Source organism: Helianthus annuus, chromosome 11 (assembly GCF_002127325.2).
Source record: "Helianthus annuus cultivar XRQ/B chromosome 11, HanXRQr2.0-SUNRISE, whole genome shotgun sequence".
NCBI lineage: Eukaryota > Viridiplantae > Streptophyta > Magnoliopsida > Asterales > Asteraceae > Helianthus > Helianthus annuus.
The window spans coordinates 184,101,040-184,173,128 of record NC_035443.2 but is presented as its reverse complement, the minus strand read 5'-3'; the positions used below and the strand labels follow the sequence as shown (position 1 = coordinate 184,173,128).

The 72,089-nt window shown below is 38.6% G+C and overlaps 1 protein-coding gene across 2 annotated transcripts; it reads left to right on the top strand.

Moving 5' to 3' along the window:
- The first annotated feature begins 32,893 nt into the window (after nt 1-32,893).
- On the top strand, nt 32,894-36,153 carry LOC110888989. 2 transcript variants are annotated; one of them, XM_035980365.1, is made up of 6 exons: nt 32,894-33,134; nt 33,244-33,320; nt 33,635-34,094; nt 35,016-35,346; nt 35,431-35,637; nt 35,722-36,153. In XM_035980365.1, exons 3-5 carry the CDS (start codon nt 33,726-33,728, stop codon nt 35,592-35,594), a joined length of 864 nt encoding a protein of 287 aa, XP_035836258.1. In that variant the 5' UTR covers nt 32,894-33,134; nt 33,244-33,320; nt 33,635-33,725; the 3' UTR covers nt 35,595-35,637; nt 35,722-36,153. The 2 variants fall into 2 exon arrangements, 1 of the variants encoding a protein (XP_035836258.1); XR_004873330.1 differs by having other exon boundaries at nt 33,635-35,346.
- Nucleotides 36,154-72,089: the final 35,936 nt, after the last annotated feature.

The following is a 72,089-nucleotide window of genomic DNA, read 5'->3' as shown; positions in this document are numbered from 1 at the left end:
TTCTGACACTTCTTATTGGAAAGCTTTCATCTGAATATAATTTGTCAGAACCTTTCAAAGTATATGCCACTTTAACCGATTCATCATTCAAATTAGATTTCGAAAGTAAAAACTCTTTATCATAAACCCGTTTGTCCTTTTTGACTGTTTGCTTTGACGCACTGGACCCAGACTTTGACTCGGGTTTTAACTTCGATTTTGATTCCTCATTGTCATCTGTGTCTAACACCTGATCGACCATACTTTTTATCAACTTTGACTCATGATCAGTGTCTGATGACGTATATGTGACATCAATACTTTCTGGTAAGTTATCCGACGACCCAGACTCCCATTTCAAATTGATCGCTTGATTGACTCTTTCTGAATTTGGATTTCGAGGTGAATATCCATTTTCGACTGGGGGCGGACATCTGTTATAGGATACACTCGGTTTCTTACCAGAAGTCTTCAATTTTTCTTCATCTTTTGTCACAGATTTTTCTTCTTCAAATATCTTCACTTCTTCAAACGTCTTCAAATCTTTCACCACCGGATAAATCCTGTCAACAACAAAAGTAGAACATGAGTAGCTGTCCAATAATTTCTTGACTTTCTCAGTTTCTATCTTTTGTGTCGCTAACTGAAGCTCGAGATCTGCACATTTTTTAATGTTATAGTTCGCTGTATCAAGTTGTCTCAAATAAGCTATCTTCAAAGTGTTCATAGCTTCAGCTTGTTCACCATCAGAATCCGTATATTTGTTGATCTCTCTGTTCATTGTATCATACGATTCCTTCAACTTGTGAATGTTGTGCAACAGCTCATTGTTCTGTTTAATCAACGAATCACAATTCATGCATTTTTCTGGGACCATGACCGGTTCAGCATCCACTTTAATTTCATATTCAGGAACCTCTTTCACTGTCCTGCCTGAATTTAAAAAATGAGCTCTTCTTAATTTTTCAGCTTTTGCTTCTTCCTTCAATCTCTCTTCCTCTTCAGCTTCTTCCTCGAGCTTTCTTCGTCTCTCTTCAGCAGCTTCCATGACTTTTCTGCATCTTTCTGCACATTTCAAATCATAAGCATTAGCAAAGAAAGCATGAGAAGTATTTTTGGCCATAAACTCTTGATCTGTACAGAAATCATTCCAATTAAATCCTTCAGCCAACTTCTCGTCATTTTGTTCAGCTACACACACTTTGCTTTCTTTTGGAAGGTATTTTTCCCAGGTAAAATTAACATATTTTCCCTGACTAACAACACAAGCCCTTTTATCAACCACATCTCTTCCATGAGCTGTTTGTGCTTGATGCTGCTGTGCTGGTTGAGTGATTTGATGATAGATGGCCTTCTTGTGATAATCATTGTTTCCGAAAGGATTCTGGGCACCGGTAGCTTCACGGTTTTTGCATTCCCTCTTGAAATGCCCCTTCTCCCTGCAACGAAAACATGTAACTTTAGATTTGTCAAAACCTAAAGCTGAAACATTTGCATCACGAAAATCATCACGGCCAGTAATTTGTTTGAACTTTTCAGCGCGTCTCATCACACTCGCCATACACCATTTTATATCCATCAACTCCATTTCTTCAGCATCAATTTGATCGTAATCCTCTTTCGTGAGCATGGGATTTCCGATCTTTCCTGCAACAAAACAACTATAAGATTCTAAAATCATTCCTAACAAAGACATTTGATTTTTAGCAATATCTTCAGTGTAGTCTTGATCATTTTCAAGGCTTAACATAATGTTACACTGAAGTTTTCTACCATTCTTTGTAACAGAAATGTTAGGATCAAAAGTTGAAAATCTTGTGCTGCTGCTTGATCCCTGAGATGTCTTCTTTTCAGTAGAATCTTTAACACTGTAAGCAGTTTCGATCTTAGGAGAGAACTTAGTTGAATCAGTAACACCATGCTTGTAATACAAACTAATATCCTGCTCCCCATCGTAGTTCTTCATTCTAGCGATCTTTCTCTGCTCCATCTCTTGAGCTTCCAAATGTTTGATAAAATCTCCCAAGGTCATAGCTCTGAAATCTTTTCTGTTAGACTTTAGCATCATCAGAAAAGTTCCCCATGTTTCGTGTGGAAGAGCATCTGCAAGTTATTCAACTAATTCATCAGTGCTTTTCTTAACACCTAACTTCGTCATATTTCTCACCAAATTACAATATCGATCAATAATTTGTTTGGTGGTTTCATTTTTCAATCCCCGAAACAAATCAAATTCCTTTTTCATGAGAGACATTTTGTTTCTTAACATTTCATCACTTCCCGTAAACTTTGCTTCCAACTCTGTCCAAATTGAATATGCAGTTCCGTCATGTATCCATCTCTCTAAGTGTTAGCGGAGCACCATTCTCAACATTGTCTTTTGTGGGTTTAGTATATGGTACTTCAGTATGTTCCCACGCATCAAGATGATAAGCTTCAACCCAATTTCCGAATCGTTCCGACCACACATTATAATCATCAATATCCATGAGTTTCGGTGGTTTTTGAGACGTTCCGGTTTCATTTTCAATTAAAGCATTTTGAGTAATTGAGGTCGGTGTAGCAAAAGCATTATAAAATTCAGAGTCCATTGTTCAAACGTTCACTAAATCACAAAGATTTCCAATTTTTTTAAACTGTTCAAAAAAGCGGTCCAATGAAATGACTAATTATCCAAATGAGCGATCCAATAAACAACCGTTCGAGCGATCCAAGATGTTCAATTCGAGCGGTTCAATATCAGTTGTTCGAGCGATTCACACCTAGTTCATTCGAGCGGTTCACAAGATGTTCAATTAGCGGTTCAGGAATTCTATTTCGAGCGATCCAGGAAAAATTAATTCGAGCGGTCCACGATCAGTCACACGAGCGATTCAACAATAACCTGTTCGAGCGGTTCAAGCTTGTTACTAAACGTGGTTCATAACCAAAATTTCGAGCGGTTCCAACTATTTCCGTTTGAGCGGTCCAGAAAGATGCACTAAGAGCGATCCAGATGAACTATTTCGAGCGGTTCAACTGCTTACGTCACCTAATGAGCGATCCGAAAAAGCGATTCACCAAAATAAACACCTTTCTAGGTCGAATTTGAAACTGAAACTTTCAAGGCTTTATTAGTCCATGATTCCGAACATACTGTGCAAATTTGAGCCGGTTTCACCGTGAAAAATTCTGAAAAATGAAGAAAGTGTAGAAAAAACAGAAGAATAGCAGCTACAACGGCAAGAACTCCTCCTCCTGAGCTCTGATACCACTTGTAGGATCGAATACCGACCTGTTTGAGTCGTTCAGAGTAGTTCTCGTCCAGATTAAGAGGCGGAAACTAATAATCTGGTGCAATTGAAGCTGTATTCACTTTAATATCGCTGTTGTATTGATTTCAAGCACTCTTACAAGTTCTTACAGCACTTCGGCAGCACTTCGTGGCTCACCGGAAGAAATACACCCTTTTTATGTGCTGGATCGCCCTTAGCTATATATAGACATCTTGGACCGCTCATACGACATGTCCGTATGAGCGGTTCCACCTCAAAGCCACAAAAGCGATCCTAGCATGTCCAAAAAGGCGATCCAGAACATTAATGACATAAAAGCGATCCTAGAACTATGACACAAAAGCGGTCCATATACAAATAACCTATTCTAGGATTCTGTGTCATCTCTGATCTCCTCTATCTTCATGACTTGATGAATGACGGAGTCAGCAGACGTAGGTGCACTAACAAACTCCCCCTCGGATGTTGACGGAGTCTTCATCAATGCCTTCAATCAGTCTGCAATCTACAATCTTCATCAGTCAACAATCTACCTCTGAAAAATTTGTCGTTCCAAGAATTCTCTTTCTCTATCTTTATCATCAACAACTTCTACTCTCTTGAATGTTGACTCGGTGTCTTCAGACTCCCCCTCTCATTCAGCTGGGATCATAATCTGGAAGTCAATCTTTCACTGGTTCTGAGATCTTTAACAGGCTCTCATCAGGTTCTAGATCGAAACCTGGCTCTTTAACAGCTGCACAATCTCTACCCAACCATAAGTTTCTATAAAGATACACTTTTCAACAATTTTAGAAACTATATAGAACCAATCAGCAATAATGATTTTGCATTCAAGAACATTACTGGTTTTTATCAAAAACAACTTCATCACTTACACACAAACACTTCCTAAACCAGTTCTTCAAGTTTAGCATTTTGAATTTCAAAAATCAGCATCTCAACACCAGTTGTCGAAAATATTTTTGATTTTTCAAAGTTTATGCTAAAACACACTGAAAATCTTTTTGGATTTTTTGGAATGAAAGTAAATGCAGAAAATGAAATATTTACAAACAATATTTTTGTGAGTTTGTGCAAGAGGATCATATCAGTTTTGAAACATATCACTAACACCGTTAAGCTTGATTACATGTTAAGTTCTAAACAATTTACTTAGATTGTCAGTATGTTTGTCCACTTAAATTTTCAACACAAATTTCAATTGATTCGAGATACGATATAATGTTTTAAAGACTTAAACTTAATTGTGTATCACTCCACTTGAATATACTCCCGCATCCAGATCCCAAATATTCAGTCTTACAGGTGAGTATACCACAGATGATATCTGTAAAGGGGTAATGTGCGAGGGCCGTGAGAGCTCAGGTCGATACTTCCGTATACGCAGAGAGATGACGGCTTCGACTTTTGGTGGGTCCCCATTAGAGGATCTTTTGTTTCAACAGCAAAGATTACCAATTTTATTGTTTAATCAGTTTGCTGAGGGCGGCGCTTATATTTCAAAGCTTTTTGCAGAAAGTATTATTCGGGGACTAGGTCAGTATTTCCATACAGCAGAAGTCCTGGAATAATACCCCAGATATCACTGAGCATAAAGACCTAGTATCTCAGAATACGGGACCTTTCAAACAAGATTTCGGGGTTACCCATATATCCAAGAATAGTTACCCACGAATTAAGTAAGTTTGATTTAGATTTATATCTCGTTTCAATTTACTAAATGTGCGAAAATCTACTGACACATCCGCAATAAGATTGTTTATCACATTTTGGCTCTCCAATTCTTTAGCGTGCTGTGATAGTCCACTGATGTACTATCATTTCCTCTTTTACGCAACAAAAACTCATTTTTCAATTTTATCATATTTTTGGCTTTTTCAAATTTTCTGATGTTTTTGGATTTTCTAAAAATACTTACTCACCCTAAAATTCAAATACATCTAAAGAAAATTGAAAACAAGCTGTACAGAACATGACAACTGATATCAAAACACCTCAATTCTCCATCCGTTTGGCTTAAACAATCAGAACTCCCCCTAAAAATTCCGAACAGAAGAAAGTGTGGATTTTCATTATTGACGCTTTTAACCCTTCTCCTACGAATTCGATCGTAACTTTCTTGTTTCATAACGAAACTTCGCGAAATTTATATCCTATATTTTAGTGAGCGTATAATACCGTTACAAAGCCTTGGGAACGTTAAAGGGTCATTCAGAGGTATAATTAAACATGTTGACACAGTTAACCCCTGTAGCTTGTAATCTCTCACTTTCTTTCGTGTTGCGCTTCCGTACGATCCATGATTTATTCGTTTGAAGGTTCAAGCATTATTTAGGGTTACTATACAGTATATTTACCCTTATTGACATTTATAACCCTCGAATTTATATACTTTCAAGGTTTGTCAAAATTTGTCCTTTATTTAATGTAAATGCCACGTGTAATTCAAATGACACGTGTTAACACATTATTGGACGCAAAAATTTGAGGTGTTACATCCTCACCCCCTTAAAATAAATCTCGACCCGAGATTTACTCAAATAAATAGGGGTACTTTTCTTTCATTGTGTCTTCAACTTCCCACGTATATTCGGGACCTCTACGAGCATCCCATTTGACCTTTACAATCGGTACGTGCTTTCTTCGAAGCTTCTTCACCTGTCGATCTTCAATCGACAAAGGTTTTTCTATAAATTTTAAGCTCTCATCTATATGCACATCTGTGTGTGGAATCACCAATGATTCATCGGCGAAGCACTTTTTGAGATTGCAGATGTGGAACACATTATGAATTCCATTGAGCTCTTCAGGCAAGTTCAACTTATAGGCGACTGACCCGACCCGTTCAATGACCTCAAAAGGTCCTATGTATCTCGGACTCAGTTTGCCTTTCTTGCCGAAACGCATCACCCCCTTCCAGGGTGATACCTTAAGCAACACTTTTTCACCTACTTCGAAGTGAAGATCCTTACGTTTTGGATCAGCGTAGCTTTTCTGCCTATCGCGGGCAGCCTTGAGACGTTCTCGGATCTGGACAATCTTGTCCGTTGTCTGGAAAACAATCTCTGGTCCTGATAATTGGACCTCTCCTACTTCCGCCCAACAAACAGGCGATCTACATTTCCTACCGTATAATGCCTCGAAAGGCGCAGCCTTTATGCTGGTGTGGTAGCTATTATTGTAGGAGAATTCGATTAGGGGTAGGTTCTTATCCCAGTTACCACCTAAATCGATCGCACATGCACGAAGCATGTCTTCTAGCGTTTGAATGGTACGCTCACTCTGACCGTCCGTCTGTGGATGGTAAGCCGTACTGAAGTTCAAACGCGTGCCCAAAGATTGATGGAAACTCTTCCAGAAGTGAGACGTGTACCTGGTATCCCTGTCGGAGATAATAGTCACAGGTATGCCGTGTAAAGCTACAATCTTATCAACATACAGTTGGGCTAACATATCGGAGCTATATGTCTCCTTGATGGGTAGAAAATGAGCTGATTTAGTCAGCCTATCGACTATGACCCATATTGTATCGTTTCCTTTCCTGGTTTTGGGTAACTTGGTTATGAAGTCCATAGTTACGCATTCCCACTTCCACTCGGGAAGTTCAGGCTGTTGTAGCAAGCCAGACGGCTTTTGGTGCTCGGCTTTGACTTGAGCACAAGTCAAGCACTTTGCTACGTGGGCGGCCACAGACTTTTTCAAGCCTATCCACCAATAATTTGCCTTTAAATCTTGATACATCTTGTCAGCACCAGGATGGACTGAATATCTGGAACTATGGGCTTCCTGGAGGATAACATATCGTAGTCCTCCATAGATCGGAACCCATATACGTCCGTTCAGTCTAAGGATTCCATCCTTGCTAAGAGTCAACTGCTCCTCAGTTACTCCTAACTTTTCATTAGGATAATTAGCTTCCAACACAGCCTCTCGCTGTGCAGCTAATATCTTTTCAATTAGATTGTTCTTGACCTCAATGCTCTTGGCATTGATTCGAATAGGTTTTACCCTTTCTTTTCTGCTCAAGGCATCAGCGACTACATTCGCCTTGCCGGGATGGTACCTGATCTCGCAATCATAGTCATTCAAGGTTTCCATCCAACGGCGCTGCCTCATGTTCAACTCTTTCTGATTGAACAGGTGCTGGAGGCTTTTGTGATCACAATAAATCACAAATTTAATACCATAAAGGTAATGCCTCCACAATTTTAGTGCAAATACAACGGCACCCAACTCCAAATCATGGGTGGTGTAATTCTTTTCGTGCACCTTTAATTGCCTTGAAGCATAGGCAATCACCTTGCCCTTCTGCATAAGCACACACCCCATGCCCGTGTGTGATGCATCGCAGTAAACTACGAATTCATCTGTACCTTCTGGTAATGTCAGCACAGGTGTGTTGCTTAGCTTTTGCTTCAGTATTTCGAAGGACTCTTGCTGCTTTGGGCCCCAAATAAACTTTTCTTTCTTCTTGGTTAGGGAAGTCAAGGGCGCAGCAATCCTTGAAAAATTTTCAATAAACCTCCTGTAGTATCCTGCTAAACCCAGGAAACTACGAATTTCGGTAGGCGTCTTTGGCTCTTGCCAGTTCATGACTGCCTCTACCTTAGCGGGATCTACTTGGATACCACGCTCACTCACAACGTGACCTAAAAATTGTACCTCTCGTAGCCAGAATTCACATTTCGAGAATTTGGCGTAGAGTTTCTCACGCTGTAATAATTCGAGAATACAACGGAGGTGCTTCTCGTGGTCTGCTTGGTTCTTGGAATATATAAGGATATCGTCGATGAAGACTATGACAAATTTGTCCAAATACGGCTTGCAGACGCGATTCATGAGATCCATGAACGCAGCCGGTGCATTTGTGAGCCCGAAAGGCATCACTAGGAACTCGTAATGACCATAGCGAGTCCTAAATGCTGTCTTATGTACATCCTCATCTCTGACCCTTAGCTGATGATAGCCCGACCTTAAGTCGATCTTCGAGAAGTAGCTTGCTCCTTGCAGCTGATCGAATAGATCATCGATCCTTGGCAAAGGATATCTATTCTTTATGGTCACTTTATTTAGCTCTCGATAGTCGATGCACAACCGCATCGATCCGTCCTTCTTCTTTACAAATAGGACTGGTGCTCCCCAGGGAGATGAACTAGGTCTGATAAAACCTTTCGCCAGCAGTTCATCCAACTGGGTCCTCAGTTCTTTCATTTCCGTTGGAGCTAGCCTGTAAGGTGCTCTTGCTACCGGAGCCGCTCCAGGTATGATGTCTATTCTGAACTCCACTTGTCTATCTGGTGGCAAACCAGGTAGTTCCTCAGGAAAAACTTCGGGGTATTCAGAAATAACAGGAAGATCCTCGATCTTCGGCTTAGGTTCTTCTATTATCACCTGAGCCATATAAATTACGCAGCCTCTGTTCAAACACCTTGAAGCTTTGAGCATAGATACGTCCTCGGGTAACCCGTACTGCGTATCTCCTCGAATGGTAAGAGATTCACCACTCGGAGTCTTTAAAACTATCTGCCTTTTGCCGCAAATGATTTGGGCCTGATTATGGGATAACCAGTCCATGCCTAGCACAATGTCGAAACCCGCTAATTTGAAGGGAAGTAGGGATAAAGGAAAAGAATGGTTCCCAATGGATATTTCACATCCCTCTAAGACAGTGGAGACGGTTTCTATCGTGCCGTCTGCTAACTCTACTTCGTATTTCACATCAAGGGTTTTGATAGGCATATTTAGTAGTTGGCAAAATTTCTGGTCTACAAAGGATTTATCAGCGCCAGAATCGAATAGTACTCTTGCAAATATATTATTTACGAGAAAAGTACCTGTAAGCACATTGTCGTTCTGGACCGCTTCCTTTGCATCCATGCGAAAAACTCTCGCATTTGACTTCTTGGTCTCTTCCGCCTTCTTGGCATACTTAGGGCAGTTACTCTTGATGTGCCCCTTTTCATTACAACCATAGCTGGTTGCATCCTTGATCTTTTTGCACTCCACAGTCTTATAATCCTTGGACTTGCATAATCCACAGGAAGGAGTCTTTGATTGCGACTGTGAATTTGATGCAAATCTGCACTTCCCAGAGTGGGGTTTCTTGCAGATTTTGCAGTTGGGCCTTTCACCAGCTTGCCCATCTTTCTTCGCCTCCGACCCTCTTTTGCCTTCACCGTTTCCACGGTGCTTCTTCCCTGATCTTCGTGAGGTATCATCCTCACGTTTTCTCTTCTCAGCCTCCTTGCTCCTTAGTGCCCTCAGACGGACAGCATCTAAAGTTAGAGACAAGGAGAGGTCAGTAACTGACCTGAAGGTAGTCGGCCGAGAGGCCTTTACGCTAGCCTTTATTGCAGGCTCTAATCCCCCAATGAAACGGGCGATTCTTCTGGGTTCTGGTGTCACAAGGTATGGGACCAGGCGAGACATCGTATTGAAGCTCGTCAAATATGCCTGGCAGTCCAGGTTCGTCATCACCAGTGACACAAAGTCAGCCTCGATCTTCTCAACCTCATGCTGAGGGCAGTAGTTTTCCTTAATGAGAGCAATAAATTCCTCCCACGTCATTTTGTATAAAGCAGACTTACCAGATGCCTGCACCAACGCCCTCCACCATGCCAGGGCCTCGCCCTTAAATGACTGAGACACATACTTCACCACATCCCTCTCTGCACACCCGCTGATGTCCACAATAGTGTCCATCTCATCCAGCCAGGTGATACAATCCACAGAACCTTTCTCCCCTGTAAATTCCCGGGGCTTACAAGATACAAAGTATTTGTAGGTGCAACCCTTAGCATTTGATGCATCAGTATATTCCCTATCGCGATGAACGCTGTTCTCAGTGGACGAGTGTTTGTCGTCATCTTTCTTGGGTTGAGAGGGTGGTTTGGAGTGTGTCTTTGGTTTAGAGGGTGGTTTTGATACGGTTCTGCCTTGGGACTCAGTATATTGACGATCAAGAGCTGCCTGAACAGCATTGTCAATCAGAGCCTTTAGCTGTGCGCCTGTCAGATGCACTGGCGCATTGTCGTAGTCATCTTCATTTGTATGGCTGTTCTCTCCATTGGGATCCGCCATTGTAACTTGAATCTGTTACAGAAGATAACAAAATTTTATTCAGGAGATTATTATATAATTGTCTTTTATGACAATTTGTCAACCATGGTAACAGAGACCATATTTGGTTAACTTTTTACTTCATTACATATTAGGATTTGAATATATCCTATTTCAGCTATATCAATAATAGTGGCGGCATAAAGCCTAATCACGAGGATATTTTATACTATTAGCCGAGATTTCAGAGAATCAAAGGCATAGAGATTTGAACCGTAGTCCTTTTATCTCTTTCTGACAGGTAGTCATAGACCACCACTGCCTTTTGTCTTTATAAGACAATTATTACGGCCCATAGGCACTTACACCTCTAATGGATGTTTTGATATGGTTGGCCCGTAGGCACTACATCACTAATGGATGGTTTAATATGATTGGCCCGTAGGCACTACATCACTAATGGATGTTTTAATAGGGTTGGCCCGTAGGCACTACATCACTAATGGATGTTTTAATAGAGTTGGCCCGTAGGCACTACATCAATAATGGATGTTTTAATATAATTGATCACCTTCATTGGTGATTTAACCCACGATTTATAAATCATTTAGTTGGGTTTTGAAATCCTTAAAGGATTACTGTATAAGAATGACGTGCGTGATTTTAACGAATCACATCTGCCATGAATGTCAACGTGCTTGCAGCGGTTAACAGGGAATCTGAATCTTTTAATTAAGTCCTACCATCTTGACCGGATCTTAAAAGACACCAGGCTAGGTTTCACTCGTAAGATTCTTTATCTAGGCAGATCAATTTAAAAGGAATGGTTTTGATTTATTTCTTACATATTAAAACAAAACTCATAACATACATTCCAAAATCTCAAATACAATTACATATTGCCCTAAACGGGTCTTTCAAATAGTACATACCTCCATAGAGGTTTAAAAATAAGTGACAAGTCCACGCAGGGACTAATACAAGATAGGTGTCCATGCAAGGACTAAAAGATAAGTCCACGTAGGGACTGAAATACGATAAGTGTCCACGCAGGGACTTATTTCAAAGTAGAAATTACATTAGTACAACTATTAAGGGCTAGTGGTCACGTTTCTTCTTTTTGCCCTTTAGTAGGTTCGCTAAGCCTTTGAGAAATCCTCGGTGGCTCTTTTTCTCTTCTTCGAACTCTCTCTCCACACGATCTAGTCGATGGAGTATCTCTTCTTGTTCAGGAGGAGAGAATCGTGGTTTTGGCGCGTGTTGCGGAGCTGGGGGTCTGGGAGGTATTGGATACCCATGAGCTGAGTAGTCCGATGGTCCCATGTTCCCATGAGCTCCGTCGGGGTAGCGCGCATTATATCTAGCCGACACCACATATGGGTCGCGCTCATAATTATAGTTGTATTGTGCTTGTGACGGTTCGAACGGGTTGTACGCCGTTGGACCCGTGTAAGCAGGTATGGGTTGGTGTAACACCTCGAATTTTTGTGTCCAATGATGTGTTAACACGTGTCATTTGGTTACACGTGGCATCTATAATAAATAAAGGACTAATTTTGACAAACCTTGAAAGTATATAAATTCGAGGGTTATAAATGTCAACAAGGGTAAATATACTGTATAGTATCCCTAAATAATGCTTAAACCTTCAAACGAATAAATTATAGATCGTACAAAAACAAAACGCGGAAGAAAGTGAGAGATTACAAACTACAGGGGTTAACTGTGTCAACATGTTTAATAATACCTCTGAGTGACCCTTTAACGTTCCAAAGACTTTGTAACGGTATTATACCCTCACTAAAATAATATATATGAATTTCGCGAAGTTTCGATATGAAACGAGAAAGTTACGATCAAATTCGTAGAAGAAGGGTTAAAAGCGTCAATAGTGAAAGTTAAGGCTTTCCAATATAATTAATAAATAAACCGGGGACTTAATAATGCGGGTAAATAACACGAGGCCCCTATCGGTAAATAACCGAGGGCCAAACCGCAAAGTCACCCCTTCAAACCCGAAAGGTCAGGTAAATCATTACGAAAGATTTCGTTATTAATGGCCGGATTCTGCAATCATTGCAAAAAGATTTAAAATTTCTGAAATCTTAACCCTACGCGGCCCGCATTGCATAATGGGTTAAGTTGAGGCGGGCCGCGAGCCTCCTCAATAACGCGTCTGATCTTTTAATCCCAGGCGGCCCGCATTGTAAACGCATGGAACCTCCATGCGGGCCGCATTGGACGCCCAGATGCAGAAACTTTGTGTTTTCTTGACTTTTGAGCATTGTGAACGATCAACCTCCAATAAATGAGGCATGGGTGCCCCCTGCTCGACCCATACACCTCTGGGACACCTACCCATCACCTCTGGACTATTGTGGTGGTTGTAATGATCATAGAGGCTTGGCATTTGCTATAAATAGCCACCTTATGCAACATATCATTCACAACATCAAAACACACACCTCTGATCATTTCAAGAGCTCTCAAGTCCTTTTTCTCTGCTCCATATTCAAGTTCTAACTTCTGTAAGTTACCTTGATCATCCATTGTTCAGTTTATGCTTAGTTGTTAGCTAAAAACCAAACCGTCGTAACTACGGTTTGACTTTACAATAAATCAGTAATGGTTCAGTCTTATGACGAATCAAAAGTGGTTATGAGTTGGTATTTACGTGGGTAATAAACCTCTAAAATGGTTCCCCCTGATCACCACTCTAACTATGTCAAATGTCGAGTCAAACGTGCGGTTAAAAAGTCAACAGAAAGCTATTTTAGCGATTTATGCATAATCTGTAATGTATATGTTATGGAACCTGTTTTGACAATCATAAAACATGATAATAAGTATATAAACCTGTTTGCGCTCGTTTGAATCGATCATTTACTATATTGAACCGGTTCGGAGCCGAAAGTCGCATAAGTTTGACTTTTGCTTTGACTTCAGTTCTGACCCGTTTTAGTGAGGTATAAATATACCTTAGGACTCTCTTAGGACCAGGTCACATGTTGGTATACGCCTCTGTGGTCGGTTCATGAGTTATCCAAGTCTTTTACGTATTTCCGTCATTCGCCTAAAAGTTGACCGTAACGGCCTTTTAAAATTAAAACGAGTATTTCGGACACGTGAACGGACCAAGACCTTGCTTGTTAAATTATAAGCATGTCCTTAAAGTTTCACGTCAATCCGAGGCCTAGAAGGAGAGTTATGCTAAAAGGCGCACTTTTAAGAAAGTTTTGTAATTAACGGCGCAATTAGCATAACGCCCATCTAACCCAAGTTTTCGTCACCAAAACTTTTACCCACTGTGGTAAAATAATATTTTGGGAATTTTAAAGATTTTTAATAATTTTTACCTTGCTCATAACCTGCGGTTATGGCTACGGTTCGGTAAATACCGAATATGCCCTTTTTGGCCAAAACGGGAGTTCTACAAGGTCTTTTGACCCGATTCCAGTTGCTACTGGTTTTAAATAATAAATAAAGTATTTTAAGCTTATTAAGCTGTTCGGGAAACTCAGATTTCCTGTAGAACTCGAAAAGCCCTTTTAAAGTCTTTAAAATGACCGAAAAGCCCCTACGGGGCATATTACCAACTTAAACTCGTTACGGACGTCACGGAAGGTATCCTACTGATACCAAAATACTTTTAAGGCATATTGACTTAGGAAATAAGCGTAGGACACTTATGGTTAACCGTTTCGCCTATTTGCGCACACGGTACGGCTCATGGAACTAGTTTTCGTGCAATAGCCGATATGGGTCAAATTATATTATTTGAACCCCAAAATCCAGAGTATGAACTATAAACCCATATAAAACAAGTCACTGAACTTGTTGGGTCCAACTCATACTCCATTCTCGGTTTTCGCCTTTTCGTGCGAATTAACCATATCTATATATCGGAATCAACCGGTTTAAGCTACGGCTAATATAAGGACCGTTAGGATTCTAAGAGGTTAATTAAAACCTTCGTTCCAGATTAGGAGCCCCAGTAAAAGCTATCGGTGACTTGATCTAAATTAAGGATTAATACTTACAAAGGTAAATACTTTAACTTATTTCCCCTATATGGGCTTGGGTTACGGTATATTAATACCGCTTGATTGAGCATTATATAATTCCATCGCTTAGGTGGTTAATTGCTTAAATATGATTGGCTCATTTAAACAGTTTTGTTGCTTATAAGCCTTTGGGGGGTTTAATGACCGTTGTCCCGGATATCCTTGGCATCATTTTACGAAATGGCCGCGACCATCGACATCCCGGTGTAGGCGTACACCCGGTATAAAGTGTCGACATTAAATTTAAAAGACGTAGCCGTTGGTTTTTGTACTACGGTTTTACGCAAACGTGGTGTGTCTATAAATCTTTAACCCGGCACGACCCGGGCTACTGAACGCATAAAAGAACATGTAAAACGTTCACAAGATCATTATGAATTTTCCCAAGTTATAAAAGAGTTTGTGCCTTGTGCATTCAAATCAATTTTAATAAACATTTTCAAATGTGTCAGTTGAATGTATTTACCAGTGTAAACTGACGTATTTTCCCCAAAAAGATTAAGTGCAGGTACCTAAACGTAATTGGCTGGTATTAGCTCCCTAGCGTCGGGATAAGTCTCGCAAGCTTGATTGCAGTATCTGATGGAACAATATTTTATATCTATTTACGATCCACTGTGGATATATCCAACCCCTGTAATACATTTTGATATTACGATCAGAGGTTGAAATTTATATATTTATCTTATGCTTCCGCTGTGCATTATATAATTGTGTGGTTTGACTATATTGTTGCCAACATCGTCACGGTAATCCCCCACCGGGCCCACCGGTGAGACACGTGGAAATCGGGGTGTGACAGGTTGGTATCAGAGCCAACATTGAGTGAATTAAACACTATCCTATTGTGTTTAATCTCAGTGACACAATTGCACATACTTGAGTCTAGACAATAACTTAGGACAAATTCGGATTATTACTCCTTTTTGTCTTTATTTTCGATTTGATTTTTAATGAGTTTTGGAGCAGAAAAATGCCACCTGTTATATTCCGAGGAAGAGGAAGGGGACGAAGAGGCCGAGGAGAAATCGTGACACATCACGATACCGAGGCTGGACCATCTGGTACAAGACATCCTTCGATGACACGGAGCGAAGAGCCACAACGACGAAGAGATCTTTACGAACCCGCGAGGCATTCCACTTCGCACAGCTCGACGCCATCCTACCGGCACTCCTTTGGGCCAGATTCAGAAAATAATCCCAACAACCCACAACCTTCCTTCATACCTCTGCAACGTTCGGTTTCGCACCGGAACTACGACGACCCTAGTCCGTACTACATAGGTCAGTTTAATCCGGCTGACTACATACAGGAACCTTCAGGTTTTGTTCCATTAGGGCCTCAAGACCATTTTTCTGAAGATCCCATGGAGGAAGATGAGGATCCTACTGAACCAGCTCGTGGTACGCCCACGCATCCGATAGAAGTTTCTGATGGGTCATCCTTCCATGGAACGCCCTATCAAGGACCTGACAGTTTCCAAGCGATGTTTGACCGACATGAATGGTACTACACGCCATCTCGACAGACATCTCAACCACCGAGACATCCACAGGATCCATCTGAGGATTCACGCTTTGAGGCAGTTACGCCACCACCTCCGCCACCGGCACAACCAGTTATACCTGATCCGCCGAGGCGTAGGAGGACAAATGCTCGTATGTCTACACGAGGAGGAGGAGGTATCCACTTCAGCACTCCTCGACATTCTAGTAGTAGCCACTATCCGCCACTACAAGAAGAAGGACCTTCAAGTCCTATACAGGAGGCGAACTCCGCACCTACTGCACGAAATTCGCCACCATTTGGGTATGACCAACCCATACCAGCTTACACAGGTCCAACGGCTTACAACCCGTTTGAACCATCACAAGCACAATACAACTACGGCTATGAGCGCGACCCATATGTGGTGTCGGCTAGATATAATGCGCGCTACCCTGACGGAGCACATGGAAACATGGGACCACCGGATTACTCAGCTCATGGGTATCCAATACCTCCCAGACCTCCAGTTCCGCCTCAAGCGCAACAGCCACGTTTCTCTCCTCCTGAACAGGAAGAAATACTCCATCGACTAGATCGTGTGGAGAGAGAGTTCGAGGAAGAGAAGAAAAGCCACCGAGGATTTCTCAAGGGCTTGGCTAACCTACTAAAGGGCAAAAAGAAGAAACGTGACCATTAGCCCTTAATAGTTGTACTACTGTAACTTCTACTTTAAAATAAGTCCCTGTGTGGACAACTTATCGTATTTCAGTCCCTACGTGGACTTATCTTTAGTCCTTGCATGGACACCTACCTTATATTAGTCCCTGCGTGGACTTGTCACTTATTTTTAAAACCTCTATGGAGGTAAGTACTATTTGAAAGACCCGTTTAGGGTAATATGTAATTGTATTTGAGATTTTGGAATGTATGTTATGAGTTTTGTTTTAATATATATAAAATAAATCAAAACCAATCCTTTTAATTGATCTGCCTAAATAAAGAATCTTAAAAGGTGAAACCTAGCTTGGTGTCTTTTAAGATCCAGCCAAGATGGTACGACCTAACTGAAAAGATTCTGATTCCCTGTTAACCTCTGTACGCATGTTAACATTCATGGCAGATGTGATTCGTTATAATCACGCACATCATTCTTATACAATAATCCTTTAAGGATTTCAAAACCCAACTAAATGATTCATAAATCGTGGGTTAAATCACCAATGAAGGTGATCAATAATATTAAAAAGACATCCATTAGTGATGCATTGCCTACAGGCCAACATATTAAAACATCCATTAGTGATGCAGTGCCCACGGGCCAGTATTATTAAAACATCCATTAGTGATGTAGTGCCTACGGGCCAGTATTATAAAGACATCCATTAGTGATGCATTGCCTACGGGCCAACATATTAAAACATCCATTAGTGATGCAGTGCCTACGGGCCAATATTATTAAAACATCCATTAGTGATGTAATGCCTACGGGCCAATATTATTAAAACATCCGTTAGTGGTGTAGTGCCTACGGGCCAGTACTATAAAACATCCATTTAGTGATGTAGTGCCTACGGGCCAACTATATTTAAACATCCATTAGAGATGTAGTGCCTATGGGCCATAATAATTGTCTTATAAAGACAAAAGGCAGTGGTAGTCTATGACTCTCTGTCAGAAAGAGATAAAAGAACTACGGTTCAATTCTCTATGCCTTTGATTCTCTGAAATCTCGGCTAATATTATAAAACATCATCATGATTAGGCTTTATGCCGCCAATACTATTTATATAGTTAAAATAGGATATATTCAAATCCTAATATTTAATGAAATAAAAAGTTAACCAAATATGGTCTCTGTACCATGGTTGACAAATTGTCATAAAAGACAATCATATAATAATCTTCTAAATTAAAATTTTGTTATCTTCTGTAACAGATTCAAGTTACAATGGCGGATCCCGATGGAGAGAACAGCCACACAAACGAAGATGACTATGACAATGCGTCAGTGCATTTGACAGGCGCACAACTGAAGGCTCTGATTGACAATGCTGTCCAGGCAGCTATTGATCGTCAAAATACTGAGTCTCAAGGCAGAACTGTGTCAAAACCACCCTCTAAACCAAAGACACACTCCAAACCACCCTCTGAACCCAAGAAAGATGACGACAAGCACTCGTCTACTGAGCACAGCGTTCATCGCGATAGAGAATATACTGATGCGTCAAGTGCTAAGGGTTGCACCTACAAATACTTTGTATCATGTAAGCCCCGTGAGTTTACAGGGGAGAAAGGTGCGGTTGACTGTATCACCTGGCTAGACGAGATGGACACGATAGTGGACATCAGCGGGTGCGCTGAGAGGGACGTGGTTAAGTTTGTGTCCCAGTCATTCAAGGGCGAGGCCCTGGCGTGGTGGAGAGCTCTGGTGCAGGCTTCAGGTAAGTCTGCCTTGTACAAAATGTCATGGGGGGAGTTTATTGCCCTCATAAAAGAAAACTACTGCCCTCAGCACGAGGTTGAGAAGATTGAGGCTGATTTTGTCTCACTAGTGATGACAAACCTGGATTGTCAAGCATATCTGACAAGTTTTAACACCATGTCACGCCTGGTGCCATATCTTGTGACACCAGAACCTAGAAGGATTGCCCGTTTCATTGGGGGCTTAGAGCCGGCGATCAAGGCCAGCGTAAAGGCCTCTAGGCCAACGACCTTCAGGTCAGGTACTGACCTCTCCTTGTCTCTTACACTTGATGCTGTCCGTCTGAGGACACAAAGGAGCAAGGAGGCTGAAAAGCGAAAACGTGAGGATGATACCTCACGCAAGTCTGGGAAAAAGCACCGTGGAAACGGTGAAGGCAAGAGAGGGTCGGAGGCAAAGAAGGAGGGGCAAGCTGATGGAAGACCTCACTGCAAGGTCTGCAAGAAACCACACTCCGGAAAGTGTAGGTTTGCGTCTGGTTCGCAGTCACAACAAAAGACTCCATCCTGTGGGCTATGCAAGTCCAAGGATCATAAGACCGTGGAGTGCAAAAAGATTAAGGATGCCACCTGCTATAATTGTAATGAAAAGGGGCATATAAAGAGTAATTGCCCGAAGTATGCCAAGAAGGCGGAGGAGACTAAGAAATCAAATGCGAGAGTTTTTCGCTTGGATGCAAAGGAAGCGGTTAAGGACGACAATGTGCTTACAGGTACTTTTCTCGTAAATAATATATTTGCAAGAGTACTATTCGATTCTGGCGCTGATAAGTCCTTTGTAGACCAGAAATTTTGCCAACTACTAAATATGCCAATCAAAACCCTTGACGTGAAATACGAAGTAGAGTTAGCAGACGGCACGATAGAAACCGTCTCTACTGTTCTAGAAGGATGTGAAATATCCATTAGGAACCATTCTTTTCCTTTATCTCTACTTCCTTTCAAACTTGCGGGTTTTGACATTGTGCTAGGCATGGACTGGTTATCTCGTAATCAGGCCCAAATCATTTGCGGCAAAAGGCAAATAGTTTTAAAGACTCCGAGTGGTGAATCTCTTACCATTCGAGGGGATACGCATTACGGATTGCCCGAAGACGTATCTATGCTGAAAGCTTCAAGGTGTTTGAACAGAGGCTGTGTAATCTACATGGCTCAGGTAATAATTGAAGAACCAAAGCCGAAGATCGAGGATCTTCCTGTCATTTCTGAATACCCCGAGGTTTTTCCTGAAGAACTACCTGGTTTGCCACCAGATAGACAAGTGGAGTTCAGAATTGACATCATTCCTGGAGCAGCTCCGATAGCCAGAGCACCTTACAGATTAGCTCCGACGGAAATGAAAGAACTGAGGACCCAGTTGGATGAACTGCTGGCGAAAGGTTTTATCAGACCTAGTTCATCTCCCTGGGGAGCTCCTGTCCTATTTGTAAAGAAGAAGGACGGATCGATGCGATTATGCATCGACTATAGAGAACTGAATAAAGTTACCATAAAGAATAGATATCCTTTACCAAGGATCGATGATCTGTTCTATCAGCTGCAAGGAGCGAGCTACTTCTCCAAGATCGACTTGAGGTCGGGCTATCATCAACTAAGGGTCAGAGATGAAGATGTACACAAGACTGCATTTAGGACTCGCTGTGGTCATTACGAGTTCCTAGTGATGCCTTTTGGGCTCACAAATGCACCGGCTGCGTTCATGGACCTCATGAATCGCGTGTGCAAACCGTATTTAGATAAATTCGTCATAGTCTTCATAGACGATATCCTGATCTATTCTAAAAGCCAAGATGACCACGAGAAGCACCTCCGTTGCATTCTCGAGTTACTACAACGTGAGAAACTCTACGCCAAATTCTCGAAATGTGAATTCTGGCTACGAGAAGTTCAGTTTTTAGGACACGTTGTGAGTAAGCGTGGTATCCAAGTGGATCCCGCTAAGGTAGAGACAGTCATGAACTGGCAAGAGCCAAAGACGCCTACCGAAATCCGTAGCTTCCTGGGGTTAGCAGGATACTACCGGAGATTTATTGAAAATTTTTCAAGGATTGCTGCGCCCTTGACTTCTTTGACCAAGAAGAAAGAAAAGTACATTTGGGGCCCAAAGCAGCAAGAGTCCTTTGAAATACTGAAGCAGAAGCTGAGCAACGCACCTGTGTTAACCTTACCTGAGGGTACAGATGAATTCGTAGTTTACTGCGATGCATCACATACGAGCATGGGGTGTGTGCTTATGCAAAAGGGCAAGGTGATTGGATTGCCTATGCTTCAAGGCAATTAAAAGTGCATGAAAAGAATTACACCACCCATGATTTGGAGTTGGGTGCCGTTGTATTTGCACTTAAGTTGTGGAGGCACTACCTTTATGGTATTAAATTTGTGATTTATTCTGATCACAAAAGCCTCCAGCACCTGTTCAACCAGAAAGAGTTGAACATGAGGCAACGCCGTTGGATGGAAACCCTGAATGATTATGACTGTGAAATCAGGTACCATCCCGGCAAGGCGAATGTGGTCGCCGATGCCTTGAGCAGGAAGGAAAGGGTAAAACCCATTCGAATCAATGCCAAGAGCATTGAGGTTAAGAATAATTTAATTGAAAGGATTTTAGCTGCACAGCGAGAGGCTGTGTTGGAAGCTAATTATCCTAATGAAAAGCTGGGAGTAACTGAGGAGCAGTTGACTCTTAGCAAGGATGGAATTCTTAGGCTGAACGGACGTATATGGGTTCCGATTTATGGAGGACTACGAGATGTTGTTCTCCAGGAAGCCCATAGTTCCAAATACTCAGTCCATCCTGGTGCTGACAAAATGTACCAAGACTTAAAGGCAAATTATTGGTGGATAGGCTTGAAAAAGTCTGTAGCCGCCCACGTAGCAAAGTGCTTGACTTGTGCTCAAGTCAAGGCCGAGCACCAAAAGCCATCTGGCTTGCTACAACAGCCTGAACTTCCCGAGTGGAAGTGGGAATGCGTAACTATGGACTTCATAACCAAGTTACCCAAAACCAGGAAAGGAAACGATACAATATGGGTCATAGTCGATAGGCTGACTAAATCAGCTCACTTTCTACCCATCAAGGAGACGTATAGCTCCGATATGTTAGCCCAACTTTATGTTGATAAGATTGTAGCCTTACACGGCATACCTGTGTCTATTATCTCCGACAGGGATACTAGATACACATCTCATTTCTGGAAAAGTTTCCAGCAATCTTTGGGCGCGCGTTTAAACTTTAGTACGGCTTACCATCCACAGACGGACGGTCAAAGTGAGCGTACTATCCAAACGCTAGAAGACATGCTTCGTGCATGTGCGATTGATTTAGGTGGTAACTGGGATAAAAACCTACCCCTGATCGAATTCTCCTACAATAATAGCTACCACACCAGCATAAAGGCTGCGCCTTTTGAGGCATTATATGGTAGGAAATGCAGATCGCCTGTTTGTTGGGCGGAAGTAGGAGAGGTCCAATTATCGGGACCAGAGATTGTTTTCCAGACAACGGACAAGATTGTCCAGATCCGGGAACGTCTCAAGGCTGCCCGCGATAGGCAGAAGAGCTACGCTGATCCAAAGCGTAAGGACTTTCACTTCGAAGTGGGTGAAAAGGTATTACTTAAGGTATCACCTTGGAAGGGGGTGATGCGTTTCGGCAAGAAGGGCAAGCTGAGTCCGAGATACATAGGGCCTTTTGAGGTCATTGAACGAGTCGGATCAGTTGCCTATAAACTAAACTTGCCTGAAGAGCTCAATGGAATTCACAATGTGTTCCACATCTGCAATCTCAAAAAGTGCTTCGCCGACGAATCATTGGTGATTCCACACACAGATGTGCATATAGATGAGAGCTTAAAGTTCATAGAAAAACCTTTGTCGATTGAAGATCGACAGGTGAAAAAGCTTCGCAGAAAGCACGTACCGATTGTAAAAATCAAATGGGATGCTCGTAGAGGTCCTGAATATACGTGGGAAGTCGAAGCTACAATGAAAGAAAAATACCCCTATTTATTTGAGTAAATCTCGGGTCGAGATTTATTTTAAGGGGGTGAGGATGTAACACCTCGAATTTTTGTGTCCAATGATGTGTTAACACGTGTCATTTGGTTACACGTGGCATCTATAATAAATAAAGGACTAATTTTGACAAACCTTGAAAGTATATAAATTCGAGGGTTATAAATGTCAACAAGGGTAAATATACTGTATAGTATCCCTAAATAATGCTTAAACCTTCAAACGAATAAATTATAGATCGTACAAAAACAAAACGCGGAAGAAAGTGGGAGATTACAAACTACAGGGGTTAACTGTGTCAACATGTTTAATAATACCTCTGAGTGACCCTTTAACGTTCCAAAGACTTTGTAACGGTATTATACCCTCACTAAAATAATATATATGAATTTCGCGAAGTTTCGATATGAAACGAGAAAGTTACGATCAAATTCGTAGAAGAAGGGTTAAAAGCGTCAATAGTGAAAGTTAAGGCTTTCCAATATAATTAATAAATAAACCGGGGACTTAATAATGCGGGTAAATAACACGAGGCCCCTATCGGTAAATAACCGAGGGCCAAACCGCAAAGTCACCCCTTCAAACCCGAAAGGTCAGGTAAATCATTACGAAAGATTTCGTTATTAATGGCCGGATTCTGCAATCATTGCAAAAAGATTTAAAATTTCTGAAATCTTAACCCTACGCGGCCCGCATTGCATAATGGGTTAAGTTGAGGCGGGCCGCGAGCCTCCTCAATAACGCGTCTGATCTTTTAATCCCAGGCGGCCCGCATTGTAAACGCATGGAACCTCCATGCGGGCCGCATTGGACGCCCAGATGCAGAAACTTTGTGTTTTCTTGACTTTTGAGCATTGTGAACGATCAACCTCCAATAAATGAGGCATAGGTGCCCCCTACTCGACCCATACACCTCTGGGACACCTACCCATCACCTCTGGACTATTGTGGTGGTTGTAATGATCATAGAGGCTTGGCATTTGCTATAAATAGCCACCTTATGCAACATATCATTCACAACATCAAAACACACACCTCTGATCATTTCAAGAGCTCTCAAGTCCTTTTTCTCTGCTCCATATTCAAGTTCTAACTTCTGTAAGTTACCTTGATCATCCATTGTTCAGTTTATGCTTAGTTGTTAGCTAAAAACCAAACCGTCGTAACTACGGTTTGACTTTACAATAAATCAGTAATGGTTCAGTCTTATGACGAATCAAAAGTGGTTATGAGTTGGTATTTACGTGGGTAATAAACCTCTAAAATGGTTCCCCCTGATCACCACTCTAACTATGTCAAATGTCGAGTCAAACGTGCGGTTAAAAAGTCAACAGAAAGCTATTTTAGCGATTTATGCATAATCTGTAATGTATATGTTATGGAACCTATTTTGACAATCATAAAACATGATAATAAGTATATAAACCTGTTTGCGCTCGTTTGAATCGATCATTTACTATATTGAACCGGTTCGGAGCCGAAAGTCGCATAAGTTTGACTTTTGCTTTGACTTCAGTTCTGACCCGTTTTAGTGAGGTATAAATATACCTTAGGACTCTCTTAGGACCAGGTCACATGTTGGTATACGCCTCTGTGGTCGGTTCATGAGTTATCCAAGTCTTTTACGTATTTCCGTCATTCGCCTAAAAGTTGACCGTAACGGCCTTTTAAAATTAAAACGAGTATTTCGGACACGTGAACGGACCAAGACCTTGCTTGTTAAATTATAAGCATGTCCTTAAAGTTTCACGTCAATCCGAGGCCTAGAAGGAGAGTTATGCTAAAAGGCGCACTTTTAAGAAAGTTTTGTAATTAACGGCGCAATTAGCATAACGCCCATCTAACCCAAGTTTTCGTCACCAAAACTTTTACCCACTGTGGTAAAATAATATTTTGGGAATTTTAAAGATTTTTAATAATTTTTACCTTGCTCATAACCTGCGGTTATGGCTACGGTTCGGTAAATACCGAATATGCCCTTTTTGGCCAAAACGGGAGTTCTACAAGGTCTTTTGACCCGATTCCAGTTGCTACTGGTTTTAAATAATAAATAACGTATTTTAAGCTTATTAAGCTGTTCGGGAAACTCAGATTTCCTGTAGAACTCGAAAAGCCCTTTTAAAGTCTTTAAAATGACCGAAAAGCCCCTACGGGGCATATTACCAACTTAAACTCGTTACGGACGTCACGGAAGGTATCCTACTGATACCAAAATACTTTTAAGGCATATTGACTTAGGAAATAACCGTAGGACACTTATGGTTAACCGTTTCGCCTATTTGCGCACACGGTACGGCTCATGGAACTAGTTTTCGTGCAATAGCCGATATGGGTCAAATTATATTATTTGAACCCCAAAATCCAGAGTATGAACTATAAACCCATATAAAACAAGTCACTGAACTTGTTGGGTCCAACTCATACTCCATTCTCGGTTTTCGCCTTTTCGTGCTAATTAACCATATCTATATATCGGAATCAACCGGTTTAAGCTACGGCTAATATAAGGACCGTTAGGATTCTAAGAGGTTAATTAAAACCTTCGTTCCAGATTAGGAGCCCCAGTAAAAGCTATCGGTGACTTGATCTAAATTAAGGATTAATACTTGCAAAGGTAAATACTTTAACTTATTTCCCCTATATGGGCTTGGGTTACGGTATATTAATACCGCTTGATTGAGCATTATATAATTCCATCGCTTAGGTGGTTAATTGCTTAAATATGATTGGCTCATTTAAACAGTTTTGTTGCTTATAAGCCTTTGGGGGGTTTAATGACCGTTGTCCCGGATATCCTTGGCATCATTTTACGAAATGGCCACGACCATCGACATCCCGGTGTAGGCGTACACCCGGTATAAAGTGTCGACATTAAATTTAAAAGACGTAGCCGTTGGTTTTTGTACTACGGTTTTACGCAAACGTGGTGTGTCTATAAATCTTTAACCCGGCACGACCCGGGCTACTGAACGCATAAAAGAACATGTAAAACGTTCACAAGATCATTATGAATTTTCCCAAGTTATAAAAGAGTTTGTGCCTTGTGCATTCAAATCAATTTTAATAAACATTTTCAAATGTGTCAGTTGAATGTATTTACCAGTGTAAACTGACGTATTTTCCCCAAAAAGATTAAGTGCAGGTACCTAAACGTAATTGGCTGGTATTAGCTCCCTAGCGTCGGGATAAGTCTCGCAAGCTTGATTGCAGTATCTGATGGAACAATATTTTATATCTATTTACGATCCACTGTGGATATATCCAACCCCTGTAATACATTTTGATATTACGATCAGAGGTTGAAATTTATATATTTATCTTATGCTTCCGCTGTGCATTATATAATTGTGTGGTTTGACTATATTGTTGCCAACATCGTCACGGTAATCCCCCACCGGGCCCACCGGTGAGACACGTGGAAATCGGGGTGTGACAGTTGGTCATACCCAAATGGTGGCGAATTTGGTGCAGCTGGTGCGGAGTTCGCCTCCTGTATAGGACTTGAAGGTCCTTCTTCTTGTAGTGGCGGATAGTGGCTACTACTAGAGTGTCGAGGGGTGCTGAAGTGGATACCCCCTCCTCCTCGTGTGGACATCCGAGCATTTGTCCTCCTACGCCTCGGCGGATCGGGCATTACTGGTTGCGCCAGTGGCGGAGGTGGTGGCGTAACTGCCTCAAAGCGTGAATCCTCAGAGGGATCCTGTGGATGTCGCGGTTGTTGTGATGTCTGTTGAGGTGGCGTGTAGTACCACTCATGTCGTTCAAACAACGCTTGGAAACTGTCTGGCCCCTGATAGGGTGTGCCATGGAAGGATGACCCATCAGAGACTTCTATCGGATGCGTGGGCGTACCACGAGCAGGTTCTGTTGGATCAGTATCTTCGTCCATATGATCCTCGGAGAAATGATCTTGTGGCCTTAGTGGAACAAAGCCTGAAGGTTCCTGTATGTAGTCAGCTGGATTAAACTGACCTATGAAGTATGGAGTAGGGTCGTCGTAATTTCGGTGCGATACCGAACGTTGTAGAGGTATGAAGGAAGGTTGTGGGTTGTTGGGATCATTTTCTGAGTTTGGCCCAAAGGAGTGCCGATAGGATGGCGTCGAGCTGTGCGAGGTGGAATGCCTCGCGGGTTCGTAAAGATCTCTTCGTCGTTGTGGTTCTTCGCTCCTCGTCATCGAAGGATGTCTTGTACCTGATGGTCCAGCTTCGTTATCGTGATGTGTCACGACATCTCCTCTGCCTCTTCTTCCCCTTCCTCTTCCTCGGAATATAACGGGCGGCATTTTCCTGCTTTATAAAACTTTAAATACCAATAATAAAAGAAAAAGACAAAATTGGAATAACAATTCGAATTTGTCCTAAGTTCTTGTCTAGACTCAAGTATGTGCAATTGTGTCATTGAGATTAAACACAATAGGATAGTGTTTAATTCACTCAATGTTGGCTCTGATACCAACCTGTCACACCCCGATTTCCACGTGTCTCACCGGTGGGCCCGGTGGGGGATTACCGTGACGATGTTGGCAACAATATAGTCAAACCACACAATTATATAAATGCACAGCGGAAGCTTAAAGATAAATATATACTTCAACCTCTGGTTGTAATATCAAATGTATTACAGAAGTCGAATATATCCACAACGGATCAAAATAATAAATATTGTTCATTCAGATGCAGCATCGAGTTTGCGAGACTATGTATGATGCTTAGGACGCCTATACCAGCCCATTTCGTATAGTACCTGCACTTAATCTTTTTGGGGAAAATACGTCAGTTTACACTGGTAAATACATTCAACTGACACATTTGAAAATGTTTATTAAAATTGATTTGAATGCACAAGGCACAAACTCTTTTATAACTTGGGAAAATTATTAAAATCTTGTGAACATTTTACATGTTCTTTTATGCGTTCAGTAGCCCGGGTCGTGCCGGGTTAAAGATTTATAGACACACCACATTGCGTAAAACCGTAGTATAAAAACCAACGGCTACGTCTTTTAATTTAATGTCGACAATATATACCGGGTGTACGCCTACACCGGGATGTCGATGGTCGTGGCCATTTCGTAAAATGATGCCAAGGATATCCGGGACAACGGTCATTAAACCCCCCAAAGGCTTTTAAGAAACAAAACTGTTTAAATGAGCCGATCATATTATTTAATTAACCACCTAAGCGATGGAAAAATATAATGCTCAATCAAGCGGTATTAACATACCGTAACCCAAGCCCATATATGGGAAATAAGTTAAAGTATTTACCTTTGCAAGTATATATCCTTAGTTCGATTAAATCGCCGATAGCTTTTACCGGGGCTCCTAATCTGGAACGAAGGTTTTAATTAACCTCTTAGAATCCTAACGGGTCCTTATATTAGCCGTAGCCTAGACCGGTTGGTTCCGATATATATAGATATGGTTTAATCGCGCGAAAAGGCGAAAACCGAGAATGGAGTGTGATTCTGACCCAACAAGTTCAGAGACTTGTTTTATATGGGTTTATGGTTCACACTCTGGAATTTGGGGTTCAAATAATATAATTTGACCCGTATCGGCTAATTTATGAAAACTAGTTTCATAAGCCGAACCGTGCGCGCAATAGGCGAAACGGTTAACCATGAGAGTCTTACGCTTATTTCCTAAGTCAATATGCCTTAAAGAGGTTGTGGTATCAGTAGGATACCATCCGTGATGCCCGTAACGAGTTTAAGTTAATATTACGCTCCGTAGGGGTTTTTCGGTCATTTTAAAGACTTTTAAAGGGCTTTTCGAGTTCTACAGGAAATCTGAGTTTCCCGAACAGCTTATAAAGTCTAAAATACTTTATTTATTATTTAAAATCAGTAGCAACTGGAATCGGGTCAAAAGACCTTGTAGAACTCATGTTTTGGCCAAAAAGGGCATATTCGGTATTTACCGAACCGTAGCCATAACCGCAGGTTATGAGCGAGGTAAAAATTATTAAAAATCTTTAAAATTCCCAAAATATTATTTTAATACAGTGGGTAAAAGTTTTGGTGACGAAATCTTGGTTTAGATAGGCGTTATGCTAATCGCGCCGTTTATTACAAAAGTTTACTTTAATTGCGCTATTTAGCATAACTCTCATTCTAGACCTCGGATTGACGTGAAACTTTAAGGACATGCTTATAATTTAATAATCAAGGTTCTGGTCCGTTCACCTGCCCGGAATACTCGTTTTATTTTCAAAATGGCGTTACGGTCAACTTTTAGGCGATTAACGGAAATGTGCAAAAGACTCGGATAACTCATGAACCGATCACAGAGGTTTATACCATCATGTAATCTGGTCCTAAGAAAGTCCTAAGGTATATCTATACCTCAATTAAACGGGTCAGAACTGAAGTCAAAGCAAAAGTCAAACTTTTGCGACATTCGGCTCCGAACCAGGTCAATATAGCAAACGGTCGATTCAAACGAGCGCAAACAAGTTTATATGCTTAATATCATGTTTTATGAACATCAAAACAGGTTTCATAACGTATACATTACAGATTATGTAGAAAATGGCAAAATGACTTTCTGTTGACTTTTTAAGTGCGCGTTTGACTCGATATTTGACATAGTTAGAGTGGTGATCAGAGGGAACCCTTTTAGGGGTTTATTACCCATATAAATACCAACTCATAACCACTTTTGATTCGTCATAAGACTGAACCATCACTGATTTATTTTAAAGTCAAACCGTATTTACGACGGTTTGGTTTTTAGCTATTTACTAAGGAAATGTGAAACCACAAAGGGTTGGATCACTTACAGAAGCTTGAGAGAAGACTTAAGAACACAGAGGAATGCTAGAGAGCTCTTGGAATGATCAGTTGAGTGTGTTTGAAGTGTGGTGAACTTATGAGCCAAGTGTGGCTATTTATAGTGTTCAAAGGACCTCAAGATCATCACAACTCAGTCTACATTTGATCATGGATCATGGGCAGGTGTCCCTAAGTGATATGGGTCGAGCATAGGGTGCCCATGCCTCATTTATTGGTTGTTGGTCGTTCAAAGGCTCCAAAAGGCATGTAGTTACAACTTTCTGCATCTGGGCGTTCCACGCGGCCCGCATGGACATTCCATGCCACTTTTACGCGGGCCGCCTGAGTTTAGAACATCAGGCGCGTAATTGAGGTGGCTCGCGGCCCGCCTCAACTTAAGTCCAAACCTCACGCGGGCCGCGAGAGGTTATGATTTCAGAAATTTTAAATCTTTTGTCATGATTACGAAATCCTGGTAATTAATAACGAAATCTTTCGTAATGATTTACCTGACCTTTCGGGTTTGAAGGGGTAACTTTGCGGTTTGGCCCTCGGTTAATTACAACTAAGGACCTCGTGTTATTTACCCGCGTTGTTAAGTCCCTGGTTAGTTTTTTTTTAATTATTCAGAAAGCCTTAACTTTCATTATTGACGCTTTTAACCCTTCTCCTACGAATTCGATCGTAACTTTCTTGTTTCATAACGAAACTTCGCGAAATTTATATCTTATATTTTAGTGAGCGTATAATACCGTTACAAAGCCTTGGGAACGTTAAAGGGTCATTCAGAGGTATAATTAAACATGTTGACACAGTTAACCCCTGTAGCTTGTAATCTCTCACTTTCTTTCGTGTTGCGCTTCCGTACGATCCATGATTTATTCGTTTGAAGGTTCAAGCATTATTTAGGGTTACTATACAATATATTTACCCATATTGACATTTATAACCCTCGAATTTATATACTTTCAAGGTTTGTCAAAATTTGTCCTTTATTTAATGTAAATGCCACGTGTAATTCAAATGACACGTGTTAACACATTATTGGACGCAAAAATTTGAGGTGTTACAGTCTTAGAGGTAGTATGAGGCGAAAAACTCTGCCAGGTAGCGATGGTGGGCGCACGGCCTACCCGTGAATAAACAATATAAATAAAACAAGTTGGCACTCGTGACCCATTCCTTTTCCTGCCACATCCAACGATAGACGTGGCAATGCAGCAGTGGATATTTCAAACTAGTGGTTTCAAATAGTCGAGACCCGACCCTTCTTATCATAGTGACCACCACAGATCGTGGGCCACGAAGCAATCAGTTCGTCTGTGAACAGAGATGTGGTCGCGATGGTGTATAATTTAGTGACTAACTCTAGGCCATGGTATAAACCGGAGTGGATCACAAACTGACGCAGCGACGTCTCCCGTCGATGCCCAAAAAGACAGATGGATACTTTCGGAGGCGGTCGGACATTCGGATTGTCCATACCCGAACCCGGTCGTTCATCTGATCGTGGAGTAAACTAGAACTTGAAAAGAAACTCCACCTGCATCAGCCGATGAGACAGTTGAGCTGCAAGGTCATACAATCGATCCTAGGGCGTATCCTGCTCAATAAACCCCCTCACCCTCTGCTCCTCCCCTACAGCCTGTAAAGAATCCCCGCACAACGCCCTTTGGCGTCCGACCCTCATATGTCGTAACTTCAAGAACCATCGGCGGTCCTTTCTGCCCAGTGCATACTACATGTACTTGTACTGAGTATAATCACATGCGGCCATCTCATCGAATCCTGTCGGTATATCCCCTCCTAATCTGTCGACATATCTACTACAAAAAATAGAATACGTGTCAAATCTCGATAAGCGCCTTAAGTTATATTTGAAACATGTCACGTCTATATATTAAACGTGTCAAGTCTCAAGCAACATGTCAAGTTCTACAATAATAACGGTCCATTTAGATCTACATGTCAAGTCTAAATTAATGGGTCATCTCGATCTACCTGTAAAGTTCTACAATAACGGGTATGTCTCTATCTACGTGTCGAGTTCTACAACAGCGGGTCCCCTTTGATCTACGTATCAAGCCTAAATTGAAGGGTCCATCTCAATCTACATGTCAAGTTTAAATTAACGAGTCTATCTCGATCATGATCAACGTCTCCGACTTGTTATCTATAATTTGATTAATTATTAAAATTTTGAATTATTAATTTAAATTAATTATATGTAAACCTAATATTTATGTGTCAAATCGAATATGAACATTTCCGTCTTGATAAACGTTTCCCAACCCACCACCACCCATTGCCAAACCACCACCACAACCGCCACTCCCGCCACCACCGAACCACCACCACAACCCCCCCCCCCCAAAAAAAAAAAAAACTACCACCACCCCCACCAATTATTACCATCAAACCACCATAGCCTCACTACCAGCATCATAGCCTCACTACCAGCATCATAGCCTCACTACCAGCATCACCACCCCCACCAATTACCAACGAAACACCCCCACACCATCGACATCCAGCACCATACCCATCAACCACAACTAATATCCCCCCAAAACATACCTAAAACTAGAAAAAAAACATATTTCCATGAAATATAAACATCAAATAACAAGATTCTACTAACCTTTCGTTGATTGAAGCAGCGTATAGCATTATACGATAGAGAGAAAGTGGTATGATGAAGGGAGGGGAGAGTGTGTATGTGTGTGTGTGTGTTTAAATGTGTTTAGTGTGTATGTTTAATCTGATTTCCTCCTTTCCTTTTCAAGAGCTAAAAAGGGATATTTGGTCCTATACAACGCCTATAGCCCTGTACGCGTCGTATAGGTGTATTTTAAAATAATACATTTTATACTATGCGTATAACGTTATACGCATCGTATAACATGATACATGCTATACCATATGTATAATGCTATACACGGCGTATAACATATTTTTAAAAATAAAATAACGTAAATAACATTTTTTAAATAAACTAATGTGAATGATAATTTTTAAAGATAAAATAATGTAAATTACAAATTTCTAAAAAAAATTAATGTAAATAAATCATTTAAATATAAAATAAGGTACATAACATATTGCTATGACAATTCTAACAATTTCAATGAAAACTTAAAAGCAGTTAATCTATTGTCTAGGTTGATTTTTATTACTACCTAACTTCATTCCGTACTGGCATCGAACAATCTTTGACAAACTTAACCATGATAAAATGACGATAGTTCACAAAAGCAAACGATGTGATATGATGGTTAGGGTAAATGTTTGGACCACTCCATTTGCGGAAGTAAGTTTGACAACCGTCAATGCTTAAAGACTGAACAATCACACCAAAGTTTTTAGCAATCAATAATCCCATGTAGGGCATCCATATCCAACGTTCATTTGGTGCAAGTATAACTTGCAGCCAATTTATGTTTCTACATACTTCGTCGTAATACCCAGAAGAACCCTGTCAATAATGTGATAAAGAAAACCGTAGAGAAAGTCACCTAAAAGATGCTCTTAAAATCTATTTAGCCCCGAATAGAATTATGCAATTATACAAAATCAACTTTCTCTCTCTAAAATTTATCTATAGCCCCACTTGCTTTCTCTAAAGTGTGACAATGAAAACCCTAGAGAAAGTCACCTAATACATGCTCTTAAAATCTATTTATAGTACCTCATACAACTATAGATAATTAACTTTCTCTCTCTAAAATCTATTAATAAAGCTACTTTCTCTCTCTAAAATCTGACGATGAAAACCTTAGAAAAAATCACCTAATACATGCTTCTAAAATCTATTTATAGCTCCTAATACCAATGTTTTAAAAACCGGTATATACCGGCCGGTAATACCGGTTACCGGATGTTCAAGCGGTACGAAACTGGCCAGTAATTTATTGAAACGGCATCCAATTTAAACCGCCGGTAAGTTGCGAAATACCGGTATGAACCGGTGTACCGTACCGGCCCAATGTAAGTTTTGGGTTTGTTTTTACAATTTTATCAGCCCAATGTAAGTTCTGGGTTAATAATTAACCTAACAGCCGTTTTTTATTTTCTTCGGCATAATCATCATCATCAGTCGATCAAAATTCAGTCGATAGTTCAACCCTTCATCTTCTTCAACTCTGCACTTAGTCCTTTCCCTCATTTGAACTGGTAAGTATTAGTGTACTACAGTCGATTATGAGTTTTTTATATACAGTGATATATACAGTCGATTATGAGTTTTATATATACAGTGATATATACAGTCGATTATGAGTTTTTATATGTACAGTGATATATACAGCATATCAAAAGCCAATGAGATAGTGTCTAGAATCAAGTTATGAGTTTTTATATATTCAATGATATTATTTATCAGTTTTTTATGTGATTTATTCTTTTTAAAAGCATATCAAAAGATGTTTATGAGTTTTTTTTTATATACAGTGATATGTTTTTTTTTAAATAACTTTCTTGTTATGTAGATTATGGAAGATAACCAAACTGAGCCACATGTTCAATCAAGTTATAGATCAAAATCAGATAAAGCTTGGGACTTTGTAACTTGTCAAAAAGATGAGAAAGATAAGACGGTATATATATGTGATTTTTGTCAAAAAAATGGTGCGTGGTGGCGGTATAACGAGAATGAAGCGACACCTTGCGGGCATTAAAGGTGATATAGAACCTTGTAAAAAGGTAACGGCGGATGTTCGTTTTACTATGCAAGGACATCTTAAAGAAACTGAAGTTAAAGCAAAAGGTAAATCTACTAACATTGGATCTAGTGTGGACGTCTTAGATGACGAAGACGTTGAGGAAATAAGTGACCAAGCACAAAAGGGAAAAAAGAGAGTAAAATCAGATGTGCATCCTTTCTTTACAAAAACTACAAGCGATCCTTCTCAACCTACTATTAGAAAAGCTATGCAAAGCAAAGAAAAGGTACATGAGGTTAACTTGGCTATTGCTATGTGGTTCTATGACGCATGTATACCTATAAATGCTTGTAATTCTCCTTATTTTCAACTAGCGGTAGATAAAATAGCATCTATAGGATATGGTTACAAAGCACCTAACTATCATGCTTTAAGGGTCAATCTGTTGAAAGATGCAAAAACATCAGTTGGGCTAATAATAGATTCATATAGAAGTGACTGGGTTGAAAGTGGTTGCACAATTATGAGTGATGGGTGGCGGGATATTAGGCATCGACATTTGATTAATTTCTTAGTTTATTGTGAGAAACGAATTTCATTTCTTAAATCTGTAGACGCATCTGATATTGAGAGCAATACTGTGAATTTGTGTAATTTGTTTGCTGAAGTTACGGAAATGGTTGGGGTTAAGAATGTAGTTCAGATAGTTACTGACAATGCTGCTAATTACAAGGCAGCTGGTAAAATGTTATGTGCAAAATATCCTTCAGTTACTTGGACACCTTGTGCAGCTCACTGTCTTAATCTTTGGTTAAAGGATGTTTCAGAGTTGGAGAATGTTTCAAAGTTGGTTAAACTTGCATCTAGGATTACTGTTTTTATTTATAATCATAAGATGCCGTTGAATTGGTTAAGAAAAAGAGAGGGTTGGACAGAAATCATTCGTTCAGGTCCTACCCGGTTTGGTACGACCTTCATTGCATTAAAAAGTTTGGTAGATCATAAAAATGACTTGCAAGCTCTTGTCATATCTAATGAATTTAAAAAGATGTCAAAACTGGGGAATGCAACTGAATGTAAAGAAGTTGTGATGAATGAAACCTTTTGGAGCAATTGTTTGATTACTGTGACAGTAATGGCTCCTTTGTTGAGGGTTTTGCGTTTGTGTGATATGGATGAAAAACCTTCTTTGCCATATGTTTTTTAGGGGATGAATCAGGCAGATAAGGGATTTAAGGCAATATTTAAGGGAAAGGAAGATTTGTATAAGCCATATACAGATATAATCGATGCTCGATGGAAAAAGATGTTATGTTCTAGTATTCATTGTGCGGCATATTGGTTAAATCCAGCTTATCAGTGTGACAAAGAAAATCTTTATAAAGGTAAAGAAGTTTTCAAGGGTGTTCTCGAAATGGTTGAGAAGAATTTTTCAGTTGATGAGGTTATAGATATTACGTCTTTAGGCAAGTTTCGTGATGGCGAAGAATGTTTTGGTAGGAGTAGTGCTGTTGCTTCTCGTAAAGCAATTCAACCCGGTAAGATAGATATATTTTTCATGTTATTATTAACAATATTAGTTTTTTATTTGTTATTGTTTTGATAACTATTTTCTTTTGTAGCCGAATGGTGGAGATTATTTGGTGGAGAATATCCGTTAATGCAAAACTTTGCCGTTCGAATATTAAGTCAAACCGCATCTTCCTCCGGTTGTGAACGTAATTGGAGTGTCTTTGAAAGGATTCACACAAAAAAAAAAGAAATCGGTTGGAACATGAAAGACTAAATGATCTTGTGTTTGTTCATTACAACTTGCGTTTACAAAATAGGTACGATATCTTGAATTCTTTAAAATGTTTATTACATCGTAATTTACTTTATAAGTGTTGACATTTGGGTAGTTGTTTTCGTAGACTCAAATATGCTAAAAGATCCTATGACCCAATTGATTGTAAAAGTATTAGTCATGCGGAAATTTGGGTGGTCGAAGAAGAGCCGGCAGGAGAACTTCATAACGATGATATAGATAACATGTTTGGTGAGGAAGATCATGACCCGGTTTCTCAAACACAATGTTACTTATTATATATGTCACTTATCTTACGTAAGTTTAATATATTATGATTATTTGCAACTAAAACTTCTTATTTAATAATGTAGAAACGAAAATAGTTATGCTCTAGTTGATGAGGATGGTGACGATAGTGAATTTCATCTTTTAAGCGACCGGGAACTTGATGCATTCAACACTCCAATGGCTTAAACTTTGTTGGAAAACTGAATACTTTTGAATCATCTTTTTTGTTATGGATTAACTTTTGGATTGTTTTTAATTTGTTATAATGCACTTTGGATTTTTTTTTTTTTTTTTTTTTTTGAGTTAAAGTTATAATTTATGAAATTATACAGTTAATTAGTTAACCCGGTTGAACCACCCGGTACAACCCGGTTCAACCGGTTAAACCATTTTTAAGCCCAACCCAGTATGATTAAAATACCTGTTTTAAAACATTGCCTAATACAATTATGCAAAATCAACTCTCTCTCAAAAATCTATTTATAGCCCACTTTCTCTCTCTAAAATGTGACAATGAATGCCCTAGAGAAAATTACCTAATACATGCTTCTAAAATCTTTTTATCAACTACACAATCTTAACTTATGTATTGCCACACAAAATTTATCAACATCATATATATTGACAAACACGTTAGCGACGGGAATGTCATACCTGATCGGTTTTAAACGAAATATCCGGGTTAGGTTCTTCCTCATAATCGTTAGCACATTCCCATGGTTGCAAAAGACATTAGGCGCTCCCTAGTCGGAGTTGAGAGTACTCGGGAAGTACTTAGCCTAGACGGAGAGTACTCGGGCCTTGACAGCCTACCTTGTAGTGATTACTCGGCCCCCGAGACCTTGTTTTACAACAGTGCACCTTCTTCGTACTCGTTCATGTGTTGTTCTTTCATATGCGAATGGTAAGTCCCATACGAGTACTACGGATAGCTTTGTGCCAAGTAAGAGGTTCAACTTCTTCTACGAACTCTTGAAAGAACTTAATGGTGAAACTTTGGTTAAAATAACGTCATCACATCTTATAAAGATTTTTTACCTGGTTCAAATCGGGCAACACTCTCCCGACGAACCACAGTCACAACCTCCTTACCTCGTTCACCGTTGGGTCCGGAAACGCTTTCGAAGACCCATGACTCGTTTGAATATTCGCCAAAACATAGCTAACGTCCCAAGACGACATCATGATATGAAGATTTTTATCGAATTAGTTTTGGTGTGAATTTTCCTTTGATTAAAATTCTCCCGTGACATGGTTTAATAAGAATTTTCAAAACCTATACGACGCATATAGCACTATACCTCTTATTTCCAAAAAGTACACATCAGTCAAATCCTATACAACGCGTACCTCGTGCCTTATACGACACGTATAGCGCAGTATGTGTCGTTTATGTTGCGCATTTAATGTAGGTTAAACCCTGTATGATATGTTTAGTTTTATATACGTCGTACAGGAGTTACCATCACCCATGTTAAAAGCAATAGTAAGTATATGACACCAATTAAATATATACGATGAGAAGTAGTATACATCACCAATGTACAACATATTCCATAAAACTTTGTTTTCTTGAGTTAAATAATAAATTTGATCATACATAGATTTGACCAAGTTCCTTTACTTGGAATGCTTAGAATTTTCAAACGTAAAAAAGAAAAAAAGTTACTTTAACAGTTGAAAAATCAAGAGGTCAAAGAGTTCTATAACTTTTATCATATCTAACGGTGGACACCACCCTCCCACTTGTGTTATAAAGCTTGCTGGGTGTCAAACAATTAGGGTAACATATTCCCAGCTCCTTAATTATAATATTTTTTACACACAGAGATATGCACACATATACACACATGTTGCGTATAAATACGTACATGAGAATGTTCTCTCACATAACCTAATTTTCTTATTTATATTATCATTTTCTTGAGAATTGTTTTTTAGGTGATCCACTAATTGAACCGGTTAATCTTTAACAATGTGACATCTACGGTAGACACCTGCTCCTTACTGTCCCATTTTTAATTTGTTAATTAAATCACGTATAATATGATTTTCCTTTATGAACTTGTAATATTTAATTTTTAGTGTAAAACTAAATACAATATTATTTATGAACATTTTAATATAAATGATTTTAAATAACGAGTTCCTTTAAAAACAATGCATTTTATATAAATAGAAATTTTTGAAAAACCTCAGTTGTTAACTAAATTTATATAAGAATGTTCAAAAAAATAAGAAAATATATAAAATATGTATTTAGATTTATTGATAAAGGTTAAATTTTACAGGTTGTTAGAGGAAAATCATATAATATGATTAATTAAGGAAAAATATAAATGACACATTTGCCAATGTGAGGAGCAAACATGTCTGATCCGTTAGTTCAAGTAGCGGATTTTTTCGCTCAGTAGTGTTCGATATGTAGTTTTCGTTTAAATTTTTTTAGGTATATACGTTTTCGACCCTACGGTCGGAAATCTCAAGTTTCGCCACTGCAAAAATCTCCAAGTTTTCTAAACCACCTAAATAATAAAAATCCTGTCTTGACGCACATAACATGTCAATAAATTCTTGATAAAAGTTTTAACTCGTTGGGAGTTGGTCATATAAATTTTACTAAAGATGGTTCATTGCTAAACATTAATGCATCTTACCAAGAATTCCAAGCAAGTTGGAACCATTGGAAGTGTGTTGAATAGTGCAGTGATAACCTTTCAAAATCTTTATTTTATGTGGGGTATTGTTAAGATATTGAGATGTTTTCGAATAATAAGGTGATACCCAAATATAAATATGTGATCATAAGGTGACACCCACATATAAATTGTAGCTCAATAATAAGGTGATACCCACGTATAAATATGTGATGATAGAATTCAGAAATGTTTATCTCATCGAGTAGATTTAACTGGTATTTTTGTGTATTCCCGACCAGAACTGAATGAAAATAATTATAATCAAGTTTATAAAAGTTAATACAAAATCATCATTCTTCATTAAAAGTTAGACATTATTAAGTTCTCAAGGAATTAAATTAAAGTTATAATAATTTGTAAACTTACCTAAATATTAGTTGACGAGACTAAGGGGCTGTTTGGCAACATCTGAATGGTTAAGTGCTGAACCAGTAAGAGGTCTGAACCATTAAGAGCCTGTATAATGCTTAACCGTTCAAAGGAAAATGTCTGACCAATTCAGATTAGATGTCTTAACCATTCAGACTATATATAAATCTTAACCATTCAGAGGCAAATGTCCGAACCATTCAGACATCTGCTCGTGAAACAAACAGTTTGAACCATTAAGTGCTGAACCAGTAAGAGGTCTGAACCATTAAGAGCCTCATTAAGAGGTAAACAAACAGCCCCTAAGTACGTAACTATATATAATGAAAAGCCTTAAGGGTGTCCGAGGCACCTTAGGTGACCCCCTTAGGTGACTCCATTCACCTATTAGGTGAGCATTGCCAACACTTAGGTGAGTTAGAGAGAGAGTAGAGAGAGAGGGTGAAATAGGTGGGGAGTTGCCGAGAGAGGGGAGGAGAGAGGGAGGAGAGAGGGAGATCTTGACCAATCAATGCTTTTCTTCTTTTTTTTTTTTAAAAAAAAACCAATTCACCTAAGAGGGGAGTGCCGCCATCAAAAAGGGGTATTAGGGGAGTGTTAGAGGGGAGTTGGCGTGGCATTTTATGGTTGGTTATGTGTAAGAGGGGGGACTCACCTAAGAGGTGAGCACCCCTTACACCCTAATAAATTATATGTAATAATTTACTGATTTACCTAACTACTAGATGAAGAGATTGGCTAAATGTCTAAATATATATTAGAAAGCCATAACCCTAAGCATTCATAAAAAGTTAAAACATAGTATAACAATTCATACATTTTTTAAAAGACACTACAAATTTATTATTATCACTTACATTGTAAGACTTACGTCCTTATTATTTTAGTTTTTTAAGTTGATCTGTCTTACTCAAGAAAATATGTTTTCCAAAAATCACAACTACAAATTGATTTTTTTTTTTCTTTTTGTGGATACATACTTAATAAAAACAAGAAATAGACACCACAAAAAACAAATGGAATATTACTATTTGATTCACGACTTATTATATAAAAAAACAAAGTAAAGTGTAGGGCATGAGTGTGTTCATTTACTTTTTTATATTTTACATGATGTTATTAGAATGTGAATTGAAAGTAGGATTTTGAAGGCGATTGAAGAACGAAAAGAGCTTTTGCATGGTCTCCAAGAACCAATAATTGACACATTTGAAGCTTTTAAGATAAAAAGGATTCAAGACTTCAAATCAAAATTCATGATTGTTTTTGCCACTAAATTTTGTAGGTCAGCTGATTTATATTTATATGTTTATCCCCATCTTCAGGAATGGAATCTTCTATAAACATTGTCAGCTCAAATCGGTCTCATCCTGCAAAAGTTCAAAAATATTATCATAATTGTTATTCGATCAAAATGTATGATGACGGCCAATAATGGTTGTCTTAACGGCATTGATATTTTAAAGTATAAAGTAACAAGACCCTAGACATTACATAGTACATTGCTATATTCCATAGACAAAGAGCCACACCCAAATGCTATCCCTGTAATTAACCAATAATAGGTTCAGAAATATTATTGTTACTTCTTACAAAAAACATTAAATGGATCTTGTTACTTGACTACCCAAGTGTTAGATGTAACACCCCCAAAATGTAATAAATGGTATTGGATTTAAAATTTGAAAAAGCCTATTATGAATACATGAAAAGATCCTTGAGGGTAAGATGGTTAAATTAAGAAACCCTAACGCGAAAGAGATTACCTAGTCGCCACCTTCCGTCTGTTTCCATCATTACATTTTGAGGATCGTAGAAAGAGGCAATACTAGAGAGAAAAACTCCATTTCGGGTTCAAATCCTTGAAGTTGATTCACGGTATTCATATAAAGGAAGCACGGTGAGGTACAGGTTGCCATCCACGAGTGTTCACATGGTTGTTACAAGCAAAAGGGAGGAAAACATCAAGATGTTAGCTTGGGTTTGAACATGATGGTTTAAAGGTATGCTTTCATGTTAAAGTTTGTGTTTTCGCGAAAAGTTAAGCATGTGTTTGGGCTTATAAAGTTTGTGTCTTGATGTGTTTATAGTCCTGCACCATCACAGCCGCCATTGTAGCTATGGGTTTTGAGTGAAAAAAAAAATAGTAAGTATTTGAAATTATGGGCCTTGCGAAAAGAATAGTATTCGCATAAGTAGTTTACGCTTATAGTATAGTATTTGAATGAATAGTTTTCACGTAGATATAGTTTTCGCAACCCTTTTATTGCAAATAATATTTGTGAAAAGTATCTGCAAATAGTTATTGCGAATAGTGTTTGCGAAATAATTTTGTGAATAGTGTTTGCGAATAGTATTTGCGAGTAGTTATTGCGAATATTATTTGTGAATAGTTGTTAGCAAATAGTAGTTGCAAATGGAAAATATTAGCATGGTCAAATATTTGTATAGATAGTTTTAGCAAGGGTTGATGTGAAAAATTGGCCATTTCACATATCAACATTTGCTCATATTTGTCTTATTGTTCTGGAATTCAAAATTGGCCATTTCACATATCAACAGTTGCTCATATTTGTCTTTTAGAACATTGTATAATGTTTTAAGAAGACATAACTTTAAATAAAATAAGAGTTTGGATTTTAGCCTTACAGGTATCTACGGTCGAGAACCCTTAAACATGTAGGGGTTGTTTGGCAACTTTTGAATGGTTAAGTGTTGAATCAATAAGAGGTTTGAACCATTAAGTGCTGAACCAGTAAGAGTAATAAGTATGAACCATTAAGAGCCAGTATAATGCTTAATCATTTAGAGGCAAATGTCTGACCAATTCAGATTAGAGGTCTTAACCATTCAGACTTCGTATAATGCTTAACCATTCAGAGGCAAAAATCTGAATCATTCAGACATCTGATCACGAAACAAACAGTCTGAACCATTAAGTGTTGAACCAGTAAAAGGTCTGAACCATTAAGAGCCTCATAAAGAGGTAAACAAACAGCCCCGTAGAGAAGCCTCCATTTAGTTTAAAGTTAACACTCAGGCCTGGCCCGTAGGTGTGCCGGATGGGCCACCAAACAGGGCCCAAAGTTTTTAGGGGCTCAAAAATTTACTATTTTATATATTACTTATATACAAATCAAAATGGTTAATATTTGTTGACAAAGCTTAGTTGGCTGAGCCCTCCTATCTTTTCACTTAACATGCAGGTTCGAATCCTGCATCTCTACTTATTTTTTAATATTTGTTCCACTTACCTACATCTCTACATATTTTTAAATATTTCTTCCACTTAATTAATTAAAGGTCAGGTAATTACTCATTTACATTTCATATATTAGGAACAATTTTGTGCATAAGTGTAACACCCCGAAAACGGGTTTGATAATCAAACCCCGTTAATATTAAAAGACGGGTAAAGTATCGTTAGCAGGTAACAATTAACCCGGTAAAAATTAGGATTTGAATAAATAAACCTAATATTAAATAAAACGTGAATAAAAGCTTCTAAGGAAATAAAGTTTATAAGAGGCCCGAGTTAACGGGGACTTAAAATAAACTTAGTCATAATTTCCCCGAACCAACTAAGTTAACTAGGAATATTTAACCTAGTTAATATGTGGGAATATTGTTAAAATAATTAGGTTGTGACCTAATTAATAAGTAACCAAACATAAGGGACCAAAGCTAGGTAACTTGAAAATGGTTTTAATAAACAAAAAAAATAATATAACACAACACACAGTGTGTATGTGCGTGAGAGAGATCGACCAGGAGAGCTCTCATGGGGCTCAAACCGTAACTTCAGCAAAATCAACAAATTGAAGCTTGATTCCAGCCCTAAATCGATGCATGAATACATAGAAACGATCACCTAGTCGTGGGTGTCACACCCCGAAATATCAGAGCATTGGCGTGACTGGACTGGTATTTTCATTGCACAGCGAAAGTAAATATAGCTAAGACTTCTAGAAAATGAACGCCACTAAGTACTCGACTCCACTTGGTCCTCCTATTCCAACTGTGCCTTGTCTTAGAAATGCAACCTTAGAAAGAAACATGCGAAAAATCAACATAAAGTTGAGCGAGTTCATAGTTTATTTGTAAAAGATTTGAAAAAAAACTTTTTGAATGACTGGTTTTTGTTGTATTGTTGAATGTTTAAATACTTGAAGGTTTAAATACTTGAATGTTTAAATACTTGAATGAAAACATGGTATGTAACTTGTAGAATGTAAGAATGTTTGAATGTAACTTGTAAAACGTATCTGTAACTGAGTACTATGAATGTTTGAGATCGCTAGTGGTTTGCAAGGCCACTAACATGTGTCACGACATAGGAAGCCACCAAACCTAGGCATTTTTGTCAACTTTGATTGAGACACAGAAGCACTCATTGGTAGAAGTAGGCTAAGAGTGGGGTTGCATGAAACCCATTAGATCTAACCTTTTGTTCCGCGGTCTGAATGTATACGTTGATTAATGATGCTTATGGTACCCTATTCGGGACATGATCTAGAATGTTTCACTTGAATGTTTTTGTACTCCGTCATACCATTTTGTAAACATTGTAAGCTCTTGTATTTGTATTTTCCCGTAGTTTAGAAAACTAGAATTTGTGTGTATGCATATTTCAAAAAAATACGCTTGTTTGAAAAACCGGTATAAAACATAAGCTTTCCGTAAACCATTTGTGTCTGTTAAAACTTTCTTGTAACATGGTTTAGAAATATGTAATTCTTGTATGCTTTGCAAAAAGTGCATGTCTATCCACCCCGAAAACATTTAGAAAAATGTAAAACTGTAAAAAGGTGGGGTTATGAACTCACCTGAATATTCCTGCGCAAAGCTAGCTAAATACGACTTCGCGATATCGTTTCCAAGACGAGGCTCGCTAGCGTGTATTCCAAACTCTCGTGTCGTTTGCTGAAAGGGTTGACTGGGTTGACCGAGTCAACTGAGTTGACTCGGTTTGACCGAGTCGATCCGAACCAAAATCTTCAGCCGATAATCTGACCATAAGAACCCGAAACCGAGCCGCTCCAAAACAACTCGAACCACGTCTGACCCGAGTAGGACCCGAACCGAACCGATCTGCTTACTGACACGAACCGAACCGATCTGCTGACCAAAAATCCGTCCCGAATCCCCCACGTGAATTGAGCCAGGTCGAAGCTAACTCGAACCATATCTGAACCGCCGTCGTGTGAGCGGCGTTTGTCGCCAGTGACCATACCGGAAACAAAACCTCCATACAGGAGCCATTAACATCATAAATCAACTCATCATTTTCTTCAACAGATTGTAAGGAAATGAATCGGGGAACAAAGTTAAGTGTCTTACCGGAAACTTGTCGGACCAAAAGGACCACCGCCGTCGACTCCATTGGCGCCGCCGTGAGCGGCGGTGCTCACCCCGCTGTTCTTCCTTTCTCCCTCTCTCTCATCACATCTCTCTCTCTCTCTCACTCCCTTTCGTCGCTGTGTCGCCGTCGCACCACCACCAGACGGTGATGGTGGTGTTGGATGTCTTGTTGCCGGATTCCAGATGTAAAAAGGGGGGGCTATCTGTCGGATTAACAGGATCGGAGGAGGGGGTGTCTTGCAGGTTGACCGAGCCACCGAACCACCGGCAGCCGGTCGGTTAATCGGCTCCAGTGGTCGGATCCGTGAGGTGAGACGAGAGATGAGTGAAGGGGGGGTGTGTCGGCTGACTTTGAGAGGGAAATGAGGGAGTGGAGATGTGTGGTTGTTGGATAGCATTAAGTGAGAAAATAGATTTATGTGTGTGTATTTGCAGTAGATCGAGAGTGAGAGAGAGGGTAGAATATGAGAGAGTATTTGACATTTGATGTGCGTGAAGTGTGTTATATTTTAGATGTATATTTAAGCCCTTTTTACACTTTTAGCCAAGTTTTAAATTTATAAAACACGATATTTACTAACACTAAACACACATATGGGCAAGTGCACCCATCGTGGACGTAGTATAGTGTTGGTAAGATACCGAGGTCGTCCAAGGACACAAGAGCTTTTAATACCGGTTTATCCTCAACGTCTAATCAAATCAAAAAAAGTGAGAAAAATGTTTTAAACTAAGAAAAATAAAAACTAACTAAATGCTGAAAAATAAAATAAAATAAAAACAGATAGACAAGATGAATCACTTGGATCCGACACGTGTGTTAGTATAACCTTTGATTATTTTCGCACTTTTACACTTGTTTGAGAGATTATCTTAGTTATTGTAGTAGGCCCCTCTTTTGAAGGCGACGTTACCCTCAACCCAGTAGTTTGAGTCAGCAAGGATACAATCCTAAAGGGTCGGATTATTGAAAGATAATGAATTAAGTTATTAATGCAAATTGTGGTAAGCCCCGCTTTCGGCGGTGACGTTACCCTCGGCTAAGTAGTCTGAGTCAGCAGGGATACAGTCCTAAATAGCCGGGTTATAGTATTAATAGTAGTTAACTTATGAGGGGGTCAAAGAGTTTGGATCCCCGCCATCCAATACCTATGGGCATTGAAGGAGATCCTACTAAATTTGACCCAGGTCCCAAGCAGGACCTCTAAACGCTGAACAAGGGCAAGACCCTTACCAAACCGTTCCCTTAACCCCCGACCAGGTAGCCAACATACCTCCATATATACTGTGGAGATATGAATGGTGAAAATCTTTTATTTTATATAGACAGTAAAATAACTCCAAGACACCACGGACAAACGATAAGGAAAGATCACCTTCAACATAAGTAACTAGTTATTAAAGTCATTAATACAAAACCAAATAAAAAGTGCAAAAGATTAAAAATAAAAAGTATTATACTAAACACTTGTCTTCACCAAGTGATGTAAGAGACTTAGGCAAACATGGCCTTGATTGTCAAGAACTCTTACGATCAATCTTGGATCCCGAGACGACTCACACACTCTACGATGGACAATGGATGATGGTGGTGGATGATGGTGTTATGGTGGTGGTGGGTGGTGGATGGAGTGTGAGAGAGGTGGTGTGCCAAGGGATGAGATGGAATGAAACCAAGCACCCCTATTTATAGGCTGAACAGAAGGCTGGGCACGGCCCCGTGTCCGCTGGACACGCCCCCGTGCCCGTCTGACACTCTCTCTCTTCATTAATTGTAATTCGCAATTACAATTTATGCGCCTGCTGTACTTTCACCACGCCCCCGTGCCCGCTGGACACGGCCCCGTGGTGGGCAATGGAAGCTTCTACTAGTTTGTCTTTTCTGCTGCTTCTTGGGCACGGCCCCGTGTTCGCTGGACACGGGGCGTGTTCACTCTTCTGTTTTCTCTTCTTTGCCTTGGGGGGTGCCGTTGAGGGTCCGGGCAGTCTACTTTTATTCCTTTTCTTGTATTTATGCTAGAATTAGTTGTCTTTTTGCTTCTTTTGTGATTTTGAGCTCATTTCATCCTGAAAATACAAAAGAAAGACAAAAACACTCTTTTTCCAACATTGGTACTTAAAAAGGGTTAGTTTTATGCCTTAATTGATGTGATTTATATGTTGCATTTTACACACATCAAATACCCCCACACTTGAATTTTTGCTTGTCCTCAAGCAAAACTCTTTAAATGTGGCTTACACTCCCAAATGGAATAGGTAGAAGAGAAAGTTTTTAGCTTGTCCTAGAGTGTCGGGAATTCAAGGTCCTTGTAAGTTTTATTTTTATTTATTTACAATCTTATTCGTTATGATTTATTTTGAACGTTTCATAAGATAAATTACTTATTCGGGCATAGCATGCCTTATTAAAATTCCATTTATATACAAGTTCACATACCTCGCGGGGGATCACTCAACACTCGGCCGAAGGTGTAGATTTTTTTAGTGAATCACTCGTGAGCGGCATGGAACTTACGCCTTCCATAGGCTTGCCAAGCAATCAATCCTCCTCCTTTTTAACTTTTTACCTTTGTAAATATCAAGAGGACTTTTGGGGTGAAGGGTTAGGCTTGGGTTAAAGGTGGTCGGTTGGGTTAGTTAGAAAAAAGGGCGAAAATCGTAAAAAGCGTCGGTTTCCGTGACATACCTTGTTTTTAGTGACTTTTTATTTTGAAGTATTTCTCCAAACAAGCTTTTATATAGCTTTTGTTTGTTTTTGACTTCATCATTGTTTTTTTTTTCTTTTCATCACATAAAAAGGCGAGTTTACGAAAAACCGAGCTTGTTACTAAAATAAAGGGTGAAAAATAAAAAGGGTTTTTTTTTTTTTTGTGGGTAAAAAGGGTTTTGGGGTAATGAAATGAAAGGTTTAGGCTCAAAGGGGCTATCTAGGGGGATTTTGGGTAGGTGGTAAAAAAATGAAAAATAATGGTTTAGAAAGAAAAATAGGGTTAGTCCTAATGCCTCCATCACTTACTTACTTGGGTTTAAGTTGGTAAGGACCGGGAATGTATCGTCGTGGCAAGTTCTAGAGTTGTAAGAACCAAGCGGCTATTCACACAAGAAACGAAAAATGAGCATTTAGTCTAAATATGTATATTTTTGTGCTCAATAAAGGCTCAAAACTCACTTTTGTGGGAATGGGTTTTTAATGTGATCAAGTATATATAATCGAATTTTTAACTAGACTTGTTATGCCGTTTCGTAATTTTCTTATGTTGGTTCTTTGTTATCACGACGCTATCGGTTGTAAAATTGTAAAAATATAACCTTTTTAGAACTTGTTATTCCCAACTTAAACTAAGACAAGTAAATGATAAAAAAAATGAAAAAGTTTTTGAAAAAAATTTGGGGTGTTTAGCGGTTCCAATAGAGTTTTGTGTAAGGCTTGTATTTAGGATTTGCAAAATTCAAGGTTTTAGCATCCCCCCCCCCACACTTAAATTACACATTGTCCTCAATGTGTCCAAAAATAAGGTTTTTGGTTGATTAGAATGTGTAAAAGTAGGTTAAAAAGCAAAGATTTATGTTACTGGCAGTCTGGACACGGCCCCGTGGCGAACTGCCAGTAATGAAAACTTACAGAATATGAACACGGGGGCGTGTTGGGTGGACACGGCCTCGTGTCTGGCAAATAATTGCAGGTCAGTAACCAAACAGCAGGTCTGGGAGATGAACACGGGGGCGTGTCGGCTGTACACGTCCCCGTGTGGACAGTCTGTGGGCCTGAAAAACAGGTTTTGTCTCCCGGTTTCTCCATTTTGGGGCTGCAAGTGCTAATGCTTAGCACTCTAACCCTTGCATTGTACCTGTTTAATCACTCAATACCACACCAAACAAACATAAACCATCCTAAATTACCAACGTTAATTGTCTCCAAGCATAAAGTAAAAATAAAACAAAGATAAAAAACAGTTAAAGAAAGTAAATTGTTCAACAAGCGGCACGCAGGCCGTAAATTGTTCGATAGAGAATGGTACTTAAACCTGTGGGCTTATCACCAACCTGCCCCTTTTTCCTTCAAGCCTCCTACTCCATGTCTTCATCGCTACCATCACTTCCACCCCCATGCCCCGCCATGTACTCCCGGATGCTACCGATATCATCTTGTATATCGTTAATGTTGCGCTCGATAGCTCCAACCCGGTGGTATGTGTTGTTGGCGAGATTGTAGGTGTTCCTGGTGCACATGAGGTTTTCCTGCAAAAGATCATGTAAACTTTGAAAGTTAGGAAAACCGCCTCCTTGAGAGGAGGATTGACCCGGATCGCTATGGGGTTGGTACTGATAATGGGGAGGTGGTGCATGAAGAACTAGAGCCTCCTGCGGGTTCCATGCATAGCCTTGCGTCCTTTGAAAGCTCACCGTCCCGTCTTCCGCCTCATAAAGCAAGTTCATGGCTCGGCAAATGTGGTAATCGACTCGTCCCGACCATGGACTTCTTTGAAAGGACCTTGGGATGTTTGTGAAGTGCTTGAAAAGACGGTACACCCATCCCCCAAAGAAGATAGGTGTTGGAGCTCTAGCAAGGCGGTTGAGATGCATGTTTCGCAGTAGGAGGTGTGGAACATCGAGAGGCTTTTGGTTGTGGATGCAGTGAAGGACAACCAAATCTTTCAACCCTACAACGCCACTACTGTCGTGGCGCTGGTTCAGCGAGTAAGTGAGGAGCCTGTGAATGTAGCGGTATAGCGGGTCCCTCAGTTTGGTGCTTTTGGTGCTGCTAGGGTTGTAGATTCCTTCACCTATTTGAGCCCATGCGGCTTGGCGTTCGGTTTCATCCAAGTCTCGTAGCCCTCCAGTATTCTCTTCATTCCCCGATTCCTCTTCACCATATAGCCCTATGATAGATCCAAACTGTGCCATGGAGATTGAGTACGTGGTCCCTCCACATCGGAATGTGACCCCCTCATGGTCAAACGGGTCACTCCTCGAGTTAAAAATGAAAGTACTGTAAAACTCCATTGTGCACTGATGCACCGACCGAAGCCGGGTGTTCAATGCAACTGCCAGTGGACCTCTCACAATGTTGTTGAATCGGTCAAGTTGATTCACCATGGTTAACAAGTCGGTGCATGCCCGCCTAGGGTACTCCTCTGGTCTTGTTTGTAGTATCTCATACCGTGCCCTAGCGTCAAGTTCGCTTGCGTTAAACCTCGTGAATTTTGACATCTGAAAGAATACATCAAAAGTTAGTACGAAACAAGGATATTTGGAGTGAAACTGCAAATAGTGGGCTGGACACGGCCCCGTGTTCAGCGGACACGGCCCCGTGTCCAGGCGTCTGTAACCCAAAAAATTCATTTTTCGTCCTGGTTTCGAAAACCTGAAAATTTTTAGCCCAATAGTAGCGGTTTCCCCCGAAAATGAAACCCTAAGTGTCGTTTTTCCCAAAACAAACCGTTTACCCTTTCAGTTTCGTGTTTTTCGGTTCAAGAACAAGGGTTTGGGGTTTTAGTTGGAAATCGAACGAATCTATCAACAATACATGTTTATTTACTTCCTACTATACTAATCTAAACTACTACTAACAGATTTTATCAAAAATTTTGAGTTCGATCCGGATGAACATGAAGAACCCTAGATTTTTCCCCAATTTTTGATGTTTTAACTACATGCAAGTAACTAATCTAACTACTAAAGATGATAGAATCATACCTTGATGTTGTTAAACTTGGTAGTGACGTCGGAAAACTGCGGAAAATCGCCTGGAACCAGAGCGTTTTCGGCTATACGGGGCGTGTGGAATGATGTAACTGATAGGAAAAGAGGGTTTTATCCCGACAGTTGCCTCGACACGGCCCCGTGTCCAGCGGACACGGCCTCGTGCCGAGCAAAGTTTTTGAAATTTTTTTTTTGTGTGCTTGTGTGCATGCCCCTTATTTCCGAAAATGGCTAGAAGAATTACCGGTTTTTAAACGTACACTTACCTGTAACACGTCGGGTATGAGTTTATTCGTTAACCGTTTGAAGTGAGATCTCCTCTTCCTCATCCTCAATGGATCCTCGGTAGAGTTTTAGCCGTTGGCCATTGACTTTAAATGGTATCCCATTTCGAGTTTTAATTTCTACTGCACCGTGTGGAAAAACATGGGTAACGGAAAAAGGTCCTGACCACCTAGATTTTAGCTTACCAGAAAATAATCGAAGTCGTGAATTAAACAATAGAACCTGATCTCTTACCCGAAATTCATTAGATTTAATATATTTATCGTGTAAATTTTTCATTCTTTCTTTATAAATTTCGGAGTTAGAATATGCATAATTTCTTAGCTCGTCTAATTCATTTATTTGACAAAATCGATTTTTACCTGCATTTTCTAAATCTAAGTTCACGTTTTTAATTGCCCAGTAGGCTTTGTGAGCTATTTCTACTGGCAAGTGACAACTTTTTCCATAGACAAGTTTATATGGGGTTGTGCCTATAGTGGTTTTATAAGCAGTTCGAAAAGCCCATAAAGCGTCGTCTAATTTGTCGGCCCATTCTTTTTTATTTATTCCTACGGTCTTTTCAAGTATTCGTTTTAAACCTCGATTAGTCACTTCGGCTTGCCCATTTGTTTGAGGGTGATATGCCGTTGAGACCCGGTGATAGACCCCATACCTTGTCAATATTTTTTCGAGTTGATGATTGCAAAAATGGGTACCTCTATCACTTATTAAAGCCTTTGGTGTCCCGAAGCGAGAAAACAGTTTTTTCAAAAATTTTACCACTACTCTTCCATCATTTGTTGGAAGAGCCTCGGCCTCCGCCCATTTAGACAAGTAATCGACTGCCACAAGTATATATTTGTTTTCTTTTGAAGGTGGGAAAGGTCCCATGAAATCGAGTCTCCACACATCAAAGATTTCACAGACGAGAATGCCATTTTGAGGCATTTCGTTTTTGGAAGAAATATTACCTGATCTCTGGCAGGCATCGCATGTCTTTACAAGGTTTTGTGCATCCTTGTAAATGGTTGGCCAGTAAAATCCTGAATCAAATACCTTTCGTGCGGTACTTGCGGCACCATGATGTCCTCCGTATGGACCTTCATGACAATGACGGAGAATTCTTCGTGCTTCATTACCATGGACACACCTTCGGATGAGCTGGTCGGCACACATTTTGAAAAGATAGGGGTCTTCCCAAAAGTAATGCTTTACATCAGCAAAGAATTTCTTTCTTTGATGATGTGGCCATCCTTTGGTGACTATACCGCTAGCTAGGAAATTAGCGTAGTCGGCATATCATGGCTCTTGTCTGCTCTCCATCATTTCCAAGGATTCCGTAGGAAATTTCTCGTTGATTTGCTCGTCTCTGGTTGTTTCCAAAGCTGGGTCTTCTAAGCGTGAGAGATGATCTGCAGCAGTGTTTTCTGCTCCTCTTTTGTCCTTGATTTCGATGTCGAATTCTTGGAGGAGTAGAATCCATCTGATCAAACGGGGTTTTGCGTCTTGTTTCTTGAAGAGGTACCTGATGGCTGCATGGTCTGTATAGACTACTGTTTTAGAAAGAACAAGATAAGAACGAAATTTATCAAAAGCAAATACCACTGCTAGTAATTCTTTTTCTGTAGTTGTATAATTTTCTTGTGCATCATTAAGAGTTTTACTAGCATAATAAATTGGGTGGAAATGCTTTTCTTTTCTTTGTCTCAAGACTGCTCCAACAGCAAAGTCACTTGCATCACACATGATTTCGAAAGGAAATTTCCAATCTGGTGCTATCATGATAGGTGCATTGACTAGCATTTCCTTGAGGGTTAGAAATGCTTGATTGCATTCCTTGTCAAAGATGAAGGGTGCATCTTTTTCAAGTAATTTTGTTAGAGGCCTTGAAATTTTTGAAAAGTCCTTGATAAACCTTCTATAAAATCCGGCATGTCCTAGGAAACTTCTGATCGCTCGTACGGAGGATGGAGGAGGTAATCGAGAAATAGTTTCTATTTTTGCTCGATCAACTTCCATTCCTTCGCTTGAGATTTTGTGACCGAGTACTATTCCCTCTGTTACCATGAAATGGCATTTTTCCCAGTTAAGGGCGAGGTTAGTTTCCTCACATCGGGATAGCATTCGTTCAAGATTATCGAGGCATTGGTCATATGAGTCTCCAAAGATGGAAAAGTCGTCCATGAAGACTTCCATTGTCTTTTCTATCATATCATGGAAAATGGCCACCATACAACGTTGGAATGTTGCAGGCGCATTACATAGACCGAATGGCATGCGTCGATATGCGAAAGTTCCGTAGGGACATGTGAAAGTTGTTTTCTCTTGGTCTTCTGGTGCTATCGGTATTTGAAAGTAACCTGAAAAACCATCTAAGAAACAATAAAATTTATGACCGGATAATCTTTCTAACATTTGATCAATGAAGGGTAAAGGAAAGTGGTCTTTCCTTGTTGCTTCATTTAATCGCCTATAATCTATACAAACTCTCCATCCTGTGACGGTTCTTGTTGGTCTTAATTCATTTTTCTCATTAGTTATTACCGTCATACCTCCTTTCTTTGGGACTACTTGAACGGGACTTACCCACGGGCTATCGGAGATAGGGTAGATTAGTCCGGCGTCAAGTAGTTTGATGACTTCATTCTTAACCACTTCTTGAACATTGGGGTTCACTCTTCGTTGTGGTTGAATTACCGTTTTGTAGTCATCATTCATTAAAATTTTGTGCGTGCACATGGAAGGGCTTATTCCTTTAATATCTACAAGCTTCCAAGCGATCGTGTTTTTGTGTTTTTTGAGTAGGCTAATTAATTTCTCTTTTTCTACGTTACTTAATTTAGATGAAATAATTACAGGTAAACTACCATCTTTGCCTAGAAAAGCATATTCCAAACCTTTAGGAAGTTCTTTGAGCTCAATGGGTGGGTCTTTAGAAGATACCTTATTTTGTGGCTCATCTAGATTAAGAACCTTAAAGGTTTGTTCTATGGCTATCTCTTCTTCGACAAAGTGGTCTTCTTCGTTAGCCGTATCGGGTGGTTCAGGTTCATCTTCAATTAGGGGGTCATTATTGCCAAAAGGATATTTCATTGAACGCTCAAGGTCTATGCTCCTTTTGAATGCCCCTAACTGAAGAGGTAGATTGTTGAATTTTCGGTTTTTCAAAGCTTTATGAGTTTGTACAAAAGGTTTTCCCAAGACTAGTGGGGCGTCATCAAGGATGACGAAGTCGGTTGGGACTATCAATTGATTTGTTTGAACCAAAACATCTTCAACTACACCGATTGATTTTATCACTTTTCGATCGGATAGAAAAATGGGAATTTGAAGTGGAGTAAAATCACTAATACTTAATTTTTCAAAAATGTAGTTAGGCATTATGTTAACACAAAGATCTTTATCAATGGTGATATTGCTAATAAATGAATTTTGAAAAAAACATGGAACCGGTGTAATGTTAATTTCAAAAGGGTCTTCTTTTATTAGCGAGGTTTGATCATTAGTTAACTTAACACTTACTAAGTCTTTAATTTTAGCACTAGTGTTTAACTCTTTTAAAAACTTGGCATGAGGGGTTACTAAACAATGATTTTCGAAAGTAGGTGACAAGAGAATAATTTCTTCAAAATTAGACTCTTCATGAATTTTAACATTATCGGACTCACCTTTTTCGTTGTTTAACTCATGTGTCGGTTTTTCACTTTCTTGTTCTTCCATTTTTACATTTTCAACTATCTCTACGTTATTATTTTTTAATTCTTCTCTTGCGCGGGATTCCTCTTCCCTTGCGCAAGATTCTTTTATGTAACGTTCGATAGTTTTAATGTGTTCTAATATCCTATTGGTCACTTCGGTGAGAGAAAAAGAATTTGGATCCTCAAAGCTTGAATCCGGTTGTTCGATCCTTGGCTCCTCATAATTCTCATATGAAGTAGATGGCTCACACCATTGTTCTTCATTGTAAGTATATGATGGATAAGGGTCGAAACTTTGTTCTTCATAGTACTCATATGAGGTGGTTTGTTCACACCATGGTTCCTCATAATAAGAGTATGAAGGTGGTGGCTCATACCTTGAATCTTCAAAGTATGAGTATGAAGGCTCATACCTTGGTTCATCAAAATATGAGTATGAGGGAGGAGGTTCATACCTTTGGTCTTCATAGGATGTGTATGAAGTTGATGGCTCGTACCTGGGCTCCTCATAGTAGTTGTATGAATTGGATGGTTGATATGAGTTATTATATTGAACCGAGCGTGTGTTACGACAATTAGTGCAATAATTACCCCTATAATCATCCTCATCATAGGTGTAGTTGTAGCCTCTTGAGTATTGATCCATAAGAATCACTCAACAAACCACAACTGAGTCTCGGGACCAGAAAAGAAAAATAAAGACGGAAACAGAAGCTGGACACGGCCCCGTGTTGGGTGAACACGGCCCCGTGGTCAGGGTCTGTATCTGGGCGTTCTAATTAAAGTTACTGGTCACGTTGAGCATGGGGGCGTGTTGAGTGAGCACGACCCCGTGTTCAGACTCTGTATCTGGGTATCTAACTAAAAATATGCAGCACGGGGGCGTGTTCAGCGAGCACGGCCCCGTGTTCAGGCTACTGTAAATGCAAATTAAACTAAAATGCAGAAAAATGTGCGCGCGTTTTGAAAAGGTTTTGAAAAACTGATTAGGCCATCGATTTTAAGCTTTCTTAAAATCCTTGTGTCCCCGGCAACGGCGCCAAAAACTTGATGTGCGTGAAGTGTGTTATATTTTAGATGTATATTTAAGCCCTTTTTACACTTTTAGCCAAGTTTTAAATTTATAAAACACGATATTTACTAACACTAAACACACATATGGGCAAGTGCACCCATCGTGGACGTAGTATAGTGTTGGTAAGATACCGAGGTCGTCCAAGGACACAAGAGCTTTTAATACCGGTTTATCCTCAACGTCTAATCAAATCAAAAAAAGTGAGAAAAATGTTTTAAACTAAGAAAAATAAAAACTAACTAAATGCTGAAAAATAAAATAAAATAAAAACAGATAGACAAGATGAATCACTTGGATCCGACACGTGTGTTAGTATAACCTTTGATTATTTTCGCACTTTTGCACTTGTTTAAGAGATTATCTTAGTTATTGTAGTAGGCCCATCTTTTGAAGGCGACGTTACCCTCAACCCAGTAGTTTGAGTCAGCAAGGATACAATCCTAAAGAGTCGGATTATTGAAAGATAATGAATTAAGTTATTAATGCAAATTGTGGTAGGCCCCGCTTTCGGCGGTGACGTTACCCTCGGCTAAGTAGTCTGAGTCAGCAGGGATACAGTCCTAAATAGCCGGGTTATAGTATTAATAGTAGTTAACTTATGAGGGGGTCAAAGAGTTTGGATCCCCGCCATCCAATACCTATGGGCATTGAAGGAGATCCTACTAAATTTGACCCAGGTCCCAAGCAGGACCTCTAAACGCTGAACAAGGGCAAGACCCTTACCAAACCGTTCCCTTAACCCCCGACCAGGTAGCCAACATACCTCCATATATACCGTGGAGATATGAATGGTGAAAATCTTTTATTTTATATAGACAGTAAAATAACGCCAAGACACCACAGACAAACGATAAGGAAAGATCACCTTCAACATAAGTAACTAGTTATTAAAGTCATTAATACAAAACCAAATAAAAAGTGCAAAAGATTAAAAATAAAAAGTATTATACTAAACACTTGTCTTCACCAAGTGATGTAAGAGACTTAGGCAAACATGGCCTTGATTGTCAAGAACTCTTACGATCAATCTTGGATCCCGAGACGACTCACACACTCTACGATGGACAATGGATGATGGTGGTGGATTATGGTGTTATGGTGGTGGTGGGTGGTGGATGGAGTGTGAGAGAGGTGGTGTGCCAAGGGATGAGATGGAATGAAACCAAGCACCCCTATTTATAGGCTGAACAGAAGGCTGGGCACGGCCCCGTGTCCGCTGGACACGCCCCCGTGCCCGTCTGACACTCTCTCTCTTCATTAATTGTAATTCGCAATTACAATTAATGCGCCTGCTGTACTTTCACCACGCCCCCGTGCCCGCTGGACACGGCCCCGTGGTGGGCAATGGAAGCTTCTACTAGTTTGTCTTTTCTGTTGCTTCTTGGGCACGGCCCCGTGTTCGCTGGACACGGGGCGTGTTCAGTCTTCTGTTTTCTCTTCTTTGCCTTGGGGGGTGCCGTTGAGGGTCCGGGCAGTCTACTTTTATTCCTTTTCTTGTATTTATGCTAGAATTAGTTGTCTTTTTGCTTCTTTTGTGATTTTGAGCTCATTTCATCCTGAAAATACAAAAGAAAGACAAAAACACTCTTTTTCCAACATTAGTACTTAAAAAGGGTTAGTTTTATGCCTTAATTGATTTGATTTATATATTGCATTTTACACACATCAACATTTATCTTTGTGTGTGAGTGTATAATTGTAGAGACAAAGTGAGAGTGTGGGTGTTGACTGCTTATTCTTTGTGTGTGAATTGTGTCTGCTCCAAAAATTAAAGGGGGTAGTTCTATTTTATAGATGTTGATGAGATCTTATAAGATCTTGTGTACTCCAATATTGATCTTAACAATCTTTTGTAGAGATTTGGTTAGATTTTAGAGATCCTAATAGGATTTTGATGAGATTTAGTCTATACTACTTTAGAGACAAAAATCTCTTTTAGAGATTTTGTAAGATTTATAGAGATTTTATAAGATTTTGTATGGATTTTGCAAGATTTTCAAATCTTGTACTGATCTTGATAAGATCTAATATATTATGTGCAGGTTTAGGCTTGTGTGTTTTGGGCTTGGGCCCAGGGCCCACAAGCCCATTTCTTGTGTAATTGGCCCGTAATTCCTACGAGACCCGATATCGCGACCCAAACTCCATAAGCATAAAATATTCGTGCAACATCCATATTTGTCGGTGTTGTCAGTATTTCATACGGTCAGATCATTATCGTTTATCGTTTAGCAGGTTCTCTGTGGACCGTCATGCGCGTACTGTAAAGTCGATGAGGGGTTCCTAGGAACTTAAAGGCCTAATTAAGTTTATTCGTGTTGTAACACTATTTATTGTCGCGTTAATCGCTTGTTGATCACGTAATTAAGAGCGTAAACTACCGGTTGTCACATTCTCCCCCTGTTAATGAAATTTCGTCCTCGAAATTTAGATTACGTTAACTTCTTAGAGTTACGTTATGCGTAAATAGAATTCCAAATGGACGTTTACAATATGCAAATGAATGTTAGAAACAATAATATTCGTTGGGAGAAGCTTAGATTCAACAAGCCCAAACGAAATAGTTTTGCATGAAATGCTCGATCATGATCAGCCCAAGCTGCAAGTTCTATCGACGCCATAAGGTGTCGTAGTGAATGGTGGTGATCAAACAAATTCACCGTGTTTGAAGTCAAATGAAAGCGCAATAATAAATCAAAGCGGATTTAATCTAGGTCAATAAATAGATAATTAAATCCGTGCATGAGATTAGCGCAAGCTTCAATTTAGTGAAACGCCACCACAAGGTGTCAAAGTTAACAAACGACTTAATGGAGTCGTAGACCAAACAAATCTACTACAACTCAGAACAATGAAACGCTTGTTAAAACAAATTTGGAAATGATGTTTTCAATACATCATACGGTGTCTTGAATTGAATATGTGTAATGAATAAGTTCAAACAATTGAATTTGACTTCGGCGCAAGCCGACAATAAATACATGTATCGTCAAGAAAACTTTCGGCATGGTCACAACGAAAAACCATGTATGTAACTTGAAAAGAAATGAAGTTTCAAGAAAATGTGTTGACCTGATAACAAAGAAGCCAACAGTTACAATAATGCAGGTCATTCGAATCACAAATCAACAATTAGATTTAGCGAAACAATATTTGAACTTCAATGAAACGCGTTGTTCGAAACGAAACCACATGCGTAACAAACGATGCATGCGTAACATACGAATTTTCAAGAAATGAAGCAAATGAACATTCGCTATAATGAAGAAGTTATTGTGATGCAATGACCATTAAGAGGAGTAGAGATGCGAAAATCTACTCAGTAAATGTGAAAGTCGAAATTTCAATAAAAGAAATTTGAGGACTTTACCTGGGGTTGCGTGTGATGACCGGTTGTTAGGTGACATTACCATGGAATGTCAAACATATCGTATTCGTCATTAATGAGTTAGGGGGAATGCGAAGACGTACGCCTTCGCCTTAGCATGACTCGTGTCGTTGCAGGATCGCGTGACAAGTTGCCGTTTCCTGATTGTTGGTTCTCCTGCTGACAGGAATCTAGCGTCGTCGTTGAATTGCGCCATCGTGTCTTTTCAAAGGCCTCGCCTCGATAGTCGTATGTGCCGTACTTCAAGCTCCGTTGATGTATAGCTTAAGTTTCACATATACCTGTGCACTAGCGTCACGTTCCGCGTAGGATGTGATGTACTCCGACATCCGTTGGCGTAAAATTTAAGTTCCATGTGTCCTCGTGTACTAGCGTTTTGTTTGCGTAGGCTTCCTGCTTGGGAAGTTAAAACATCATAGACAATATGGATAATAGAGGGTGCCCGAGTTAATATTCGCGGTTCCTACGTGATGACCTTTAATGGACTTCAACATAAGTTTTCGAAGGTCCTAAATGCATGTTTCCTAAACTCTCAAAGTTTTGTGTACTGTATGTAATTGTTTTATGCACCGTGTATGAAACACCACAATAGCGTATGTTTGAAAGCAAAATTTTGACTGTTTGTTTTTCGGTAACGGTTGGAGACCATATTCGAGTACTAGGCGTTCTGTATGTATTCAACGTCTTAATAGTCTATGTCCCAGAGAAAAGTGAGGTTAGAGCCTAGGTATTCCTACAGAAAACCTTATTCGCTGTAACCTATAGCTCTGATACCAATCTGTCACACCCCGAAATATCAGAGCATTGGCGTGACTGGACTGGTATCTTCATTGCACAGCGGAAGCAAATATAGCTAAGACTTCTAGAAAATGAACGCCACTAAGTACTCGACTCCACTTGGTCCTCCTATTCCAACCGTGCCTTGTCTTAGAAATGCAACCTGAGAAAGAAACATGCGAAAAATCAACATAAAGTTGAGCGAGTTCATAGTTTATTTCTAAAAGATTTGAAATAAATCTTTTTGAATGACCGGTTTTTGTTGTATTGTTGAATGTTTAAATACTTGAATGTTTAAATACTTGAATGAAAACATGGTATGTAACTTGTAGAATGTATGAATGTTTGAATGTAACTTGTAAAACGTATCTGTAACTAAGTACTATGAATGTTTGAGATCGCTAGTGGTTTGCAAGGCCACTAACATGTGTCACGACATAGGAAGCCACCAAACCTAGGCATTTTTGTCAACTTTGACTAAGACACAGAAGCACTCATTGGTAGAAGTAGGCCAAGAGTGGGGTTGCCTGAAACCCATTAGATCTAACCTTTTGTTCCGCGGTCTGAATGTCTACGTTGATTAATGATGCTTATGGTACCCTATTCGGGACATGATCTAGAATGTTTCACTTGAATGTTTTTGTACTCCATCATACCATTTTGTAAACATTGTAAGCTCTTGTATTTGTATATTCCCGTAGTTTAGAAAACTAGAATTTGTGTGTATGCATATTTCAAAAAAAAATACGCTTGTTTGAAAAACGGGTATAAAACATAAGCTTTCCGTAAACCATTTGTGTCTATTAAAACTTGCTTGTAACATGGTTTAGAAATTTGTAATTCTTGTATGCTTTGCAAAAAGTGCATGTCTTTCCACCCCGAAAACATTTAGAAAAATGTAAAACTGTAAAAAGGTGGGGTTATGAACTCACCTAAATATTCCTGTGCAAAGCTAGCTAAATACGACTTCGCGATGTCGTTTCCAAGACGAGGCTCACTAGCGTGTATTCCAAACTCTCGTGTCGTTTACTGAAAGGGTGACTCGGTTTGACTGAGTCGATCCGAACCAAAATCTTCAACCGATAATCTGACCATAAGAACCCGAAACCGAGCCGCTCTGAAACAACTCGAACCACGTCTGACCCGAGTAGGACCCGAACCGAACCGATCTGCTTACTGACCCGAACTGAACCGATCTGCTGACCCAAAATCCGTCCTGAATCCCCCACGTGAATTGAACCAGGTCGAAGGTAAGTCGAACCATATCTGAACCGCCGCCGTGTGAGCGGCGTTTGTCGCCAGTGACGATACCGGAAACAAAAACCCCATACAGGAGCCATTAACATCATAAATCAACTCATCATTTTCTTCAACAGATTGTAAGGAAAAGAATCGGGGAACAAAGTTAAGTGTCTTACCGAAAACTTGTCGGACCAAAAGGACCACCGCCGTCGCCTCCATTGCCGTCGTCGCCTCCATTGCCGCCGCCGTGAGCGGCGGTGCTCACCCCGCTGTTCTTCCTTTCTCCCTCTCTCTCTCTCTCTCATCGCCTCTCTCTCTCTCTTCCTTTCATCGTTGTGTCGCTGTCGCAACACCACCAGACGGTGGTGGTGGTGGTGGATGTCTTGTTGCCGGATTCCAGATGTAAAAGGGGGGGCTATCTGTCGGATTAACAGGATCGGAGGAGGGGGTGTCTTGCAGGTTGACCGAGCCACCGAACCACCGGCAGCCAGTTGGTTAATCGGCTCCGACGGTCGGATCCGTGAGGTGAGACGAGAGATGAGTGAAGGGGGGTGTGTCGGCTGACTTTGAGAGGGAAATGAGGGAGTGGAGATGTGTGGTTGTTGGATAGCATTAAGTGAGAAAATAGATTTATGTGTGTGTATTTGCAGTAGATCGAGAGTGAGGGAGAGGGTAGAATATGAGAGAGTATTTGACATTTATCTTTGTGTGTGAGTGTATAATTGTAGAGACAAAGTGAGAGTGTGGGTGTTGACTGCTTATTCTTTGTGTGTGAATTGTGTCTGCTCCAAAAATTAAAGGGGGGTAGTTCCTTTTTATAGATGTTGATGAGATCTTATAAGATCTTGTGTACTCCAATATTGATCTTAACAATCTTTTCTAGAGATTTGGTTAGATTTTAGAGATCCTAATAGGATTTTGATGAGATTTAGTGTATACTACTTTAAAGACAAAAATCTCTTTTAGAGATTTTGTAAGATTTATAGAGATTTTATAACATTTTGTATGGGTTTTGCAAGATTTTCAAATCTTGTACTGATCTTGATAAGATCTAATATATTATGTGCAGGTTTAGGCTTATGTGTTTTGGACTTGGGCCCAGGGCCCACAAGCCCATTTCTTGTGTAAGTGGCTCGTAATTCCTACGAGACCCGATATCGCGACCCAAACTCCATAAGCATAAAATATTCGTGCAACATCCATATTTGTAGGTGTTGTCAATATTTCATACGGTTTCAGATCGTTATCGTTTATCGTTTAGCAGTTTCTCTGTGGACCGTCATGCGCGTACTGTAAAGTCGATGAGGGGTTCCTAGGCACTTCAAAGGCCTAATTAAGTTTATTCGTGTTGTAGCACTATTTATTGTCGCGTTAATCGCTTGTTGATCACGTAATTAAGAGCGTAAACTACCGGTTGTCATAATGGGGATCGTAAGGTATGTCAAATTGTTGATATTTATAAAGTTGGGATTCTTAATGAACTTATGAAATTCGAAATTTAAGCTTGAATGATTGATGTTTAGGTGAAACTAAGATGAATTCATGTTTAGAAACAAACCCTAGTTGAAAACTTGATGAATTAGTATTAAAAAAACTAGGGATTTGATTATTTCTCTTATATGTGCTAAGTGGGTTTTGACTAAATAAGGAAGATGACAATATGTTTGTGCTAGAAATCATCATAATCGATAGTTGATGCGAGATACTTAAACAATTTGCAAGTTTGAGTATGTGATCATACAATTAAGATGGGTTTTTTTTTTTGAAATGTTGTAATGAAATTGGTAAATTATTCATGAATATGAATGTTTGAAACCATGATATCAATTAGTTGAATATAGAACTTGATTTGAATAGGTAAGATGAAACGGGTTTCACTTATAGATGGAACCCGTAGAATTTGCGTGATGAAAGAACGGGTTTTATATAATTGGATGATTAGATGATGTATATAAACTATGTTGATGAATGTAGTTAAATTAGTTGCCTAAGAATAGCGACTACCGAATAGTCGAAGAAATGCTTAAGTGAGTTCGTTGAACACAATTGTGCATTTCGTACATTAAAGAGGAACAGTTGACTTTCGAAATTCAAACTGGCCATTAATAAGGTTAAATGACAAATTTGATAGAGAATAAGTAAGGTGGAATAGTCGTGATTGTCAATGACTAATCTAACCACCTTGTAAATTGATGACGATAGTTTAACGCTTAACGAGCTAGGTGGAGGCTTGGGAAAGAAGCGGGTCAAACGGATTGAGTACGCGGATAAGTGCACAACCGGACGAAGGTAAGTGAAACTTACATCTTTTGTAGAATACGTGCTTGTTCTAAAATCACTTATATGATAAGGATAATATTTAAGGTATGGTTCCCGACGCGACATGATATGGGTCGGAACATACGAAAACGATGAAAAACCATGACTATTGGTAAAAAGGGTGAAAAATGTAAATTTGACATTGGAATGACATATTTAAAACAAGTTTTGAATGGCTACTTTATAAGTATGCCTAAACGAGTAAAGAGGGTAAACCGGTGATTTTAATCACGTGTGAATGATAAAAGTCGAAGCTTTAAACGACGCCAAGAGACATAAACTATGTTGGATTTAACGCGTAAGAAATGGGTTAGGGCGACATAACTAAATGGTTAGAAATCCAAAGTTAGTTACTTAATGAAATGGTGGATAAACACCATTTAATATTAAGCACAAAATATTTGGTAGTTTAAACCAAACGGGTCAAATGGTAATATTGATACCATTTGACAATTAACGATTAGTAAGTGTATGTCGAGTCTCATGCTCGCAGGATAAATGGTTTATGAATTAGCGAGGCTATAAATTAGCATATTATAGAGACAAGGTGTTAAAATGGGTCAGTATGTTGACCCGGGCCAGGTACGCATATTTTGTATTGTAGTTAGAAGCGATATTTTGGGTCAACTATTAGCGAAAGTCCTTCGTCGCAAAATGAAGGACTACAATTGACCATAAGGCCCTTGAAGGGTAAATCGGGCAAACGAACTTTAAGAGTTGTTTAGAAATAAGCGTTTTGTTAAATCGAGTCCTTGTGATATGTATAAAAATTGGAGATAGGATGTAAACTAAAACGAAGCGTGATTTGAGCTTGAAAATGTAAATACCCTTAACGGGTCAAAATGAATAGATATGCAAAACGGTTTAAGATTTGCATAAGAACCTACAATTTGAACCTTGGATATTTGTAAACTGATATAATTTACATGACATTTTAGAGGTAACTAACAAGTTTGTTTGATTAAAGCACAAACGGGTCGAAAGTGTCAAAATTTAATTTCAAGCCGAGAGCTTGAAATCTGAAAATTTGTGAATTCAGATGTCGTGTTTTTACTCCATGAGATGGAGAATTAAATTACAGTCGCGTAGGAAAAAGAATCACGCGAATCGGATAAGTAGAACAAAAGTTATGACATTTCAAAGTTTGAATTTCGACTAAACTTATAGCTGGCAAAATGCAGGTTTCAGAGGGAAACCCGCTGGAAAAAGTGCACCCCCTCGCCACGCGACAGAGGGGCCTAAATCTGTCGCGACACGCGACAGCGAGTCGCGGCCCGCGTAAGCCAACGTGTTTGTCGCTTGCTTTTTATTTCATGGTTTGATGTTTAGAACTTGTTTAATCTATTATTTAAGCATCAAAACTAACTTTTGGGTTGGTTTTGATCACAGATAAATACCAAGTGTTCCCGGATGAAGATCAAGCTCTAGGAAGGACCGAACACGATAAAAGAAATAAGCTTCCGCACATTGTTTCGTCGATATTTTAATCGAAGAACTATATTACATTTCGTTGTATTTTTTTTAAATTGTAAAATTTTAAATTATCCGTATTTTCTACGGATACGAAACCTTAGTTACATGTTTATTTTCGTAAATTAAACGCAAAACCGTTAAATAATACTAAGGGTGTTACAATAAGGTGTTGTAATTCATGTTTTGGGTGGTTTTCAAAAAAAAAAGTTGATTTTTTAACTTTAACCCAAAAGCTTTTTATGTTTTGCAATTTTAACCCATATAAATTGTTTTTTTTTTCACTTTTAACTCAAAAGTTTCATTATTTTCAATTTAATCTCACAATATTTTTACCTTCAACTTTGGTCCCTATACTTTTCATCTTTCGCAAATTTTCGTTTTACGTTTCTTTTCTAAATTTTGCGAGTTAAGACGGTGCGACGTGCGTGTGTCGTTTAACGTTTTTTTTTGTTTCGTTCAAAATTATGCGAGTTAACACGACGCAACATGCATGTGTGGTTCAATGTTTTACATTTATTTTTTTTCGTTTGACAACTTCGTCGCAACGCGCGGGTCCTGAATCGACTCAGTGTTGGTAGTCCCTGACGGTAGTGTGACATTAGTGCTATTTGGCATAATTCTACGCCCCTGCCGTAATGCGTAATGCGAGGGGAGATTAAATCTAGTTTATTGTAATATATATCCCATCTATAAAGGCATGTTTCTTATTACTAATATTTCTTTAACATAATTAATTTAAGGTCAAATAATTGTCCTTTGTTGTAATATATAAATTTATGTGTGTAGATTTATGATTTAGTTAGGCTATGTTTTTTCTAATGACAAAGTTACATTAATTCTACTCCTAAACTACATCAATAAATACTAAATATAATTTGTATGTTTAAAAAAAATCTTAAATGGCCTAGATTTACGAAACAAAAACATTTTTGGCCTTCTAAGAATTTTGGATTTATGATTTTATGGCCCAATTTGCCAATTTGCTTGGATTTGAATGTATGGAGATTTGCGAATAGGGCCCGAATTTTTATCTCGCACAAGAACAATTTTTTTTAATGATTTTCGGAGATGGCTCTGTTAACACTCTACAAACAAACAGGACTATATGTCCAAAAGTTCAAATTTCTTCAAGATGCAAACCCTGACACGCATAGAGGGGACTCCATGTCTAAAGTTAACATTTCTCTTAGATGCAACCGTGAGATGTGTAGAGAGGACTCCTTTAGTCGAAGCTCGGATTCCACAAAATACACCATAAATTTGTAGCGGAGTTATAGCCACTCAACCAAATTCTCTCATCCTCGCTACAAAAACTCAGATAAAAATGACATGTTATAGTGCGTCACTAGATGTTGTGTAACTAAATGTATCTCGTCTTATAATCCCATTGCGAAGACCATGATGCCACTCCATCGGACCAACTGCGGACAACTTGATCACACCAATGCCTCTTGAGATAACATACGGAACTTTCATAAGAAATTATAATGCTTGCCTTGGCGACGACTACTATTTCTTTCATTGTATTCGTGTTTAAAATTATAATCAAAACCATCACTTTCATTGTATTCGTGTTTAAAATTATAACCAAAACCACCACATCAACCATCGTTAATCATTTATTTCACTAATCATTTTCTAACTACTATCCAACATATGATTTTTCATCATTCGTTATCATGGAGATTTTGACTAGGCTCAGTCCAGATATTTTCAAACAGGCCTATTAACTATGGGCTACAATCTGGGCTGGGCTAGGCTGGGCTTGGCATTAAGACAACCATCTATAAAGTATAAACGTTAATAATAAGGGAAATACAATAACTTTGTAACTTTTTCATAAATACTTTTGTTACTGTATATAGTTAGTTATATTTTCAGGATGGTAAATAATGTTTATTTTTATTAAACTATTTCATCATGCCCTATGTTTAAACAATGACTTTTGTGTGATGGGTCCAAACCGTAGTTTCATTTAAAATAAAATAGTAAAATAATATTGAACTATAATACTAACATCTTAAGTCTTAAAACAAAATAAACAAAAATAATAACCGAGGATTTTAAAAAATAAAATAGTAAAAGAATATTGAACTACAATACAAACATTTGTTATGTTAACGGATAACTAATTATTAATTTTGTAGGTCAATCGGCACACGCAATTCTAATACAACTGATGTGTGTATGTGTGTGTGTGTTTTGTATCAACTGATGGGTGTAACCGTTAATTAGGCCCTTTTTGTCATATACTCATGTCCCTGCAACCAGATGGAATCCGTGGTGGAAAAAAGACGATACCACAAAACTATGATGCTTGTGCTTTTGTAGTACACAAAAATTCAGATGGTTTTGTTATTTTTTGTAAAAGCATTATGCTTATAGTTTTAATGGTCTTTTTTTTAGGAAAACAAACAACTTTATTACTATATATTGTATGAATTTTTTTTTATTAAAGTGTTATTACTATATATTGTATGAATTTTTTTTATTAAAGTGTTATGTACTTGAAACTAACAATATTTAACAATTAATAGTACGCCTATGTTATAAACGTTTTGCGTTCATGGTGTTTGCGCCGCAACGCGCACATGCATAGTTCTAGTTGATATACAACTAGTAAGATTTCTCAGCGCTACGCGACGAAAATTCGGGTTGGTATCGATACCGTTTGTTACGTTACAGACACTCACTATAAAGACCGAAAGGGAAAACCCACAAATTATGTCTTGATATGCCCAAAAAGAAAGCGGCACATATTTAACATGCATCAAAACCCCCCATGAAAACAAATATCGATACCAGTTTGGATAATTCCAATACTAGCACCGATGTTATTTGATCAGAATCGGTTAGATTCTTCATTGTACAAATAAGACAAGGTTTAAACAAAAAAAAAAATATACCATATGTGAACCGAATTTAAAATAAAACTTATACCAATGTCATAAAAGAATATTCATAATTTTATACAACATTATATTTTGAAAGTATAAAACCTAAATATTTTAAAAGTAATTATATAATTAAAATAAAATACAAATATAGTCATATACATATATAATATTATTATATATTAGAAAGTATTGTTCATCACAATTGTTTTTAAATATATGTACCATCAGAACCTGTCGTGCAATACAGTGGGAATTCGTTTAGTATCGGTTTAGTTTATTAAGATAATTTTTGGTTCATTAACGTATTGGGATGATACCGATACTCGATATAGCAATAAAAGTTAAAAGTCAAATAATAAAGCAATGATATGCACAAAAGAATATTAATGGGTGCTTAACTCGGTTTTGAAAAAGATTTAATTTATATTGAGAAGTAGATAAATATAGGCACACCGAAACGATAAACACGAAATTTTATAAAATGTTATATCTTAAAAGTTATTAGATAAAACCAAATATGTTTAAATTTAATGATATTAATATAACTAAAAGGTTAAAAAAATATATAGTTAGATAACTTTATTCAAGTGTTAATATATTTACACATCGCACTACACAGTGGGCATTCGTTTAGTATCACTTCGATTCATTACACTACCAGCACAATACATGTACTCGGTATAGTAATCAACATTTATTTTACATCGACCGAAAATGATAAAAAAAGAACACCGACACAGGGATCGATGTGGTTTGAACATTATCAATTGGTTCTGTCCATCACGGTACTGGTACCAATATTCCTTTATCATCGCAGACAATTTTATTAATGAAAATTTTTACGAAACCAGAAAACCATAGAAATGAAAACATGTACGAATACCGTTGTTGTTCAATATGATACAGAACTGCTAAATGTCAACTTATCATAAAGAAAAAGTTAAAAATAAATGTCGGTGTCGATACTGATGTTGTTCATTCAATTTATTTTGGTTCGCTACAATAGTGGCACAATATCTATAATTATTGGGTTATATAACATCTACCGATGATGCAAAACAAAACCCTAGATAACCATCTTCCCTTCCAGATAGAATAAGTTAAAGTACATTCAAGAGATCAGAAGTTTCCCCCTTAAAAACTTCTCCAAAAACAAACTCTAAAGTACTGGAACAGGACTGCTGCCTCATGAACTAGAAGACAAAAAACAAAGTACTGGATTACCAAAGTGCTGGATCAACTAGTCAACAGCTAAATCAAAGCCGAAGACTAGGAAAATAGGTCAACACAAGACCAGAAGTACTGGATTCTAAAAGTGTTGGAACCTTTCCAACAGTTTTCGAAATCCAACTACTTTCTCTTTGTTTAGCAATAGTTTCAATGTAACAGTGTTTTACTTGACCGTTTTAGAAATCTAGCAGTTTTACAAACTGCTAACATTTACATCATTTAATGGGTTGTTTAGAGTCGTTTTTATTAACTAACGAATAAAATGTTATTAAAAGTTAAAACAAATACTTAAAAAACAAAATTAATACTCATGATTTTTCTCAATTCATATATACTAGTAAATATCTTCTGTGCTTCATGACGAGAATACGATCTATGTCGGTTTGTTTTGTTACGATATCGTTACGATACTCACCTCTCGTATAACAACCGAAAGAAATAAAATCTAAAAGAATAAGATCGTTATATACCCATAATGATATCAAAAACAACGTATAGTAAAAGGTATAAACGAAATTGTAAATTAATACATATAAATAAATGTTGAACAAAATATTATTATTATAAATAACTAAATACTTAAAAAATAGTTTCAAAATTAAATAAACACTTAATAATACAAAATCACAATTCATCACAACCCACAACTCATCATCTTTCACAAATTATATAAACACTTCAAAGATTATTCACCATTCTTTACAAATTGTATAAATAAATACTAAAAATAATGAATTATTATTTATTGTTGGCTTTGATTCAATTTTGAACGAAAACAGTAGTGAAGTTAGTTTTCGTTTAAAACTTTAAAATGATAACTTACACAAATTATTGAAAAGAATAAATGATGAATAAAAAATTAAAACATATACCTAAAATTAAAATTACTATTCATCATTCATCATCGTACTTCACAAATTATAATTATATTAGGGGTGTAAATGAGTCGAGCCGAGCCCGAGCTCGACCAGGTTTGAGCTCGATCTTGATTTATTTATAAGAGTTCGGGCTCGACTCGTTTATTATCTATTAATTAATATATTAAATAAAAATAATATAAATAATAGACTTTTTAGGCTCGCGAGCTCGATAAGTGAAGCTCAGGCTCGGGCTCGTTTACTCAATTAGCTTATTTTTAGGTTCGACGTCGTCTTGTAAACAAGTTTAAATAAGTTGGCTCGACTCGGCTCGTTTACACTAAGGCTCGACGAGCCTAACGAGCTTCACATGCGAGACTCGAGCTTGAGCTTGATAAACTAATGAGCTTTATTTTAGGCTCAAACTTGGCTCGGGCTCGATAAGGCTCGGCACGTTTGCACACCTAATAATTATATTATTATTATTATTATTATTATTATTATTATTATTATTATTATTATTATTATTATTATTATTATTATTATTATTATTATTATATATAATTTACTATATACATAAATACAAGCTGAGGAATAGCGTCAGGCAGTTGCCTGACATTTCCCCATTGGTCTAGCTTAATTACGATTTTGCCCTTCTTAAATTCACATTTTTCTATTCGTTTTGTTTATTTCTTCCTGTCAAATTACGGTTTTGCCATCAGTTCAAATTTACAGTTTTGTCATCGTTTTTGTTTTTTTTTCCTGTCAAATTACGATTTTGCCCTCAGTGTAAATTTACAATCATGCCATCATTTTAGCTTTTTTGTGACAAAAATAGGTTAGTGTTTTGATTTAATTGATTGACTCGGTGTAATTTTTATCCGTGCCAGGCGGCTGCCTGGCACACGCTTATTTGTCATGAAAAATTACAATTTTCCCTCAGTTTAAAATTATAGTCTTTCTATCATTAGCTTGTTTTAGCAAAAGTATGGTATTGTTTTGTTTTAATTGGTGACTCGGTGTAATTTTTATCCGTGCCAGGCGGCTGCCTGGCACACGCTTATTTGTCATGAAAAATTACAATTTTCCCTCAGTTTAAAATTATAGTCTTTCTATCATTAGCTTGTTTTAGCAAAAGTATGGTATTGTTTTGTTTTAATTGGTTGTCTCGAACTATATTTTTTAAATTAACCAAAACACAGACGTGCATGTTATGCGAGAGAAATATTTGACTTGATGCCCCGCAACGTGTGCGAGGGAATAACTAATTTAAAACAAATAGTCAAATATCATTCATTAAAATAATACTCAACACGAACTTAATATATGTTGTTTACTTTCAAATATTTCATTAATATTTAAGTAGTCGTAATATTAACAATGATAGACTCTTATTGGTTTAAAAAAACTAAACTAAATTTATTGAAGTTATTAAAAATATACCAGCAACTCTTTTTTTTTTTTACCGAACGGCAAATAACCAGTAACATTTTGTTCAAACGTAAAAGTTTTATAAAAAGCATATTCATTTAAATAAAACTTTTACGTTTAAACAAAATGTTACTGGTTATTTGCCGTTCGGTGTGAGAATCCTTATTTTCACTTCACACCCACCTATTTGGCTAAAGAATCTTTAAAACAAAGAAACTCATTCGGTATGTGCCTAATGAGTGAGCACACCTAATTCTAGTTCTAGTAATCCATGTTCGGTTGGAAACAATTTTTTATTTGACAAACACATTTTATATTTACCTATTATTACAATATTTATAAAATATACATTCTTAAATAATTGTATTGTTTTGTCTTATGAACACTTATCTCAGGAAGGATGTTAAAATCAAAATCACTCTACTCAAACAAAAATTGATCATACACAACTTGAACTTGCAATAATCAAACAGAAAACATACATCGTTTGTGATACCCATGCATGTATGTGTGTGTATGTATGCCTCTCTAACATTCAACACTAAAAGGTACGCATTCAAGACGTGATAGCACTATTAAAAAAAACACTATCGACTCGCCATGTCGATTACTCTCTTTGTAATAGATATATTTTGACTCGTATACATTTAGAAAGTATCAATTTGGATGGTGATTAATCTTTAGTATATAAGCTAAACCAACATATTTAAAAAAAAAAGTAAATGGGTCAAACGGAACTTTGTGACATGTTATTGTAATATTATTAGGTCATTCGTTGTGGGGGTGGCGTCACCGCCACCACACCACTATTTTAACCAAAAAACCACTAATATCATCTTTGGGCATTAGTCACTTAACGCCCTCACCACCCACTTCACCAACTCAATTAATTTCTAAACCCAATAAAAAATTAAACCTCATCCACTTTTATATTAATTTAGTTTTTATTTTTTAATAAAAATGGTCTGTTAACATGTAACATTGTAGTTAAAGGTTAAGTTAGTTAAAACTCATTGTCTACGTGATCAGGCGTTATATATATATTTAGTTAAACCACAACATATAGCCTTACCTTTAATACATTAGCTATTAATTAGAAGATGCTAATTGAAAATTGCTAATATACCTATGTAAGTTAATCATCAAGACACTAGACTCGCGATTAAACTTGTAAACTCAATCACATTTTATTTTTAGTCTAAGGAAAGTACATATATCCTCATCATTTTTCGAAATCTTGTAGGTAAGAATGAGTTCATTACGCTCTACATTTCCCCTCTTTCTAATGTGGACCGAATTAGACACAAGTGACAATAACACCGAAATGCTATATCGCTTCAAAATACCTTCATCGTTTAACCTGTTAACCTATGAACACATTGGTTCAAATATCATTAAAGACCCCAATGACTACCATG

Excerpts from the sequence above, each read along its gene's own strand:
- LOC110888989 (XM_035980365.1), top strand. The coding sequence starts at position 33,726 with ATGAGAAAGATAAGACGGTATATATATGTGATTTTTGTCAAAAAAATG. Across the intron at positions 34,095-35,015 it reads CTATGCAAAGCAAAGAAAAG|GGGATGAATCAGGCAGATAA; the intron begins GTACATGAGGTT and ends TATGTTTTTTAG. Across the intron at positions 35,347-35,430 it reads TCGTAAAGCAATTCAACCCG|CCGAATGGTGGAGATTATTT; the intron begins GTAAGATAGATA and ends TTTCTTTTGTAG.